Here is a 71622-nt window from a genome sequence, read left to right on the forward strand (position 1 = left end):
CAATTTCATAACACCGCAGCTACTGCGGCTGCGTCAAGCAACAAGCGGCGGCATTTGTGTTACGTTGGTTTTATTGTATGCTTGTCTGCATTCAAGGACAGCCGTAAGCCTTACCGCGTAGACCGATTCTTCGGCATGTACAGAGCTGTTAGTTGATCCCAGAACCTCGGAAAAAGTTGTAGGTCGATCCGAAATTAATATGCCCTTCGCCTTGACCCACACACGCTTCAAGTGCCATGCGCCGTACCGCGATTTCGGAAAACATATTGACGCGTATGCAAAACACCATGCTTCGATCGCAACACTCTCTTAACCTAGTAGCAGCGCTGCGAGGCCTAAGTAGTGCGACAAGCGCGCCCTGAATCCGTCGCCAACATTTCCATATTTCCGGTGGCGGGTGTGGATCAGATTCAGACGGATCCGGCTGGCCCCCGTGCTGTAATTGTCGTACGCGGTAAAGCTTGTCTTAAAGGTGAGTCCTAGTGACATCCTAAACACTATCAGAGGATGCTGGTCGGAGCACACGCATGCAATTGCATTGTTCCAGATGGCACATTGGGGGACCCTTGAAAGGTTTTTGTTATGATCGCATTTAGCCAGTTTAGTTATTGAAATACCCTTTTCCTCACGATCATACACACGTCTAAAAACGTCCATACGGCTACGGCTTCATTGTCACTGTCAAGTATCCCGTTCAAACCATTGGGAGTGCGCAGATGGGAAGAAATATCAGTGGGCGAATAGTAGCTGGCGCGAACGAGGAGTAGAAGTTGGCGGGTCATTAAGAACAGCAGTGAAAGCGCGATCTGGGGCCAACTTGCACTCTGAAAACCGACATCTCTTGTTTTCGCCGAACAATCAGTGTTCAGAGTTAAGAAACCTACACTCATAAAAAAAAAGGTCGGGGCATTCACTAATGGAATACTGACAAGTTATTTGTCCCAGTATACACTAGGTACTTAGTAACTGAAGGTAGTAACTGTAGCACTCGTCAGAATTACTAACTAAAGCAGGCAGTAAGCACCACTACCCCCACTAGTAAAGTCCCAGCGATAGCACCCTTCTGAGCTACATGCGTTTACTAACTGGCCATGCACAACCTAGCCATAAGCACGACCTTAATCTAGTGCATACTGCTTCCTACACTCAGTTAATTTACTAACCATGCAGTTGTTAGTGGCAGAACCTACGTACAAAACTGCGGGGCAGTAAGGTTCGTAAGGAGTTAGTAAATACGGCCGTTACTACCATTTTACGACCTTTTTTTACTAAGGGTCTACCCTGTTCCTTCGAAATAAAATCCCGCCGACGCGAGTGCTTCTTAATAACTGCTATACGTTCAGAAGGAGTTAACAACTTTTCACCACTCTAATTCTGTTCCGTGCTCCATGAAAAAGTAACTGCTGCAGAAAGGGAAGGCGATTCAGTTTCAGAGGCACGACAACTGAACTGAACTTCACTGCTGTGACCCTACCCTTCGCAGATCAAGTGTGACCCATCCCTTCGAAGATGGAATGTTTAATCTCCGGATATTCGGAAAGCGTTCTAGAGGCTAGCTTAGGACAGGCTTTAGGTACAGAACAGCAGTGTGTGTGTGTGTGTGTGCGTGCATGTGTGTGTGTGCGTGCATGTGTGCGTGTGTGCGTGTGCATTAACTGGTAATAAACAAAAATGCTATGTGCAATTTCATTTCTTGCTTGCGCTATTGAATTATCTATGTAATCCGCATGCATGCATCGTCACTGAGAAACATTTTGATGCCCAGGAGACGACCATGAAGCCCGGGAAAATGTCGAGCGCGATTAGGCTGCTGTCCTGGTGCTTTCTCGCGGCATTCCTGCTCTGGCGACTCACGTGCGCCGCCCTGTGCTTCTCCAAGTACGAAACCTTTCTGCGCAGCCTCGACACTCGCATGAGGATCGTTCGCGTGACGACAGCCCTCTCCTGCTCGCTGCTGCTATCTCGCGCCGAACCACTCCGTGGAATCGACGCCCTACCACGCGTTCCGCGAGCCATGTTGCTCGCCCTGTGTCTGTACGTCCTTTTGCGCTGTTCGACCGCCGTGAAGGCCGCCAACGTGCCGCGTATCAACATCATGTACACGTTTGTCGGCTACCTTGTCTGCCTCGAGCCCCATGAGTTAGGCCTAACGGAGATGGGCGCCGCTGTCGTGGTGAGCGTCGACCTCTGCTGGATGGTGCTGGCACAGGCCGTGCAAGATACAGCGATCCTTCGGGAGGTATCGATTGTCACCGCCTGCAATGCGCGCGCTGCCGCCCAACGTAAGCGACTCATCTCGACCCTGGGTCTCCTGTCCCCTAAGAACGCTCGCGACGCCAGGCGGGCCTCTCATCTAATCACCGCAACGGTAAAGAACGTTGTCGAAGCGTACAGCCGGGTTCAGCGTGGCACGGATGTCGTGTGGTGCCTATGGTTCGCCGACTTCCTGGGTATCCTGGTCACCAACACTCGCCAGGCCATGCACATGTCGTTCAAGGTCGGCGCCGATGACTTCAGCTTCATTCAGGTTTACGGGTTAGAGGTGGCGTACTCATTGGCGATGTTGGTCCATCTCTGTTCCTGTGGAGACAACGCGGCGAGAGAGTTGGTGGGCCTGAGGCGAGCCGTGAGCGCCGCGCTGGAACAAGGATTCGACTGCCGCCGTCTACGCCTCGTTCGGTCAGCACTGAGCAGGCTCGACTTTCGTCCGAATGCGGCGTCGTTTTTCAGCGTTGACCGCGAAGCTGGGTTGAGCTTGTGCCAAGCTGTACTGATGTACGGCTGTGTTCTGTACGAGCTGACGCAGGCCGGAGAACGGAGCATCTGGAAGAACGATTTCAACATGGCGGATGCCAAGACAAAGTAAGCGAGAGTATCCACGTCACGCACGGCTCCACCTCAAGCAGCTCGACTGAAAAATAACCGCGAAGTCTTAAATAAGGATACAATTGTGGCTGAAATATACATGTAGCGGAATAAATATACGCTTCATCAATCAAGGCGTATGAAATATTTCTTGGTGGCTCGTTTTCTAACTTCCGAGCTGGGAGCTTATTCCCTGTATACGGTAGCGTCATCCGCTTCCGGTGTCTTATTCAAGCGTACACTCTTCAAGAAGATCAACGTTTTACATGCTGTCTATATAAAACCAGGTTATACCGTCGCGCCTACAACCATAAATGAGAGTGTTTCTTCACAGACTTTGCGCAGCTTATGTCGACGGCGTTGCCCATCGCAGGCCCAAATGGCCACAAAAGCATTTCTTCGTTGTTTAAAGGACACAGGCTTGTCTGAACGATTGTAGGGATAGTGTGTAGCATCTTTCATTCGCCATTGGGCTAGTCTACCTGTTCTGTTTAGGCTTTAATATAGCCAACAGTTTTATTTTTGCAGGTAGCTGTACTTTCACTGCAAAGCAGTATATGTCTCCCCCGCCCCAGTTTATATTCCGGTGTAGCAGATTTACTGTGCGCCGCTCCGGGGCTCCTCCTCGCAACCACCACGCCCTCTTTTAAAACGGTTATTGCAACGATTATTCCCTTCGTGACCCCGGATGCCTCTCGCAAGTTGCGCAGTCGGCTGACAGCGGCCCTAGCGCAGTTATCAGATGATTACGGGGAATCAACACCAGCGTGAATCGGTGTAAAGATGCCCGAAAGCCGCCGCCACAGCTGCCGCGAGAGTGTAGCCGCGGTCGTTGCCGCTTCAAATTTCACCTCGCCCACTAGCTGCGCGCCCCTGACGATTGAATGCAAACTTGCCCCGTTGGTTGTTGTTGGTGTAAAATTTATTATGAATAGGGCGGCACTAGGCCTGTTGCGGTGGGAGGGGGAAAAGGGAAGGGGTTACGTGCGTCGCACTATGGAGGTTTCACACGCAAATGTCCACAGCGAGAGTAGAATTCTCTTGTGGTTGCGTGTTGGCCGGATCCAGTCTTCGTATGCAGATACGGATGACGGGCAATGTTTGTCACGTGCGTCCTTCAGTCCTTCACAGTCCCACACCAGGTGACGCATGTTGGCCGGCTGGGCGGCCAAGCACACACTACACTGGGGCGGCGAGAAAGGTGGCGGGTTCGGCTGCTTGGAGTACTTCTGTGCGTGGTTCAACCTTACCACCACGTCCTCCGTGACGGCAAAGCCACTTCGTGCTTTCACCACGAACACTTGGGCGCCCCGGGGACAGCGAAGGTACCACACCCAAGTGTGTGTCCAATCGTACTGAGGTCGAAGCCCTCGAGGTGTGAACTCGCTATGGAACGTGTGAACTCGCTACGGGCGCATGTCGCTAGCTTTGAGGAAAAAGAGCGGAAAGATAAGACGCGTCAGCCCGTAAAGAAGCGTTAATGGGCGCGAAAACCACGGAAAGGCCGCGCTATGTTCCAGCTGGTCGTGTAGCTGCTAATCCGTCCCGGATGAACAGCAACTGGCAAACTGGCCCACTTGGAACGTTGACGTTGGCCAATATCACTGGTTCAGCTTAAAGGGCTTTCAGAGCGACACGTTCGATAATATCTTGCACTTCTAAACACCCGCTCATGACCGGCTTCCGGTTTTTGCGTGCACGGATTAGGAGAGGAGGGTGGAATGGGGGAGGGGAAGCGGGAAGCGGGCACGCGCATATATAGGTTTCATACCCTTACTGATGACATGTCCGTTGTGTTGGTGTGGCTGTCTAACAGCCCAATGCGACCGGTCTGGTGTCATCTGTGGTACATGGATTGGGTTGGCGCGTTACACAAACAGTAAGATGCCTACGACGCGGGAGGGAACGAGACAGCTCTACGATTGTCCGCTAGGATAAAGCTCTGGTCTTTTCCAAATTTCATTCAGGTAATTGGCTAGGGAGTATGCTCAGTCGTAAATTACAAACAAACTTGTTTTGTTTCGAGCACTTCGCGGAGGGTGTGCTGCCAAGGTAAATATAAATGGCAGCGAAGCTTCGGGCGAAAAAAAAAAACGGTTCAGAACCTATTGCCGGCGACATCAGCAAGGGGGCTTATGGGAGTGGCGATTGAAGCGCGACTAGGTGAGGAGGGAACAAACACTAGTAACAAAAAAACAAGTTTTGTTCAACAATAAAACAACATTTATATTTTACGAACGATATTTATTTCTGAATCACATTTATTTAGGCACATTGTGTAAATAATTTATAAAAATGCTGTTCATTCTCAAAAACCTTTTTTGTAGCGCCCTCTGAATAATGGCACATGTCATTGCTCTGTGATGCAGTCCTTGTAGTGTTCGGAAAGGCGCTCCTAAAGTTCGTCTGCTAGGAAACACCCCTCGCGTGTTTTGGTGGTGTGCATTTGCATTCGTATTTCCTTGTTAATTTGGTGTGCACTTAATTTTTGCTGTGCGTGGAGTTGCGAGGTGCGTTGTATCGTCGGTGAACACGTTTAGTACCGTGCCCGACGGGCATGGTGAACTACGGGACGATGCTGCCAACGGTTGGAGCAGAGCGCTTTCCTCGGTACTTACGGAAACGATGGGCTGTACAAGGGTGCAACAGCAACTCCCGTACGCCTGGCGTTTTACTGCACCATTTTCCTCTCATTTCCACAGGTAACGCGAAACTATAGTACTGTTAATACGTGCACGGGGGTTGTGTAAGGGGACGTGGTGGTGCTTCGAAAAAAAATGGGTCTAAAGCTTTGTTATGTCACAGTTATCTCTTGATTTCACCTCAGGCTGGCTCAGAGCAAGTGGTGTCAATTACTCTAGGACTTCTCAGCGTAGTACCACTCGAATTTAAACGAGTCGCTTTCATTGTCTATCTCAGTGTCTTCTCTATTGCATTACAACGCTTGTAATGCTCGTTGCTTCCCGCACTTGTATGCGCAAGCATTATTTCCATCGCTGTACCATGTTGTGCTGCTCCGTGCTGCGCTGCTGCCAGATCTTTCATGCTATGTGCTTTTACATACTGCCGTCGCTTTCATTGGCATTGATCCATTTTTCCTCTTTTTACTTGTCTGTTGCGACACTTGCCTAATAATGCAACCATGAAATTGCAGGCGTGAATGCTGAGTGAACTTCTGTAGAAACCCATGTCTACTTGATAAGACGCCGGTACAGCTGCGGTGTGCTCGCTGCACTTTCGTGAATCGGCATTCCTGGGGCCCGGTTTTCAGCGTCAAGATGCAGTGCCTACAGTTCTTTTCTCTTGTTTCGAAGTAGTTCTGCTGTTGACGCTTTCATTGCTCATAATGCTATGTGTTACGGGTAAAGTCAATTTTTGGGCGCGTAAGGAAAATCATAATGCATGTAAGGCCCACAAACATTTTGTACTTATGGTATACGTGCTGATTTTGTGCAGTGTGGTAAATTTGTTTTATGTTTATCCCGGAATAAAATTGAAATGTCTTGATTATAGCATGACTATGCGTTATTTCTTCTCTTATAACAGGAGTACACAAAGTGAGCGAGCATTATATGGGGCCCAGTTTTTTGCGTCAAGATGCAGTGCCTAGTTCTTTTCTCTTGTTTCGAAGTAGTTCTGCTGTTGACGCTTTCATTGCTCATAATGCTATGTGTTACGGGTAAAGTAAATTTTTCGGCGCGTAAGGAAAATCATAATGCATGTAAGGCCCATGAACATTTTGTACTTATGGTATACGTGCTGATTTTGTGCAGTGTGGTAAATTTGTTTTATGTTTATCCCGGAATAAAATTGAAATGTCTTGATTATAGCATGACTATGCGTTATTTCTTCTCTTATAACAGGAGTACACAAAGTGAGCAAGCATTATATAACCTTTATCAATAAATACTTAAGGCACGCATGCAACCTGCGTATGTGCGACGCAATTAAACCCAGCAGTGGCGTTGGTAGAAATTGGTATCGGGGTAAGGAGTGGTAAGAAATGGTAAGGAGTGTCATTTTGTGCTCTGTATCCCAAGGCAGAAAAAAAATTCCGGTCGGGGGGGGGGGGGGGAGGGGGTACGTTTGCCACACACTGCAATCAAAATAAACAACTGATTGTAGCACGAGGTCGCGGGTTCGATTCCCGGCCGCGGCGGCCGCTTTTCTGATGGAGGCGAAAAGCAAAAACGCCCGTGTGTACGAGATTTCGGCGCACGATAAAGATCCCCAGGTGGTCAAAATTAATCCGGAGCCCTCCACTACGGCGCGCCTCATCGCCTGCGTTGCGTCGGCGCGTTAAACCCCACAATCAATCAATCAATCAACAACTGATTGCTTTTCTACAGCAGTGGAAGGCATGAATACAGAATAAAGGTTCAGAGAAGATGAAAGATGTTTTTATAAGCACCGAGGCGAATCATGCGACAGTATGCTAAAGTACGTTTCTCTAGTCACGAGTATAAGCTGGCGTTGACTTGAAGCCCACACGCCAAGGGCTCGCCAACTTGCGTCAGATGGCAATGACATGAGCACTCAGCGATCAGAGGCCTGCTAAGGCTATTTTGAAGTCAAATTTTCCCGCTAATTCCACCAAAATGACGTCACTTTCTGACCGGATCTTGCGTCACATCCTGTTTATTTTTTGTTCCGCCGGAAGTGTTCCCTTCTCACACAGATGGCGCTAAGCCCCATGAGCAGCTTTAGAGCCGGCATTTTCTGAACGTATGGGCTTCTATGGAAGCTTCGCTACCAGCTATTGGCCTCGAGGACATACCGTGGCGTCACCTACGAGAGACGTCACTTGTAGGACGCCGAATCGTGTTGCCGTCTGCTACAACACATTTCCCGTGCGTATAAGGAAGCGTGTTTTCTTGTTGTGGCCACCGTCTCGCCCCCTCCTTGTGGATTTGATGCAAATTACCAAAAAAGTTGTCTGTAAACCAAATAATCCAGGCCAACAATCAGCGACTTGCTTGTACCCGGCGATACCGCCGCGTTTAGGTAGTTCCTACCGCCGCGACCCACAATACGCAGCCAGCTAACGCCAAGGACGATGCAGCTGATGCGGAGAAAGTACGCTGTAAATTCATTATGAAATACTTGTGACGGTACATGTGTGTGCAAGGGAACACCTTGTAACAGCGACGGAAACGCGTCGCTGCTCGTCGCCGCGCGAACTGCTCGTATTGCCTGGTAAATGAATGACTACGTGAGAACGGTGATAAGATTGCTTCGCCGCACATGCTTAAAAGTATTGTTATGGTCTGGAGTTTGGCTTAATCAGTGCCTATTTCCCCTACGATGTTTTTATAGTCATGCCTGGATTTGATTAACGATCACTACCGTAGCCTGTGCTCTGCACGTATGATGTTTACATTTAGCGACAACTTGTCCGCAATGTATGAACGGTATGAACGCCAGTTTTTAACGCCTTCGAGCAGGTGGCTATATTTAGTTTTCATTAGGTGCTCGGCGTGGTAATTTATAATTGCAGCGTGTTTTGTATGTTTACAGTAAGCCGGCCTTTCTCAAGCATCAATTTCGAAACTCACGACTGCTCACAGAAGGCGAGGGTGCGTACGAGGCGAAGCACGTCGTTAATGATTTCGGGTAATGGGGATATTTAGAATAGGAGAATCGAGCGTTGGGGGCCCCAAAGGAGCTAGGGGAACCCAAATGTAACACGCGCGTGCGCGACGGGAGGGCCTTCCCCAATAGCTCGCAGCCGGCTTCGGATGCACGTAATCGGCTGTTGGGAACTTTAGGCTTGGCGTCGCAGCAGATATTTCATCGTCGTTAGAGTTGCGAGTGTACAGTCCCTAACAGAACGTTTCACCGCGCTGGGAACTCTGTGCGCGCGATGATTTCCGTTGAAGCGATCGACGATCAAGATACCTGCACGGCCTCGACCGATTCTTGCCCGCAAGCATAGCCATCTTTCGACCGCTCGCCGCAGCGTGCGTGAACGGGCCGGCGCTGCCGGGACCGACCTACGCGGCCGGTCGGCGTAAATCGCGGCAGATATTTGAGCATCGCTTTGAAAACCACAGCTGATGACTCTACCTATCAGAATTTTTCAACACACTAACATCCACTTTCACCAATCTGGAACTTATTTTCCACGACTTGTGTGATTTTAAAAAGCGGCGACAAGTTGTTGCTGCCGCGACCTGCGTCGGTTCGAGCCGCACCGTCGGCCGTGCGGGCAGGCACGGCGGGTGCGTGTGCTTCTGCGAGCAGTTGACGCTTCACGATTTCGTGCTTTATACATTTCTTGCAAACAAGGGAAATCTAGAAACTTAACTCGGCGATCGTCGTAGTCCACATTGTTGATCGGGGAAACAAGCCGCTGCTTACGCTTCGGTCGCATACGTAATACACCGCCACGCTCATGGTGCTTGGGGATAATCTACCACAGTTGATACGGTTATAAAGTCCCCATGCGGCCGAACTGCGCTTGACGCACTGAGAATTAACTTCAAACGAAGGAAATTAACACGAAAATACTTTTAGAACGCGCTTCCTAAGCGAAGTGTCACGCGCTGCAAGCCAACTACGCAGCAAGATAGGAACGGTGATCGTACAAGTGACGTCAAAACGATCGCAGCGCCGGCCTCTGCAGTGGTGGGCCTCGCGGCCAATATTTACCTTGGTGCTGCTTTGCAGGTCATCCTTCTTCACAGAGTGGAAGGGCACTAAATTTCTTTTCTCGCCCCTCAAGCTCCACTCCTCGTTGTTGATATATCCTTTCCTTCCCTATAAATCTATTCTTTTCCACTTCTAATGTGTTTAGTAGCCAACCGGATTTGTCCCTAGTTAACCTACGTGCCTTTCATGTAGTCTCTTATACTTCCTTTCTTCTAAGGCTACCCAAAACAGAAAGCTTGCGGTTAGTGAGGAGACAGTTGGTGTCTTTTCTTTGGCTGTCCAGAGCAGCCTTGAGCAGTTCCTGGGCATCCCAAAACTGCTCCCGCCGTAGAAAGTCTATGGAAAAATAAAGTACGGAGCTGCTTGAAGCTGCTCCGAACTGCTCTGAGCGGGCAAATAAAAGAGAGGAAATGTTTTTTACCCTCTAAAGAGCCATTTTCAGCCCTTCTTCTCTTGCCTTTGGCTTGGGTAGCATGTTATACAGCACTCCCGTGTCCGGTTTAGTAGCGGCAGCCTTGGCGATTATGAACTGACCAGCTTCTGTCATTCTGACTTCATCATGTGACGTGGCATCGCGCGAGGGGTGCGGCATGCTACGTACGGCATCGCGGCGAATGATTGCAATTAGCATCACAATACTCCACTTGCAATGGGGTTCGCGAGATCTTTGCTCGATAATCACGTTTTCGATCATCCTTAAATTGCGCACTAAGCCACTTTAGCACAACGATGTGAATCAGTCTGGTAGCTCGAGTACGCAGAGGTGTATTTGCTAGGCTAGTCAGTTGTTCCCGCGGAAATGAGGCGAGGTGTTCAAATCTCCCCCGAAGGTCCGGGGAGATCACGCTTGCAGCCGCATTTTCTTCTAATGGTAAAGCAAAGCAGAACTCAGTGCAGCAAGTTTTGCTGCCGTCGAAGTTGTTTTGTGGATCAGCGTGGCTGCGATTTCGGTCTGCGTCAATGGAATTCAAATGCCCGCACTATACGATGTGGCAGTGCCAGATCTATCGGTGCGAAGATGTTTTAAGTTTGGTACAGGTTTAAGATATGTTCTAGAGTAAACGACCTGTGGGCTTGCAGTGGCAGCCTGGATTTATTTGTAATTCCGGGTGCCATCGTGACAATCCATAAAAAGGAACTCATGCAAGGTGGGAGTCAAAGCGTCACGTGGTTCTTTAGCTACAAGTGTCGATCGTCTTAAAACAATGGGGGATGGAAAGGTCCAACGACAGTGGCTTGAATAACAACATTTAGAGTTCGCCCTTTCAGTAAAGACGTGAGCTTCATGAGGTGCATTTTTTAAAATGTAGTTGCAGCTCTTCCACGCGAGGAGTTTTCCCCAGATAACTCTACAAAATTAGATCAATGAACTTTACAGATAATTTTCAACATTGAGTAAAGTGCAAGTCTGGGCCTGTTGGTTCATGTTGCTCAGGAAACACGCCAGTGAAAACACCCTACAGAGGAAAGTAGACAAGACCCAAGGACAGTCACTGATCTTGCAACAAGAAGTCACTGGTCTTACAGTTGTAAGACTAGTGGCTGTCCTAGCGCCTTTTCTCTCCTCTTGTGTAGCGTGTTTTCACTGGTGAGTTTCGTTTCAGTATTAATTCAGCTCTACGTAGCAACAACCGTTGAAAAAATTACACCATCTTCCCGTAGGGAAACCCTGAGTAGTATGCAAAGCAGCCATGGGGTCGACTGAAGTTCCTATTAGTTTTCAGTTCGTCGTTTCCATTGACGTTCAGCTTCGCGTGCCTTCGTTGTATCAGTAGCTTTTTGACGTAGTGTGAATGAGTGAAGGACATAAGGCGGGTTCGTAGCACATGCTCTCGTCTCAGTTTGTAGCGCAGTGGGAAGAGCGCCACGTACCTCTCGTCACGGCCAAAAAGTCGTGGGATCGATACCGACCGCCGCCTATTTCTTTTTATAGTAGACTGCGCTGACGTCAGCCCAAACGCTGACGGGACTGAAGAGACGCGCATGCGCAGTAGAGTGCGGACGGTGGACAAAAACAACGAGGGAGGGAGGGACACAGCCCCGAGCATGAGATGCTTCGCATCTAAAATGCAAGCACTAGTTGAAAATGAACGACAGGAAGTAAAGACACCGAGTGATGCACTGCGCCTTGTTCTGTTATGTATTTATACCATAACAACGGTGCAACCAAAGGGCTGTAGGAAGGGCGACTGCAACGCGAGGGTCGTCCGGGTCGCCTTGGTCATGCGGTCAGATGCCATATGCAATAAGTAACCGGTCCGCCGCCTTTCAGGAACTCCTCCTGCTCCACGACGTAGCTGTCGACTAGGGTGACCTTTGCGACGTCTCCTGCGGTAGTCACAGCGGGAAACTTTGACGACACGTTTTAGTAAATTGCTTTCAGTTGCATTTTCCAGAATTGCGTTCAAGAGACGAACACTAGCAAAAATATGACGAACGGAAGATTAGGATTGCGCACGAGGTATGACGTGTAGGGCGTGTAACGTCTAGAGTAAGACAACAACCAGGAGTTCCACGTGATGGATGGTGGATGGTATTGAATTGTTTGGATAGTAACGAAAAACAAAATGCAGAGAGATAGGGAGAGGCATAAAACTGGGCAAAGGGATGAAACTGGGATATTAGGGTGTAGGAACGAAGCGGCGGCTCGATTTCCGGCCCTGTTTCTGACGTTGTCGAGGTTGTGCCAGATTTTGTGCACATTGAGATCCTCAGGTGGTTGTAATTCATCCCTCCACTACGGTGCTCCTTGCAAAATAATGTTCCATTAAAGCTGCCCTTTGATTTTGTGGCATGCAGTGATAAAGAAAATGACTAGGCTGTTGATTGATTGCGAGTTAGAAATCATTTGGGAAAAACTGCTGTGAACTAAGGATTAAGGGAACAATTTATGCTGATGACGATATTCTTTCTGATAATGATAACAATGATCTTGACGGTTCTATGCGGGTGCGTAATGGGTTCACAGGGCAATATATTGTCTTGTTAGTTACACCCGCTTAATATACTGCTGAATGGCAGGAGCGGAGGCCTCAATACAGCGATTAGTAGTAGTACAGTCTTCCCGGTGCTTCCTTTGTAGGAAATTTAAGTGTCCCCAACAAGGTTTTCAATTGATTTTTAATTATACCGTAGCTTTGTGAGAGAGCAATAAAAATGGAAGTTCAGTCATCGTGAATTTATTTTCTAAGTATGAGTACCCACAGGTGAACGAATGAGCATTAAGAGAACGACGTGGTGAGTTTGCGGAAATTAAGCAAGCGCAAGAGGGAGCTATTGAGGGCGCACGCCGGTATGCTTCACAAACGTTTTCAATGGAAGCTGGTCTTGGCTGTTTTGGACCTGCTGGCATACCCAAAAATCTACATGCATGTTGATACTTTTTATGCTTTCAGGGGTTTGTATAAATTTTTTATAGATTAGAGGTAAATATTACAGGAACGTGATTTGTGACTTGTCCTTGGAATTTAACCCACCATAGTTGGGTACGCCATGCTGTTTAAAGCATGCACTGCCCGTTTGATAAGCAGGTTATGGTCAAGGACTTGTCAGTATTGCTTCGTAACGCCAGGGCCGTTGGCAAAGGTCACTGGCAGGGCAAAGCTGCTGCAAACTTGCACTTTCCCTTTAATAATGATGGATTCTGTACTATACGAACTACCGGCCTTAGGGGCTTTGTGCGGAAATGCTATAGTGTTTATTGCTTTATTTTTATACCTTAATACAAGCACGACAGAGAAAGAAATTTACCATAATGCTTCCGCAGGGCAGTCTCATCGGCACTTCGTGGGTTGACTGCAAAGAAAGGGAAAAACCGGTGAAAGCATTGAATTGGTTTCTGAAATCAGAATACGCCACTTTGGTTCCCTCATTACTAAGATTGTTTTTGTCAATGAAACGGTGAGTTTACTTGTTCCGAGATGAGGAGGAAATTTCTTGAGTCTTTTCCTCGGAGCCAGTGTCAATTGCCGTGCATGTTTTCGCAGAGCAGAACGGCAGGAATGAATTCGGTCGTCTCGGCTTAAAACGTCTTACATAGAACGTCCCTGTAGGACATTACGTAGGTTAGGTTTTGTCGTAGGTCTTTAGAGGTGAAAACTAATCACCTCAACAATTTAAATCAAATTGATTCCCGCGCTTCAGAAACGAAGATGTACAAGCTGCCCGCCTAGTCAACGTGCGGCCACATCTACCAATGCACGTAAACTAAAAAAAAACGGGCCATCTCCATTAATGTGAAACCTGGAGAAAGGCGAAGCATTTAGTGTGCGCCCGTGTTTCCCACAGCAAAATCGCTGCGAATTGGCAGTGAGAGACAAAAGACGGTTTTATTTCAAGTATATAATATGTACATTTATTATATACAATCAGCAATCGCGCAGCTAATCCCTCTCAATATGCATAATGTATTTCTTCGGTTCTTTCCCCTCGTCCTGATGCTGATGGTGTTGATGAGGTTCCTGCGCTTCGAAGACGTATAGGTCGTGCCGAGTTCTGGTCGAGGTATACAGCTTAGCTGCAAAAGTCACGTGTCCTTGAAGCACTGGGCGTTCTAGCGCGAGGCGTTGGAAAACGAATGTCCCGGTGCGTTCTTTTAGTACGCGTTACGTTCTAGTGCGAGACGTTGCAAAGCGAGTGTCACGGTGTTTTAGTACCGTGACTTCAGGAGACGACGAGCGGAGACGCAGACAACCCGAGGAGTGGCGGGACTGCTGCGAGATCCGATAGAGCACGACTACACATCGCGAATCCCGAAGGATGACAAAGACCATAGTATTATTGTATGAAACTGTATGACACCGACAGCGCAAAAGCCAAAACCCCCAGCACTGTTTAATTGAAAGAATGCGGAGGCCCGGTAAAAGCTCGTTATGGAAGGTAGGCGGCGGGTGTCGCACGTACGTTTATACCAGGGGGCGTCGTAGATGAGAGTCCACATGCCGTACGAGAAACCGGGAGCGAGGAGTGACTTCAGCACGGCGGCGTACCTGGAAAGAGGGCGCGCGGGCGCATTAAGTGTCGGCTTCAACCAGAACAACGATCCGTCCCCGCACGTTGTACGGGAGGAAAGATTTTCGCTGACATTGGAAAGGCATCTCAACACGCAATAAACAATTTCTGATCCAAAGAAAACGTTATAATATGCGTGAAGGTCATTATGATGTTTGTGCTTAACTTTATCGATGTTTAGGTTTACGTTGGTACACATGCTTATGCAATGCGTGAGGCGACTCGGCTAAGCAGTTGTTTTAACTCATAGGCGCTTCGGTCCTGTGATACGAAGACTCTGCTGAACTCACTTATAATGCCAAAGCTTTCTACCCAGGCGTGGACAGGTGCCTTTTCGCTTATCACGCACCCGTAGTGACCCTTCACCCTGCGAATGAACTTTTGAATGTATAGGGTAAGCAGATGATATGCGTAGGCGCAGGTCACGGTTCTAAATTCCCGACTATGAGTATGGCGGGGACCTATTTCCGCCTGGCAAACGTGATGGGGAACCCGTGATAAATGATGTTGATTCTTGCTAAAATGTTACACAATTTGCACTTTCAGCAAAAGTTGCCCACGTGCTTATTCAATGCCCGCCATTTGTATCTAACGTTTATGCTGGTGCGTGCCATATTGTCAGGCAATTTGCTCTTGCAGCAAAAGGTCACGTAACCTGTTTGCGGCGTTCCGTGTGTCTGGCTTTTCTGCATGGCTGGTGGATTGTGCAAAATGCCAACCTTAGAACATCTGCTACGCGGACAAATTAAAGGCACGAGTCATGCAGCGAAGCCACTGATTGCATGCCATATACAGGGCCGAGAAATTGAACATCAGAAAGGAAAATTTCTACGATGATTCATAGGGCAGCGCTTTGCTTTTTGAGGCTAGAGCAGGTTGCCTGCGAACTAAAAGCTTTCTGGGGAAGTATTCACAAAATGGTGGGGTATGTGTGGTCTGCGGAAAAGAAACAAAAACTATGCGGCGCATAGTGTTAGAATGTGAGAGTATCCATCCAAATCTACACGAAGGGAATATTCCAGAAGCGCTAGGATTTAAGGGTATCGCAGAGGAAGTTAACTTCAAGGCTGTCGAGGGGACGAAAAGAAGATTAGAATGCTGTTGGACGAAAAGCAGAGAAAAAAATATTGCCTAAGACAGTTACCGCCTGTAACAGAAAAAAAAGTATTTTGTGCCTAATAAGCTTTTTGTGCCTGCCCTAAGCAGCGTACCTAGTATTGAGCCAAGAGTCTAAAACATAGGTATATTAGTCTTTTTTGGTACGATGACATGTCATCACCCCGATACAAAGGGGAAGCCAATAGAAATCAGCATCATCATCATAAGATTTGTCAGAGAGGAGGAAAGAATTGGGGGCAAAGTTTCGGGAAGACCTTGGCGGACCTCTGAAATGCCCTTGCGGACCCCTATTACGTAACACTAACAAAGGCCCGTCAACACTTCCCATTTAACATTCTTCATTGCCTATACTTTTTATTATTACACCACCATATAAGTTACTGCGAGGAAACGGGGGGGGGGGGAGGGGGTAACATATGCGAGTTATTTAACTCGCACCAAGACTACCAAGACGAGCGCAAAGAATGGTAAGATATTTTTCCTTTGACCACCCAAGTAGCACATTATTTGGCGAACTTCGCGTGCTATCATTTACATCTTCCCGTGACTACGAATTTGCCCCTTTAGTCAACAGCGTAGTAACTTTTAACTCTCTCGTACCTTTAACTTTGTTTTCTTTACCGGGTCGTACGACAAGACGGGCTACGAACGGAGATTTGAGCCTTCCCGTTTGTAAAAATGTGCACGTTTAAAGGTTGACTGAGTGATTTGGTGCGAAAGTATGGAACTTATTATACTAAATCGATGCAATACTAATTGCGACAAAACCTGCAAGAAAATTTCAACAGATGCAAAATGTTTTACTTGTATAATCAGCATGTACAGTTTACTGTGGTTACGTTATTCTTATACTTCGCTTTGCTGCGGTTTGCTTTGTTTTGCAATCCAATAATACATTTCTGAATTGAACCGGACAACATCCCTTGGCTGTCGGTCCAAACACTTCTATTATTCCCGGAAGCATTGAATAAAGTTACCTTATGATGATGAGGAACCATTGTTAGAAATGATTCCATGACTTGCCATGTGAAAGAACAACGACGTACGCCAAACTCCGGGTAAGAGCCAAAAAACGTTTATCTTCAATGGTGAAAGTATTAGCTGACTTGGTCAGTCGAAAATTCGACGCCGTAGCATGGTTCAAATAATGGGGAACAGTGCGGAGAATGTTTGAAATGACACGACGATTTTCTGCGGAGCTCCTGTATGCATGAAGTGCCTGAGTTAAGAAAACGGGTTAAATTAGGGTCCTGGTGGGATTCGAACCCGGGGCTTCCCAAATGCCAGGCAAGGGCACACCTCCAATGCCACTACAAGCTTTTTTTATTATTCAAGCCGACTAAAGGTGGGGCTAGTTGGAGAGAGAGAGAGAGAAAGAGAGAGAGTGAGAGTGAGTGAGAGAGAGAGAGAGAGAGAGAGAGAGAGAGAGAGAGAGAGAGAGAGAGAGAGAGAGAGAGAGAGAGAGAGAGAGAGAGAGAGAGAGAGAGAGAGAGAGAGAGAGAGAGAGAGAGAGACGTTTTATTCAGGGCAAGGCCTAGGCATGCTTGAGCCGCTGAAGGGTAGAAGGGAGGCCCTAGTCCTGTCGACCAGGGCGCTCTGGGTCTGGGTGTCCGAGCGCATGATGGCAGAGAGAAAGCCGAGCGTGGCACTGCCATGTGGCGGAGGGGGGGGGGGGGGGGGAGTATCTTTAGAGTTCCTGAAGTGTGGGCATCCGGGTAGGGATAAAGGAATGGTGGAGTATATGTGAGGACGGCTGAGTAGGGAGGGAGTGCGTTTAGATTTGTTTCGAAAGAACTTAATCTACTGGGAAATGCTCTGCGGTCTTCGAATTAAGAATGTGGGTTACAAACATGTACTGCGGCCTACATGAGTAATTCGAGCACGTTAATTACAGAGGTAGCAATTAGGCGGGTAGCCAACCACGGTCCTGCTAAAAGCTAGATGTCCTGTTCGTTGGGTGTTGTATGATTGCGGGTAAGTCTCGAGTCATGGTAACAGAGAGAATAAGTAAAAGACGTGAGGAAAAAACTCGTTGTGATATTACGACAGCGCACGCTCGGCAATTGGACACCGACGCCTGCTTATTTACTTATAACACCTTGCAGTCTAGGGGGAGCACTGGGTAAGCGGGGTACAAAAATTCAATTATTAACAGGACGGTCATCCAAAACAACAATGCAGCAATGTTGCTGTAAGACCTTTACTGACAGACAGGGAGGCTCAAAGCAATCCCAACAACTTAAGGAGTGCTTGGTATGTCAATGTGACTTTTTGTTTTATATAATGATCTTTAGAGTATTTGTTAACACTGTGGGCTAAAACTGGTATTTTTGTGACCGTTCTGCGAACAATAGTCAAGAATATAAAAACTTTTGGAGTTTTCTGTCAATGCCAGTGTTGCTTTTGTCGTTTGTTATTCCCCCTGTGGTTGTGTTTTTTGCCCCGGCAAAGAGCACACTCAGCATCGTAGCGGGAGTGGCGTGTTGCCAGGCACCCTAGGAAAAAGATTTGTCGCCATTATCCCGTGGCTAATAAAGTTTCTATTTACCTAAGAAAAAGATTGACGAAAAACAAAGCTGCTGATGTTGTCGTGAAGCCTCCATGGGAATTTCTCAAGGAGGTCGTGGAATCTTTTAACATTCTTACCGCGTGGTTTTCCTTGGAATATCTGCTCAGCATGTCAAGGAAAACAATGATGAGCACTCTATTTGAAACTCTATTCCAGGTGCCTATTTATCGCCAGCCTTACGTAGGCAACGAGAAAAGCAATGTTCTAAAACGTGCAATGAGTGTGTGTATTCCGGCAAATACGAAAATGTTTTTCTTCAAGCTTCATTCTTCCGCACTCCCAGTTAAGGCATGGCTGCGCGAAAAGCGAATGCCTATTCCTTGGTCATACAACTGTCGCTTATGTAATCAACCTGAAACAATTGATAATTTTTTTGCTTTGTGCCGGGCTGCTGTGTTCTTCTGGGACGTTTTGCTACGGACACTAAAAAGAACATTGACATCACCCCGTACACTATTCGCTTCTTGCCATTTGAAGACGTTAATCGTGTGCCATATGAAGTTTTTGTTCTCCTAGTATTGTTTTGCTTGTGATCGGCATGCGGAACCCCTTAGGCCGACCAAGTGCATTTTTCGGCAACTGGCGGCGTTTATGCTGCGCAGAGTGATCCACCGGAATGGCTGCGTCTATTAGATGCGTGCATTAGCTTTCCTGAGTTTTGAAATGGTGCCGATCTTTGTTAGACTGATGTCCTTACCCTTTGCTGTCTATTAGTGCTTACGTTGTGTTAATTGTCTTGTCCGAGCTTTTCTAAAATTTCCATGCATTAAAAAAAAAAAAGAAATGGTGCAGTCGGATAGACGTCGGCTTTAAAATGCGAGGGACCCAGGTTCGAATCCCGCCCACGGGAAGCGTTTCTTTTCTTGAGGCGCTTGACGGGTCTTCGCTTATCATCATCATCGTTTTGTGAAGCTCATTGCGTAAAGTTGGCGTTCCTGCATTGCATTTTTAGGCGGACGAACGACGCCACCAGTGAGACTTGGAAAGCTTCGCCTTATTAAGCTGCCCAAAGCAGGGAGAAAAGAGGAAGGGAAAGTGGGGAGTCTTCCGCAATTCCTCCCTCTCAGACGGCGTCCTGCAATTCTTTGGCGCGAGCGGTATCTACGGCCGGTCGGACGACTTCGAGCTCTGTTTCGGAGTTCAAGCAAAACAAAAAAAGAAATTTCACCATCTTCCCGCAGGGGAACCCTGAGTAGTATGCGAAGCAGCCATGGGGTCGAGTCAAGTTCCCATTAGTTTTCAGTTCAATCGCGGCGTTGCGGGAGGAGAATGAGGAGAGCGGAGCGCGCGCGCGCGCGCGTCATTTATACCACGGAGCTACAGTGGCGCCCCCAGCGGAGTATGCAGCGGCTACCGTCGCGTCTCTAACCCTAAGCTGCTTCGCATTATCGCGTGCGGAGCCGCAGGTGTTGCCATTCGTTGCGCAATCCCGGAGACAAGAGGAGCTTCGGAGAGGAGAGGAGGAAGGTTGGAGAGTAGAGGAGGAATGCCTGGCATTCTACTCGAGGTTCCCCTACGGGAAGATGAAGACGCTGGTTGAACGCGAAGCTATCTCGTGATGGATACTTTGGTTGGCCAAACCCTAGGGGTATCATCCTGCCACAATCATCCTCAGCGGTGCGTGGCCAGACATGCGCAGTGGGGGTGTGGTACTCAGGGTTCCCCTACGGGAAGATGACGACGGTGGTTGAACGCGAAGCTATCTCGTGATGAATTTTTTGGTTGGCCAATCCCTAGGGACATCCTGCCACAATCATCATCAGCGGTGCCTGGCCAGGCATGCGCAGTGGGGGTGGTGACGCAGCACAACGGCGCCCTCACGACGGAAGAGGGAAGAGGCTCGACCATAAGCTGCTTCGCATCTAAAAGGACTCGCACTGCTCCGCAGTACGAAAGGTTGAACGGGCTCGTAGAGTTCGTGGCTGGGAATCGCTAGCCCAAGTCCTGTGAGTGAACGTGACTGGTTGTGTACACCACTTGCAGTGGTCTGTGTAAAGTTCGGGATAAATGGGTTTGACTGCTGCAGGATTGCGAAATGCAGAAGCCTGCAGTAGACGCCAGGCCACAGATTGACGTCGACGCCGGTGCAAGTGCTGAGCCCCGAAAAGCCAAGTCACAAGCTCGGTCAAGCAAGATCAGACACCTCTGCGCATTTCAATGATGGCTGAAGGACTGCAGCGCGACGTTTATCTTTCTTACACTCTAGTGCAAAACCCCTGCAAGAAGAGCGTAATCATCTTGACAACGATTTGTCGTAGGGTACATCGTACTGTTTGATAAAAATGCCTGTTACGCACGCGCACGTACGTCGCACAAACGGGAAGCTGATTACGGTGAGTTGTGAGAATGGATTCCGGTGGGAACATGCTTATCGGTAGGAGGGGGCGATTGGGTAGTTTCATTTTAGGCGAAATTGCGAGGAGAAAAAGAACTCCCATGAAGTGTATTACAAAGAGCATCCCAAGTAGTTCTTACGTACACTCAAAACCAAAACTAGGTCAATTTTATGGCTATAAGTGTTCTTCAATTCATTAATCAGTTGGTGGAGCTCTTGGGAATTTTACGCGAATTGATTGTTTATATAACCGAAGTGCAATAAATCCCGCTTTCCACTGGAATGATCGAAACATTGTTAGCCAGTACAATGTTTTTCGGGGATGCTAAGCGAATATAAAATCATCTCTCTCGGTGAAGATTTTGTGAAAGGTCCAAATGTAAGCTTTCGCATACGCCCGGTTTTAAGTCACGTGGGAAAGCCAGTATTCGTAGAGGCCTTCCACCAGCAACTGCACCCTGAGCCTCTTACAACTTACGTAAAAAAAGTTTTAGCCTCTTTTAAAAGTACGTGTGTGTTAAGGATACCTACCGTGCTCTGTCAACGTCTCTGATGGCTGTGAATCCTGACCTGTCCCACACGATGTCAAAGAGCCCGGCGCACTCCCTGGAGGAAGATTGAAACCATTTTATATACCTCGACACACTATTTCCGTCCCTTCCTCAAGAACACAGAAAATTTATATAGACATTTTAATTGGTAACTCTGCACTCAAGAATAGAGCGTCCGTTAAATTTGGAATCATCGTTCTTCGTATCACTTTATGTGTTCAAATACCTTTTAATTAATTTTTACGTTTCACGCGCCTAAGTTTCACTTGGACTGTGAGGCACACCGTAGTGAAGAGCTCCAGATTAATTTCGACCAACTGGGGATCTTCAACGTGCGCTGAAATCTCAAGAAACAGGCGTTTTCGGTTTTTGCATTCATCTAAAACGCAGACATTGCAGCCGGGATCGAGAGTGCGTCCTTGGGCTCAGCTGCACAACGCCTTAGCCACTGAGCCACCGCGTTTTACCGATGTACACGAGAATGACTCCCGCATTCCCCCGAATATTCACAGTTTTGGCTTGTTTTCTCAGTGTTCGCTCAGAATGTTAGTTACCTGTGGTTTATTCAGGCGGTTCTTTAGAAACATTGCTTTTAAAATGGTCGGTGTCTAAGAAGGATGTCGGCTCTTCCGCGTGTTTGAGTAAAGACGCCTGTGTGTTCGAGATTTCATTGCACGTTAAAGATCCCCAGGCGGTCATAATTAATTAGGAGCCCTCCACTATGGCACGCCTCATCGCCTGTGCAGCGTCGGCGCGTTAAAGTCGCAATCAATCAATCAATCAATCAATCAATCAATCAATCAATCAATCAATCAATCAATCAATCAATCAATCAATCAATCAATCAATCAATCAATCAATCAATCAATCAATCAATCAATCAATCAATCAATCAATCAATCAATCAATCAATCAATCAATCAATCAATCAATCAATCAATCTTCTGAATGTTTGGGCAAGAATTCAGAAGCTTGTATGCAAAATGAGACAACGGGGAGAGCCCAAGTCCCCGTTTTATTTGAAAAAAAAAAGTAGGTAGTAAAAGATCTTTCAAGTACACTACCGTCCCCAAGAACACTCTTTTCACCAAAGGTCACAAAAATGGGAACACTGTAAAAATTCTCGTTTCACAAGGTGCGTGGTGACGGTATTGGAAGGTACTAAAATAAGTAAAACAGTCGGTTATCTCGGTGCTGGGTTTCAAGCTGCGCGATTGCACGAAACTTCAGTAAACACGACAATCGCACAATCAGGTTTGTTGTTGTTGATAAACTTGAGCAACCCTCCCCTCCTCCCCCCTCCCCCCGAAATCCCGGGGCTCTAGCAAAGAAAACAATGTGAAAGCTGTCGGAAGTGCAGAGCAGTGATTCGCCATAATTGGTGGTGGCGCCGTTATCCGCTCACTGCTACCACCCAGCCCGCTTATCGCCACCCACTCACTCCTCTCTTATGCAATTCAAATTTCCCGCCTTCGCAGTGCTCGCGCGCCCCCTCCCTGAAGCTGCGCCAACGGGAGTTCCGTTCTTTTTGTGCTCGCTTTAATTTCGTATGCTGGAGCTGTTTAGCGTCATTTCGAACGCGCAAGTTTTTCTTGCGAGGCTGGAGACTTCCTGCGTCATATCAAACGCGCCATTTTTTTTCGTGGCTGGAGCCTTTTTGCGGCATTTCGCACGCACCGTTTTTTTTTTCTTGCGGGGATGGAGACGTTCTGCGCCATTTCGAACACACCATTTTTTTCTTGCGCGGCCGCTTTTTTCGCTTCACTATCGTAAAAACCAACCCAACGACCGTTCCTAGCTAAATGAACGCGGGCGCTGCCGGTTAATTACGCATATTTTGCCTGAAATGTACCTGCAGCTTTCTTGGCGCTAAGCAACGGGGAGATGTATGGCAAGCGCCAGCGGTTCACGAGGTTCGAACGGTTATGACTATTCAAACCACGTCGTTTTCGAAGCCTCAGCGTGACCCCCTGACGACGGTACACCAGGCTCTACTTGGGTCCCTTATCTCGCTGCCATGCCTGATTTCGGCAGTCGCTTGACATCGACCGTTAGCGAGCTACGACGACAAGGCGAGCCCATAAAGTGCTCTGCACTTAAAAGGAAAAGGTAGCTATGCAGACGGGTGGACCCAGGTATATGTTTTTGTCGGCGGTCGCCAGTCACATGAACTTGTCCCTGTGACCTAACAAGGACAGTGCAGGAAACGTGACTGGTAAGTATCCAATCCTTTGCATGTTTTCGTTATAATCTAACCTAAACAATGGACGTTTATGTAAACGTTACAATAATAATAATTTGGCGTCGCAATCAATGAGGTGAACCCAAGGTATGTTGCTTTAGCGTGCCCTTAAAGAGTGCTTCATGGCAAGCTAACTTATGTTGTAGTGAAGACAGGAGAACAGGTAAAAGAAACGTTTGCCCGAGGAAAACAATTACGTCACTGGCTGTCTTACGATAATTTATTATAACCATAATGCTGATGTATGATATGACAATTTTTGTTGAAGGATCCTTACGTTCGTTAAGCCACCTGGTAATTTTTTTCTTGATTGTCCGTTTTGTCTGAAACATACCAAGCGTTTTCAAGTGAACCACAGTTCACGGTTTTTCCTCTCTATCGAGGTAAACAAGCATCGCGAGATCAACCTCAGCGGTAAAGCAAAACAACGTATACTTTTAGCATCCCTTACCTTTTGAATTTGTAGATGCTGCAAATGAAAACTCGTAGCCTGCGGTCTGGAGTCTGCGTAGGAAAGACATACAAATACAATTCACTTAATCAGCAACGTGAAACGCAGTTGTACCCAGCCCAGTCTACGAAAGGAGGGTTGCAAAGCTGTCGGTTTCACGACACCGCGGTGAACGCCACACGAAGACCATACCCGAAAACGTGATGTGCGTTATTATATTGAGAAAATTCCTTTCAATTTTTCACTGAGAAAGCCGTCGAGCATATGTGACATGAAAATTAGACACGAGCGTAAAAGACACAGCGTATAAGCTTGCTCCCTTTGGAGGGAGCAAGAGCGCAAGCAAGTGCAGGAACAGTGAGCAAGCCAATTGAGTTGGCGTTCCTATTACAAGATTCTCTCTCTTTGCAACCCTTAGCACTGGAATGCGTCGAGGGCAGTTTTCTTGACATTAGGTGATGTGCAAGATTTCCTCACAAGAGAACGGCGTTGCCACTTTGACCAGTCGCCCACATTGGCACGGGTCATAAGCGGGTACGTGGCCATAGGTCGGGGGAGCAACGGCGTGAATTTTGAAGCTTGTTATGTGCTTTTATGCACTTGTGGGGCGCGTGGGGATATCATCTAACATGGGGAGAAACATTGTCGAAACCTCCACAAAACAGCTATCGTTTTGCGGGAAAGCCGATTGGGCCATGGCCATGGCCACGGTACTCGTACATCACGAAAAGGTATACCAAGCTTCTGCAAACATAAAGCCGGCGGCTGATACCCAATAAATGGCTCATTATAAGCTTGCGGATCATCGTCATCACCGTCATATTTTCCCTCATTCTCGGAAGTTCCTTTAAATCACCTGTAACAAACCATGGCGTCTTTGCCAGACTAGCCTATTCAATATTTATAAAGCTCTATCTCTCCCTCTCTCTCTTTCACCCTTCAACCACGGTTTTTTCACTCCTCCCTAATGGTCGCTAAGCAGCGAGAAGTAGAGCAAGAACAACGGCAGACTACGGGCCTACCAGAAAAACCAAGGGGGAGCAGTGTGGGACTGGCTTAAGAAACAAAGCAGCAATCAACAGAAGTGCGATCGAAAATAGTTGCTTTACACTTGAACACGTGGCGGGAACCTTTAATATGAAGCGATACATGATTTAGGCCTACCTGGGATACCGTGATGATGATGATGATAATAATGATGGTGATGCCCTCAATGAGCTACGGCAGTATGCACAAGGGGGATTGTTGGCCGAGAAACGGCTGACATAATTTGGTCGTTGCTCTTTCCTGATGCGTTGAAATAGAAAACACGATGAATTTTCATGCCATCTTCTTATAGTGCAGCAGGCAGAAAACAAGCGTGAAAAAAAAAGTAGGAACATAATCTCGACAACCATAGCTTGAAGTCCTCTCTCAATATGCACTGCCGTTTCACAGGAGACCTAATATTTAGGCTGCTTTTCCTGGGTTCTGAAATGTCAGCGCGACGTTAGTAATGTGCGTAGGCAAAACTTCAGGGGTAATCTGTGTTCCCAATGGCACAGGTGCTTTTCCTGCCCAGTGCCCACCAGAAGTAACGCTAAAAAGCAATGATTCCATTAAGGATAACTGGTTCAGTGCTGTACCTGTGAAGAGCCTTATTCCTGAAGAAAACATTCCAAAAGAAATTCTCTTAACATAAGGATCTTAATAAAGGTCGTAAGCCATGAGCTACCTTTAAATTGGCCTTGTAAGCGTAATGTTCGGTAGCGTTGGAAAAAAAAGACAGGAGTTTAGAAGAAATGTACTTCTCAGCGCTCACTAGTTCGCCTAAAGTGTCTGTCTCAGCTGCCTACAGGAGACTGTGCCCAGCACTAAGAAGCAGTTTCAAATTGAAACCGAATGTGCCGATGAAACACGCCTTACGTACGCTTTGAGGTCATGGTCATGCAAGAAACTGCATCACCTTATTTTGTATGTTGAACTCGAGTGTGAATCTTTGCATTTGCTTCTCGTAATTACGCAGGTGCGCCCCCTTCCTTGCATTGCCTAAGGCGCCTTAGCATTGGCTGTTCTGCGGTGACTCCAAAGGGTTTTAGCTATGTGTGCGGGTGACACAGGAAACACTATGGATAAGTTAACAGTACTAATTATTTCAATCAATCAATCAATCAATCAATCAATCAATCAATCAATCAATCTAATCAACTTGATTTGCCTTACAGGTGGGTACAGGGGAAGGAGCAGCCACAAAAAGCTGCACAGAGAAGCTTGACAGGGCCGGCTGCCCACCATGTGATTGACAGCAACGGGTCGAACACATTAAAAGATACAGCAGAGAAAAAAAAAAAAAACTTGAAACACGTGTCAAGTAAAACGTAACAAAATGTGCTTAACAGTCATGGTTAGCAGGGCAACAGAAACAGCAAAATGAATTCAACAGGTGCATGTTACAGGTATTTATAACAACAAAAATACAACAGATATATAACACGCGTTACAAAAAAATATGCTATCAAAGCCGATTTAGAGAGTTTACCGATCTCAATTGAGTTACTTGTAAAGTTTTTCAGCAGTCTGGGTAAAGTGAAAGTTAAGGATTGACGGTCGTAGTTGTTGTGGGGTGTAGGAGTGTACCATATGTCTGTATTGCGTGTGTTGTATGCTGTAATATTTTTCTTTAACTTCGCTAGGCCCTCGTAAAAGCGGTTGTTATTTTTTATAGCTGCAAGGTATGACTGTGCCAACTGGTATTCGTAGTAATTGCTAACTTTTGATTATTTTAAACTTCTTGAAGAGTTCAGGCGTGTGTAAATTATATGGCGCATTCGCTATTATCCTTGCAACTTTTTTTGGACTAGGAAAAGCTGGTTAAAGTTCTTGTTGGTTGTCGTTCCCCAGACCAAGTGTGCATACGTGAGTTGCGGTAAAAGTAGTGAATTATATATTAACAGTTTAATTCGTTCAGGTAAGATATGCGTACATTTATTGATGACACCCACAGTTTTACATATTTTCTTATAGATTTGTTCGGCCTGAGAGTCCCAGGTCATATATGAGAAAAATGTACTGTCCACCACCTGGATTATGTCTCTGCCAAGGTACACCTTTGGTGAGACAGCCAGCTTGTTTTTCGGCCGAAAAAGCACTGCCGTTGTTTTATCCACATTTATCACTAGGGAGCTGCGCCGTGTCCACGCCAAGAGCGTAGGAAGCGTCAGCAGCGTCGGGAGCGTCGGAAGAGCGTCGGAGCGCCGGATTTGGAAAATTTCAAAGCTGAGGGATGTGCGTAGATCTCCAATGCTAATATCGGTTCCTATGAGTCGGCATGGCCAGGGGAGATGTTTGCTAATAAAGTGCCGTGGAAACTGAGTGATTACGCCTGTTTCCCCCTACATTCATTTTGGTGCGAAGCAGCATATGTATCACCCCCTCTCCCTCAGTTTTCGTTCCGGTGAAGCCGATTTACTCGGCGCCGCTTCGATGCTCCTCGTCGCCACCGGCGACCACTTTTCGCGACTGTAACACCCCTCGCCCCCAACGATGCATCTTTCAAAAGTTGCTCATGCGGCTGATAACAGCAGTAGCGCCGTTACCAGATGGTTGCGGATAGTCAACAAAAGCGCGAATGGGCGTCAAAACGACGTAGCCGCTGCCGCTGAACGTTTAGCCCCCACCGTTGCTGCAAAAATTCCACCTCGTACAGCATTTGCGAATTCCTCCCGGATGTAGAGCGCCCGGTTGGCACGCCAGAGTGAGCACATAAGTGTTCTTAAGATTGAAAGGCTTTCCGAACGACATTTTCGCCGGTGTATTTCGCGCCTAAGCACACGCTAATCACTGGTTGTCGGTTTATGCGTGCATGGTTTTGGGGGATGGAAGGAGGGGGAGTGCACACGCAACTAGGATTCATGCCCACACCGACGGCACGCCCTTCGTGCAGGTGGGAGATTTAAACATGGAAGTGTCACGGCTCAATGCGACCTATCAGCTGTCCTGCGTGGGCGAGAGCTTTGTGTTTGTGTCGGTGTGTTACACTGTCAGTAAGATGCGTACTATGCGATTGGAGGAAACGGACATGTTTGGCCAATAGAATAAAGCTCAAGTCCTTCCATGTTTTAATTCGCTATGGGACGGACGCGTCATTTGCTCGGATGAAGAAGAGCGGGAATTGAAGGAGCGTCGGAGCGCACAGAAGCGTGAATGGCGCGAAAACCACAAAAAATCGCCGCCGTCGCCGTTGCCGCCGCAAGTTCGAGCTCGTAGAGTAGCGGCAAATCCCTCCAGGATGAACAGCAACTTGCCCGCTTGGATCGCCCACGTGAGCCAATATTTCTTGTTTAGCTTGAATGGCTTTCAGAGCGACACTTCCGCCATGGTCTTTCACTTTAGAAATGCGCACATCACCGGTTGCCGGCTTATGCGTGCAAGGGTGGGGAATGGAAATGTGGTGGGCGTGCACGCGCAGATTTAGGCTTTAGGTCTTCACTGATGACATGGCCGTTGTGCTGGGGGAGGTTTAAACTTGGACGTCAAACGGCCGACCTGGCGTCCTTTTTCGTCGAGTGCAGTGGTTTGGTGTGCCACACGGACAGCAAGATGCCTACGATACGGGATGGAAACAGACAGCCCTATCTTTGTGCGCTCGGGTATAACTCGAGTCCTTCCAAAATTCATTCAGCTAATTTGCTAGGAAGTATGCTAAATAGTAAATTACAAAGACAAAGTTTTTTTCGTGCACTCCGAAGACTGCGTCCAGATTCGGCGGTCTTCCTTCTTCACAGAGTGGAAGGGCACTAAATTTTTTATAGTGACGCACGTTTGCGGTACGGAAATAGTTGTATTGGTGATATTTTGTGGCATCTGCGACGCTAGACACGGTACCTTTATACTGGGGGGTCCGGTGATTTAAGTTGTAATGTGTGGACAGGGTGATAATGCTTGAGGGACGTGCAAGAGAGAGAGAGAGAGAGAGAGAGAGAGAGAGAGAGAGAGAGAGAGAGAGAGAGAACTTCATAAGGAGAGGTCAGCCGAGCAGAAAGCTTAGCTTGATACTCTATATGAAATAAAAAAATTGGGCCCATCTCCCGGGAGGGGGACTCGAGTAAATGCGTGGCATAGGGGGTGGGTGTATTGCGTTAACGTTTAGTATTTGGGGAGTTGGTGGTAGTGAATGCGTTGTATCAGCAGCTTCTTGACGTAGTTTGAATGAGTCAAGGATATAAGGCGCGTTCGTAGCCTCCCATTCTGTGTCGGCTTTGTGGCGCAGTGGGTAGAGCACCATGTACGTTGCGTTCCGCCCGCAGGGTCGAGGGATCGAAACCAGGCGCCGGATAGTATTTTTTTATATAGTTAGGGGGAGGGGTGCGGACAGCCACGGTGCGGACTACGACGGACGTCAATGCGGGTGACATCGTGAGTTACTGAAATGCTCTGCATTTAAAAGGGTGGAAACGGCTCAAACAGGGCAGCACGCAAGGACGAACGCCAACACTAAGAGACACAGAAGCACACATAAAACGTACGCACAATAGTTGTTGTAAAGTAAATGTTGACGAGATTTTGGTCCGAGCCACAAGTACACACAAAGGATCCCGATGCAATTGCAGCCTGCGTCGAAGCAGCGACCTGACGACATCGCTAGGTTCATGGTGAGTCGCGCGCGTGTATCAAAGCAAAGAACGCAGTGCGTGTACCGAACGACGTCAGGTGGCGGCACTGAATCTCCCCATGGTGATGTGCCAGCACTGTCGTGGCACATGTGACAAAGTATGCTTTGGTTTTGCACTAAACAATATCCAGATTCTGGTCTTCTTTTGGACAACTGCTAAACACAACTTGCCGTTCGTTCTTTGTGGCTTTGAGTTACATGTATCTCGTTCCACATCGTAGCTGCCTGCGCCCGAGCCCGGGAAATACGAAATTCAACTTTGCAGAGTTTGGGTTTGGGCTAGCTGGTAACGGTAATCCACGACTTCGTGTAGCGTAAAAAACTTAACATTGCTCGACACGCCAGCCAGAAGACTAGGAAAATAATTGAGGCGGGCGAATTAGCACGCCTGGAGGACCGTTGCGTGTCCACACCATCCGCGGCCTTGTCTGATAAGGAGATTGGCTATCTAAAAGAGGGGTGGGTGCCACCTTAGTGCCACCTCGTGCTGCCTTTTGTCTACTTAACAAGGTTGTGCGAATAATTTTGTGTGCACATTTCATGATGGCTTTTCTGTTATTTTTTTGTTTACGATAATGTCCTTCTTCCGTGTTCAAATTCAGGCATTGTTTCACTCAAGCTCAGTTCGAAGTTAGCGCTCGTGCCCGTCGCCTCCATCGTTTTTTGCGCTACATGAAGTCAAAATTGAAGTCATGATTTTTTAATGTAAAAGGGTTCGTGAACTACGGAGGTTCGGTATGCTTCAGGTTCGTTTAAGTGCAGACGGCAGCCTATCACCATATTTGTCTGATGAATTGCGTGACGGAAGTGCGAGTTATGTACCGTTGAGGAAATTTAAAAATCACCTGGTGTAAACAAAAAAAAAAAAAAGAAATGTCCAGGAGCATGCCCTCCTTTTTTGGGAACATTTGAAACTTTAAAATTTGTCGGATAATCGGCGAATGCCTTTCGGTCGCTAGGCAGACTGGAGGTCATATGGAGGGAAGATAGGACTGCTCCGGTGCAGTGTTAGAAAAAGCGACTGTACACCGCCCCGATACATTCGACTTCCGAGGTGCAGGATTTGTCAGGAATTAATAGAGACTTTACGCACCATGAAAGAATGCTGGTATCCTCTGCCGCTTGCTTCGTCATTATACAGCTAATTCACGCCCAATTTCTTGCTTACTACCGGGCTGCATAAGTAACCAAATTCGCTTACTCCCGACAAATTTTCTAAGCAGCCTAGAAGGTGCGTTTTCCGACGAGCGTGTGCGTACCTGTAAGACCTTGCAATTGACCGCCGGACACGTGGTCTCTTCCATCTGGAGGTCGTTCTCGGAGAAATATTCGCGCACGATGTCCTCGACGAACTCCACGCCGACCACGCTGTGGCCCATGTCCATGAACCTTGTCGTTCGAACCGGGATAGAGAAAAGAAGAAGCCGTTACAAAACAGGAGTGACGTGCAGAACGACTACTTCTGGGTTCAGCAGAAGACACCGGCGCCTTGTCTGATTGTGACCGGTAGTAGATGTGCGTTGTTTAAGGTTAAAGACACACGTCCCTCGGGCATATTAGACTGCGACTGTCCCCTCTGGGAGAGATGAATTCTTATCCTCAAGTACGATAGTGGCTCGTAATTCTATTGTGCTGCCTATTTCCTATCTCACACAAGGAGGAACGCGACCTCACTAATCGCTTACGGTTATTGTAGAGCGGAAAGTGATGATGATAACGGGGCAGATGGGGATGCTGGGAGGTAAGTATGCATAAGCAAGGCTTTTCTCAGAGCAGGACATGCGTTATTTTACATCGTCATCATCATCATCATCATTATCATCCGCCTCTCCCATTGACCTCCAACACTCCTGTCCTGCACCACTTGAGTACACAGCTATATTACGCGCAAACGTAATTCATGCTTAGTTTCTTTTCGAAAGCAATCCTCGACAACATAACGTAAGAGCTAAACAACCTGAACTACTGAAACGTGAACTACTGAACTCGTAAACACCAGATTCCTGTTGCCTCGCACGAACACTTTTAAAAAAATGTCGCCTCTCTGACAGGCCTGGCCCCGCACACACACGTGCTGCTCATGGGAAGACGCACGGCCTTTGCTCTTTCCTGCCTGGCATGCACCTGTACACACATACGTACACACACCTACACGTACTCACACACACGCACACAGAAACACACGCCCGTACACTCCTTCGTACACTTGCACACATTTACACACACGTGTACACAAACACACGTACACTTGCGCGCGCACGCACGCACGCACGCACGCACGCACACACACACACACACACACACACACACACACACACACACACACACACACACACACACACACACACACACACACACACACACACACACACACACACACACACACACACACACACACACACACACACACACACACAGGCCCAAACAAGCATATAGACTCACACACACGTGTACACAAGCACCCACACACATACGTCTGCACGCGTACGCAATGAATTAGCTGTTGATGTGATGTCATTAGTTTGGTGCTGCACGACAATACCGAGGGACATTAGAGGCGAATGGCATTCGGCGAGTGAATGAGTTCGGGAAACGCATTGGTATTAGCTTCGAAACCAAGCGAGCAGCCTCGACAGCCCGTCACGAAACTAAGAAATTTTATAATAAATCCAAGAGCACTGTGCTAAATATATCGCTATGTCAATATTTTTCGCATGTATATTGTTTTACATTGAACAGGAGGCAACCAACACCTTTGCAAAGCCCCGCCGTGTTGCGGTTACCCAAATCCGGATTTTTCGCTTACTTGTCTAAGCTTTTGATGTCTCCTGAAGTCGCTGAGAACAGGGATTAGCGTTTTACTACTTAATATAAGTTCGGTTCGTTTTGTTTTCGAACTATAAAAGGGTGTGACAACATTACAGGTGCACATACAATAGCACCTTAAAAATTCATGAGTCTGCTAATCGTCACCAGTATCATCAAACTGATGGTTTCTTCGTCGTGCGCACCAAATTGAATATCATTTACAGATAATATCATTCATGTCGATTAATATGGATTGATTACTCGTGTGTGTTCGTAAGGGTGTGTAAGCGCATATGTGCGTATGCAAGAAGAAAGAGAGAGAGAGTGTGTTTCACATTGTGTGTGTGCGTGTGTGTTTGTGTGCGTGTGTACGTGTAAGTGCAGAAGGAATAAAACGTCAGTGCAAGCCATAACGTATTCGCATTCAAGTATAAGTGTCCTGAGGAATTTGTAAAAAAATGGCTGATGTTCTGGAGGTACGTTTGTTTGGTAGAAGCTTTCCTTCAGTATCTTGGGCATACCTGCCCGTAGAGATGTTATTTTAATATAGAAAGTTTGCCTAACGGCCTACACAAATTATAATTAGCAACCAGGGTTGGCCTGCTTCTGTAATGCATGTAAGTAGCTGATGCTTACTCGTGTATGTATACAGTGCTGAAACTGAGAGGAGAGCAGGACAAATCGCGCCTTATCCACCGCGGGAAACGGCGCCCACTCACCACTTGAGACAGTGCGCTTTCCCGCATAGCGGCACGAACACCCTTGCCTGCTTCTTCCCGGCCAGTATGACGTCCTTGTTGTCCAATAGAAGCCTGGATAGAGAATTACGTACTTATGGCGTAAGCTAAAATCAATCAACGCTACCCTACGCACCGCACCCTCTAGCGTGAGCGGCACAGGGCGACATCTTCATAACTTTTCGTATTCGCAGCCGACAAGTATCACGTGGATTGCGTCGATTTCGACCTACATTGATACATAGCGTTGCCTTGGACTTCTCGCACAAAAAAATTCCCCGCATTTCCCCGAGGGGAAGAATGTGAAAGTGCGAATGCAGGAGTTGAATTTGCGCGGTTCGGTAATGTTCGCGAAAGAGAGATCACACACACACACACAACTACAAAGAAAGAAAGATGCATTTATTCACAGACACCTATTTGTGTTGTCGTTGTACTTGATTGCTAGAGCGGATCTCAGCTTTGAAATTTCGTGTCAGTACTCCTTTAAGCGGGTGCATTAGCCCTTCTCACGCCCGATTCCTGGCCAATCCCCCACGTGGGTATGTGCCATGTCAGCGGCCAGGCAGCGCGCGCCCATCTCCCCCCGTTGCCAAGGAAGACGAGGAGATTCCTGGCCAATCCCCCACGTGGGTATGTGCCATGTCAGCGGCCAGGCAGCGCGCGCCCATCTTCCCCCGTTGCCAAGGAAGACGAGGAGCGCGCGCACCCGCAGCTGTTGCTATGCGGACGGCGGCGGACGCTTCAGGCTCGCTTAAGAAGTGCATTCGCACTTAAAAAAGTTCCCTGGCCCATGCAATCAACAATTTGTGCCGCGAATGACCTACTGAAGCCATACGTTCCTATGGTGCTGTGCACACCGCCATTGGCAGCGCAGATGCGGGCTCGCAGGCTGTCTTGCCAGCTGTTGAAACCCTTTCTTTCTAAAGGGGGTGCATGCGGGAGGCTAGAGCCTGCCCACAAGCGGTTACCACCACGCGTCTTTCGGTAAATAATCTCATCAAAGCTCAGGGGAGTCTTGCCACCGGCGTGAAATAATAGCCAAATTTTCGGCATACCGGGCAGTGTAATTACCGCCTGTGGTTTAGCCGGGTATCGCCAATTTGGTAATGAGCATAAAATAACAGGACTTCCCCGTCATCGTGGGGGAAGCAGTACCGCCAGCCATAGAGTTTCTCAACATCACCTAGAGTGAAAATTGTTGCTGTGATTGCCCGCCGCCATGGGAATTGTGGGTACTGTGGGAATCGGATTGGCAGCAAGTGGCTAGTACAAAGGGCTATGGATTAGGCTTCTCGGCTCTGAAGTGCTTGTTAGTTCTGTTTGCGGTATGCTTGTCCGTTTTCGGGATGCCACTTTCTGGCATTTAATGGCTATCACAGATACGCCTAAATAACAGCGTGATTAGCATTTAACGCATGTGCTCGCGTTAGCGGCGAGTTCATTAGATGAAGGGGTGACCCCATGTAGCGACGGCGACAAGCGACGCGGAAAACGTAACTCAATTGGTACAACAGCAGAGTGTACTGGGTGACAGCGCCAGGGGAAAAAAAAATAATCGCCAATGTCCTCTGTCGTCGTCGCTCGTCGCTCGTCGCTCGTCGCTACAGTTCACTGTAATGCCGCTGCCGCTCGCTTGTGGGCTGCTTCTGGCCGGCAAAAAGCGAGCGAGGGTCCCCGCGGCCTGTTATACCGCTTCATACCGCTTGCCGTCGTAGCCCACACTACAGCCACTAAATAAGCTACGCTAGCCCACACTATCCATTTTCTGCACACATTCAGTTACGATTTTCGCGTCGCTCGTCGCCGTCGCTGCGTTTACTTACCCCTTGAAGCATGCACTGCCTTGGGCAGGCGCAATGAGGCAACATACATAGCTAATCGACAAGCCAGTATTTATTTGCCATTTAAAGCATTCATGCAATTTCATAATGATTTGCGCGCGGGCTTGAAGACTTACTTGCGGTAATAGGCTTCGCCTCTAGGTTTATTCATATCTGCTTGGACAAAACAAATAAATGCGACGCAATTACAACGCGATTACATCCTTCTTGCATCTTTATGTTGCATCTGATCCGCCTGCCAAAGCGCGTAGCATACGATAATAATACTGTATTGAGAGGAAGCAAGAACACAGTTTAAGACAATATAAAAATTCGTTTCAGCTGAATATAAAAAAAAATCAAAGAAAACCTCACCTAGTTTGGAGTATGTAATAATTGAAAAATATATCCGGGACGGCCTGCTGTATCTGGCGGCGTGAGCCAAAGGCAGGACTCCTGCTTTTTTTCCCCCTTTGTAAGCCCCAAATTTATTTTGCGACATAAGCCCGCTAACACATTGTCTTATGCAAAATAAAAATTTGTTAACAGCGCCACTTTTGGCTGCAATTTTTTAAACAAGAACTCAATTTGCGTAGCCACAAAGTCGTTGCCGGCCATGCCACGCCAAACTTCCGGCCGAACTACACACTATGGCGGCACCCATAGAGCGCTTTCGCCGAATCACGTTGACGCTAGCGCGATTCCACTCTAGGTCAGCTATACTCGGTTGCAACTTAAGAACGGCACCGGAAGTTGCCGCTGTGCCTTGTCACCGTAGCCGGATGTTTCTCCGCGCGGCGCAAGTAGTGGGTTACTGGGAATATTTTGAACATGGCGTGAGCCATTCCCATGATTTTTTTGGACTTAATATGCTTATAAACGACTCCAGGGACGGCAAACAAACTGCCCGAGACAAGGCAGACGATATCACGCATTCATAGCAAACCCCTTTCAAAACGCGTGCGCACTGATATCACGGGTCCGGCGCTTTGGCGAGTGATACACTACATGATGTGGTGCTGTTCTTGAGTTGTAACCGAGTATAGTGAGAAACTCTATGCCGCCAGCTACACGCGTTTCGTGCCCTACCGGCGAAATAAATGACGTCCGGTGAAATTGAAGGTGAACATCTGTTTTGAGCGATCAATTATAAACAACATAACGGGAAGTTAGGCAATGGGATTGCTCATCAGAAGGGTGAAAAAGGCTATAGTAAAAAATGATCAGATTACACTGGGACGTCTGGCTTTAGTTTCGTATGAGTTGACTCATTTTAATCGCCGCATAGCACATGTGGGCCGGATGTCTAGTTGGTCAATACGTGTCATTTTAGCATTTAAACCACTTGGGGATCAGGACAGAGCCGCAAAAAAGGAAAGTTCCCGATGTTTAGAGCAAGAATAATGCGTCTAGGCCCACAGAAGGTAAATTCTATTTTAGCAAAGTAAAAAGACAAAAGGCAAATTCGAAGTAAACCACTTGTCATTGGGCGTCATGTTGTTATCGTCCGAAGACTGACAGCAAGTCTGGATGTGGTTTTCGTTCATTCAGGACAGTTTACTTTTAACCTTTTCACTTAAACACAGCACTTTGACATGAAACGACATTTAATTTGCCGCATGAGACACAGGGCGTCGGTTGTTACGAAAACGCTTTTCGGGGTCTGTCGTGTTTAGAGCCACGAGATCATTACTTTCTAATGCGAAAGCAGTATAATAAGACCCGTAGGGCTAAAACCCAGTGTTGAGAGCAACAGATGGTATCAAATATTTACGAACATTCAATTGAAAAAAAAAAAGCCACATAAGAAACTCGAATTAAACCCAAGTCCACGCAGTGACAGGCGAGGGAATTAACTAACACTCAACGACTACCACACGGAACACGGCTTTCGAGATGCACCCAAGTCCGCCTAAGTTTTTTCACTGGGAAAATTCTAAGCCTGTCGATGGTGGTAAATTCCGGCTACATTGAGTGTGTGTCATTATGGTTCCATGAAGCCACCATTATAATAAAGTACAAAACTTTATTGAACCATGAAGTAGAAACAGTTCCCTAGTCCGGAAATTGGAATGATGACCGGGCCACAGATGCCCTCGATGCCAGAAGTGGCTGGACTTCCAGGTGTTCACTGGTAATCAGGTTCTTCCAGAGCTGCGGGGGGGGGGGGGGAAGGAAATGGTGGGACTAATAAAATGTGGGCTTGTGCGCCAGGCTTAGAGCAGAAACCGCAGTTGGCGGGAAATTGAGTACAAAGCGTGGTGTAAGCGAATTGGATGGACGAAGGTTTTCGTTTGAATGCGAGGGATTGTCGTTTCTTCTAAATTTGGACAGCTTGGAGTGATCTTGCGGGAAATGTTGCCTGTCGAGTCGACAGTACGGTTTAATTTCCTGAAACATGGCCAGTGGTGTGGACTTCTTTTGGTGTTCTGGGGCCTGGGAGGAGAGTGCGGGGCTTGCTGATGGGCAAAATTATTGCCCGTCAATATACAGTGGGCGGGTGTCCAGGCGAGTGCTACGCTTTCTTGGGGTTTATGTTGCGAGAGGATGTGGAAAGTTGGTGGGCTATTTTCTCCCCTAAGAAGCTCCGACAGGCAGCGTGCGAGTAGGTTAAGAAGACCAAGCTCTTGGGGTGGATGAGTGCAAGTGCAATCGTCAGTTCTTCATCATTCTGAGTGGATGTTGTGGTAGTTGAAGTACAATACATAGTAGCTGCTGCTAAGTGTGGAATTTCCAATGGCCTTTGCACAGGTCACATACTTATTCGAGGGATTAGCCAATGACGATAAGTTCCGTCATAAGCTCACTGCGGGTTCGCCCGGCCACAGAGGCCGAACAGCAATGTTATTTTATTTGTTGATCAAGAAGATAGCAGGTGGGTTCAAAGCTTGCAACTAGGCGGCGCTAGATGTAACAGGAAGGGCCTGGACTGCATTGATTTGGAAACGGAATGTCGTGCTGATTAACTCCGCTTTGGCAGCATGCCATGTCACCATACCCACCTAATATACCAACATACCGACTTTGGAAGATTGCCCAGTGAAGATGACATAACGAAGATGTCGAACGGAGTCAACCTGATGTATTTTCTCGTCTATCAAAAGCGACGGGACTGGAAAAAAATATATTTCAGGAATTCCGAAACCCGCGGAACGGGCCTTTTTTTGTTCTCCTTTGTAAACGTGACGTAAATGCCGCCGCGTACAGCACAGCACAATGCACGCAGCGCCATCGCGAACTCGAGGAGGAGGAGGAAAACTTTTATTCACATCAAACAAGAGCGCTGTGAGTGGAGTCCTCAGTCCAGGACCCCAGAAGAGCTTGCTGCCGCCTTCGCCCTCTCGATGAGCCGAAGCTGACGATCAGGATCTGAGCTGGCCAGCTCTCGCTCCCACTGCTCTAAAGTTGGATTTCGTATTCTGTCTATATTCTTATTATGTTGACAAGCCCACACCCTGTGATATAAGGTTGAGAGCTCTCCATAGTGAGGGCAAGTGGATGTATACATTGTGGGGAATATAGTGTGGAGCCTGGTAGGGTGCGGAAAAGTATTGGTCTGTAGCTGCCTAAGTGAGGTTTCGAACTCGAAGCAAGATGGCCTAGAAGCCAGTCGAACGGCCGAAAACGACGCACCCAGCACCCCAGTGGGCATGGCAACTGACGGTTTTGGCATGGCGTTACTCGTGGCGTTGATTCGATCGTCGAAGATGGACAGCAACCCTGTCTCAATGGGGCTAAGTGACCTCTCAACGCTATTCCTCGACCCGACATCACGAGGGTACCTTTTCCTACATTTAGAGGTCTGTGAGCCGAGCTGGCCGGTGGACAGAGGGACCTTGACCGTTGCGTTCAGGCCCAGTACCCCATCGACAGGAGCGTAAGGGAAAGGCTGGGAGGCATCCGGATGGAGCGCTACGGAAAAGATGTCCTCTTTTTCGTCTTCTACACGTTTCCCGGTTACCTCGTACAAGTCCAGTCCGCGGCCGGCCAAGTTGCACAAGCGCGAGTGGTGCTTCCACAAGGACGAGCGCGCCTGGATCAGGCTCGTAGGCGGCTTGCCGACGGTGCAGACGTCCACCTACGAGCGTGGAACCTTTGCCTTCTTTGACCCGGTTAACTGGCAGATAATAGAGAAGGTGTTCAAGCTCGTCTACGACCGCCTCGTAGAGCCACCTTCCATACCTTCTGATCTGCCAGGGGATCCCTAAACAAGCCTAACGACCAGGACCACAACCGAATGTTTAGGTTTTGAGACAATGATAGCTACCACGCTGATAAACTTGACTGCAGACTACAAATCTATGAATTAGAAACGATGAAATATTTGCGCAATTTTTATGAACCTTTGACTTTCGAAGTTAGGACTTTTTTAGACAACTGAGAAACCGGCTTGAATAAACCATAATATTTTTTGGATTGCCTTGACTTCTAAACACGGATTCTCAAATGGGGGTTCCAGGAGCGCAGGGGGTCTGTGAGGGAATTTTAGGGTTGCGAAAAGGCTTTCCCAAAGTTCTCGATCCCCCAGAATTCATTTCTCCTTTTTGCGACCACTTTGCTGTTGATGATGATTGATGATTGCTAGTGGTATCCTCTTTGTAGCAGAGTGATGACGTGCCATCTTACCAAAAACTAGTATGTGTGTTTTATACCCTTAGTTTAACAGCAGCGCTGCTCTTAGGGCCGGCACAAAATACTTGTTAGGCACCAAATACGCTTCTGTTTTCCAATCAAGGCTGCTCAAATGTAATTCCCTTTCCGCTGTCTTCTGTGGTGCTTTTCTCGGTGTATACGCTTCACTTCCTTTGTTTCCCTAAACTTCTCACTAATCACTCGATGAATATGCGCCAACGCCTGTTGGCCTTCTAAATTTTTCTCCTCCTCATCAATCAAGAACTTTTGATTGATATCGTTCCTTACGCTTAGTGATTTTACATGATTCTAAAACTTCTTGGATTCGCTTATGTCTTTCTTCTGTGTTTCGGCCATCCGTTGTTCGCTTGTCTGGTTTATCGTTGCTTGCGCCATTTTCTGTACTTCTAGTTGTTTCTCCCGGTAGCTATCCCGTTTTTCCTTCACTACCTCTGGTTCCATGCCAGTTGTCTTTGCCTGTCTATGTTCTCTCGACGCCTTTTTACACTGGCCAATATCCCCTCCTATTTCCTTATTCCACCAGCTTCAAGGCGTCTCTTCTCTTTCAATTAGTTTCGTTGCTTGGTTTCATTCATCTTCTGCTTTATGAACCCGGTAATTTCGTAGTAATCCCAATTTTAAAGCAAAACTCTCTACTTCTACCAGCCAAAGGTTCCTTCGTGGTGGGCGGGACAAGAAACACCTAATGCGGCTGAAGAAGGAGAGGGCGGTTTTCACTAACGGAGCACAGTGTAGATGGCGCGGCGAACGCGCGCTATTGCCTAGCGTTTCCTGCGCGCCGGTGGGGGCGCGAGGGCGGGAACTATTCCGTCAGCTTTGTCATCTGCTTTAGCGACGGTTGTTTTGGGCCTGTTTTGGCGCAGCTTCGCGTCCATTGCGCGCTTCCTTCGCACGGCTTGATTAACTTGTACCACAGCGCCTCCTGGGGAACCCGGACCCGACGGAAGTAAGTGGTCGTACGGCAAAGATACCTAAGGGATAGGTTTGCAGGGCGGGAAACCACGTACATACATCTGGCCGCTTTAAGAAACGCTACCAGTTCGGTTGTGTTTTAAGAGGTATTGCAAAAAGCGAAACGAGCAACTGGTTCTGATCAATTAGCGATTATAAGAGTTCCCTCAGTTTTCTCGAAATCATCAAACCTGGGTGTCTGCGCTTGTGTCGCGCGGTGGTGTAGCCCCGAGCTAGCACATTAAGGATGGCTGGGTTCCGCTGTCTCACCCTTCGAAAGACGCTCCTTTTTGTTTTCTTTCTGCCGACCCACGGCTGGGCTACAGCGACGGCGTCCGTCGCTCTAGCCCGGCTGTGCCCGATGCTGCCGCGTTCGGGACGCCGGCCCCGCAAATCCCAGGTAAGGGCCGACCGAATGTCTGGTTTTCGCTCTTTGTAGAGCCACGTGTGTGAATTCAAGTGACGTCGCATGGGCAATTGTTGTGGGTGTCGTTTAAGCTTTGCTTTCCAATCACCTTCCGGGCGTGGATTGGAGCCAAGTTTTTTTTTTGTCTGGGTACTTATTGATTCCGCCTTCTATCGTATCAGCGATTATCTTTAACTGTTGATTGTTCAAATTAGTTGCTCCGGCGTGCCGATTTCTAAAGTTGTCCGGGTTGCGCCTTTAAATTGCAAGGAAAGCCGCTTGTGGTCGCTTCCTATATGCTGTTTGTTTCGTTTTCATCTATCCTCATTTCCCGCAACCTTTCGTATACTGTTTCGAAGACTAGACTATAATCAGAGTCCTTCAATGCTTTGAAAAGCATTGAAGGACTCTGCTATAGTCTATGCTGGGCTGTCTTATCGCTTTCCAACGTTATTCGTCCGTCCTGCTTGGTTTCTGTGTTTACTATTACTAGCCGGTTTTTTTTGGCATACATCTATCACCAGAGAACCATGGTGATCTGTGCGTCTATCCAAATTTTCTATGTGGGCATTCATATCTCCAACTACGTATATTTTACGCAAATCTTTGATGCCGTTTTTATCTCTTCTCAAACAGTTTACCATTCACTCATTTTCCTCACTAACTCCCTTTCCGGTCCACAGATAACCACGTATTTTCCCCCGCTATGGCGCCTTCAACCCATAGATGCTCTCCACAGCTTGCGTCCCCTCTCTGCTAGTCGTTCCTTTGTTTAGTAAGCATGCCAGCGCCTCCCCATTTTCTCATTCCTGCGGTCCTGCTGCAACCTTCCCAAACATAATTATCTATGACAGGTGGGGCTTCTAGGTCTCGGAGTTGAGTCTCGGCTAAGGCGTACACGTTATTTTTTCCCCGTTCAAGTTGGTTTTAAATTTCCACCCATGTATCAGGCTTTCTGCCTCCCTGTATATTTATGTACCTGATTAAATATTTATTGCATTTGTTTTTTCCTTTCCAGTTACGGGGTTTATTTTTGTGTCTTACAAGACGGTTTGCTCCATTGTTTCCACTTATATCGCTTCTGTCAACGTTCTCAGTTACGTCTCCAGGTTTTCCGTTTAGCTCTAGGCCTGGCTGCCTCCCAGCGATGAGTGTGCATGTGTCCCTTGCTTTCCCTTTGTCTCCTGTTTTCCTTCCTTAGCTGCGCGGGGCCCCCTAAAAAAAGCTACCGCTCTCCCGCCTAAGCGCCACCTCGCCTTGTTTCCTAGCCTGTGGCTGAAGTGAATCCCGTCCCACTGAAAAGCTTGCCTATGTCCAATGCTGTTCACTACCCTGTTCACGTGTATCACTTCAAGCCCAAGTTCCCTGCCATGCCTCACTATCTCGCTGTTAGCAGCGAGTACTGCCCGTTCGGTGTGCACGCCGCCCTGCTTCATCACCTCCGACCCGGTGCAGACTGTAATGAGCAGATTTGGGGCCGTAACCCCTCAGGTCGCTTACCCCCTACGCTATCTTCTGGCCAAATTTCCCTCCTCCACCTTGACAAGATCATTAAGCCCCGCGGCACTCACCACAAGGTTTCTAGCTTTACTGGACAAGGCCAGTTGCCCCTTCGCATTTACCATCACCGCCTGCATCGTCTGGCCGGGGAAACACCCGACCTTCACACGGTTATACCCCTCTACCCTTTCCATTACGGCAGCGCTGATTCTCTTAATGTTCGAATCTCCCGCAATGATGACCACGCTTTCATCTGCCACGTGCTGCTCATTCCTGGTACCCTGCTTATCGACTGGTTTTGCTGGCCTATCTTGCAGCACGCGGGAATAGCTGTTTCCTTTCGTATCTTCCGCCCCGTGTACCACCTCGGCGCATGCCTCTGCTCTGCTGCATGGACCAAGGCGCTCGCCAATTGTTGGCGAAATGACGCTCCTTTCTAGCTTCCTCTCAGCTGCTTCTAGCTGTCCCTCAACGGCCCTCCGTTTGTCGTGTTCGGTACTTAGCGCTGCCTCCAGTTCTGCAATCCGCTAAGCTAACCCCGAGTTATCCGCTTCTACGCGTACTAGCCGCGACCCCACTAAGCATAAACGACACGTACCTGCCCCTTCGTCTGTCTTGCCGTCATCCCGGTGAAGCTCCTCTGCATCTAGTTGCGGCGGAAAGCTACCGCACTCTACCAGCTTTCTACGCATCTTTGTCATCTTGGCTGTAAACCCGTCACAGCGAGAAATAACTGTGCAGGTAGATACTCTGCATCTGCTGTACTCCGCTGTCCATGTCATTCCGCTGTCCTTCACTGCCGAACACAGTGTTGTCGGAGCACAAAAAACACGACCATACAGGTGGACTGCACTGATTAAACTGGGGCATCAGTGGAATGGGGGGATCACTGGGGGGTCACATCTTTGCATTGCTGCTGCTGCTGATGAGGATTGCTATTGGTTTCCCCTTTGTAGCGGGGTGATGACATGTCATCTTACCGAAAAGGACTAATATACCCATGTTTTACACTCTTGGCTTATTAGCCACAAAATACTTTTTTTCCTGTTACAGGTGGTAGCTGTCCTAGGCAATATTCCCCTCTCTGCTTTTCGTCCACCAGCATTCTAATCTTTTCGTACCCTGGACAGACGTGAAGTTAACTTCCTCTGTGATACCCTTAAATTCTAGGGCTTTTGGAAGCCCAATGCTCTTCATGCAGATTTGGATGGATACCCTCACATTCTAACACTATGTGCCGCATAGTTTCTGTTTCTTTTCCACAGACCACGCATACCCCATCATTTTGTGAATATTTTCCCACAAAACTCTTAGTTCGCAGGCAACCTGCTCTAGCCTCAAAAAGCAAAGCACTGCCCTGGGAATTATCGTAGAAATTTTCCTTTCTGATGTTCAATTTCTCAGCCCTGTACATCTCTAACGACGTTTTAGCTTCCATTTTTTCCCTCCATTTATTCTGACAATGCAAAAATATGGCTTCGCTGCATGACACCCACTTATATTTTTTTCTCCGCGTAGCACATTCCTTAACGTCGGCTTTTTGCACAACATGCCAGCTATGCAAAAAAGCCAGACACACAAAAGAAAGCATATCCGTGTTTGGACAACGTTTAGCAGCAAGAACAAATCGTTTAAGAATGTTACACGCATTAGCATAAAAGTCAGCCTCAAAACGCGGACATTGAATATGTGCGGTCAACATTAGTATCGTGGGTTTCTTCATTGCTTTTGGGATCCCGAATTGGGATCGCCGTACAATCATGGTTGAGAACCCCGGTTCGGAGTAACCACCATAGAGGTGCAACGCATGTTATAAACACCATCAAAATATTGACATCGTTATAACAAGGTACATTAAGTGAAGATAATTTACATGTTACAATTTCACCGTTACATCCAGCACTACCATAGGAGAAATGATATCACTATCCCTTTGTTGCACCCACTACGTATAGGTGATTGCGCGATTACCAGGCCTTACATTCCTCATTTTCACGATTCTAACACGCACCTTTTTTCGCTAAAAGTAGCCTCAAAAGTTGCGTGCTCGTTACAATCGGGCCGAAAACGAAAATTGGTTTTCAATGTTCCTCGCTTTGGTTTTATAGCTCGCAGGAGCTGGATAAGAAAGTTTATGAAGCACAAGGGATTTCTAATGCCGCAGTTGCGTACGTCAAATAATACGTCTTCGGTCAGGTACGTGTTGTGATGGCCTTTACATCAGAGCGCTAGAATCGGCGGTAAATTGTTTATTTTAATTGTCATAAAGAAACTTACCCGCGTGTTACAACGGGGTCGTGTTAGAAGCGTGTAAATACGGTAATCCGAAGGTGAATAAAAGGCTTAGCACACTCACTTGATAACGCCATCTTTCTGCCAATCCGCAAGGCCATTCTTCCACAGGGCGAGCCAGTACGCATGGCCATCTTTTCGAGTATCGCTGTACATCGTGAGCCCGTTAGATGAGTATGCCGCTGTTGTGAGTCAGACAGTTCATGCAGCTGCTATAAATGTCGACCGCTGGTTAAAAAAAAAAAAAAAAAAAAGATGACATCATGTGACAGCACGCGGTGCTCGGCAATTGTCGGTGAAACCTATTTCCGGTGAAAACCGGATGAAGCATCCGTCTTGGTTTGATTGCACTTTCGTAAAAAGCAAGATGTCGCGGGCCTCACTTTGCAACCCCCCTTACGTCTGTAATGACGGGAGATGAAGCAAAAAGTGTGTTCGCAGATCCGAGAGATACTTACTAAGAACCTGAATCTACGACGCATGTGTGCCCGGTTTTTCCATGCGTTTGAGCTGGTTGTCGCGTTGTGCCATGGTGACTTATTTAGCGTTGGTGAGATCATGATGAAATAGCACGTGGAGGCAATCAAGCTACCAAAAATTGATTGAAGAGCCCTTGACAGATCGTTAAGAATCTTGGAACACCTCGCCCCACCCATTCGCGAGCTTAGCACTACGAAAAATTAGCCCAGACTTTCATTTCCAGCATCACCAGCCTGTCTACGCCTACTGCAGGGCAAAGGCCTGTACCATTCGTCTCCAATCATCCCAGTCCTGTGCTAACTGCGACCAATTTATCCCCGCAAACTTCTTGATCGCATCTGCCCACCTAACTTTCTGCGTGGCAGGGGACGGCAGAAAGTTATGTGGGCGGCCCAGACTTTACACCCCATAAAAAGTCATGAGCCATTTCACTTTGAGAAGGTGGATGACCAGTGAATTCTTTAAGGTGGAACCCTTAGATTTAAAGGTTTTACGAAACGCTTGAGGTAGAGGAAATATTTGTGAGGTACATGCAGTAGCCGACCGTTTTTCCGGAATCCGAAAATTTCGGACTTGCTGGATATTCTGGACTTTCCCCAGGAACCGTGAGTTGTCCCATAGGAATAATGACTCACAGATGTTTCGGACTGCTCTTTTATTCGGACTACTTTTCGTTCCCTTCCAGGTCAGAAAAATCGGTCGGCTACTGTACATGGAATCTCACAGAGAGCAAAGCGCCAGCCAGTAACGCGCGCGCCGGGAAAGGAAAACATCAGCACCGTACGAGGGTTCTGAGAACCGTAGATCGTTTCGAACGCGCCTTGAATGCGTCGCCGCGTGGATCCGGAGCCTTAAAGTGACCAAGAAAAGCCTTTTGTAAAAGTTACAAAAAGCCTTTATTGTCGCGTAGTACCAATATAGCGATGCAATGCCGTTGAAATTATCTACATTCAGTATTAGCTGCGCCAGAAGCAACTAGGTGCACCTCTCCCCCCTTGCCGATCGATTCCTCCTCCCTCTCTGCTTCTTTCAAAGCAGCTGGAAACATTGGGAATAGCCATGTGACAACGCGACGCTCGACTTCCGTTCTCCGCTAGCTACATTCCTGCGCCTAGGCACGCGTCAATCGCTGCAGACCCGCCTTTGCCTCGGGATCGCGCAGGAAGGAGGAAGAACAGCCGGAAGCCAATGGCAGTTACGTTGCCGGCGACCGACGATCGGCCGAATCAGGGGGGCGCCTTGCCGTTGCGTCAGCCGCGGTCGGCTCGCTGCGGCGGCGCGCTAATCGGCTGAGAAAGGCGATCTTCAAAAATTGTTTACAAATTATCCGTACAACGTATGGGACTCGCACTTGGCTCAAAAATCCCCCGTTATGTGTTCTACCACCTCAATGCATTTGATTGCCACCTTCACAAAGCTTTTCTGGGTCCCTTTAACGAAGGGTGACGGTGCACCAGGCCCTAGTCGCGGGCGGGGAAGACAGAGAAAGTACGCCGCTGCAGAAGAGGCTAGGGGAGATCGAAATGCCGGTCGTCGTAATCGTCGTCGCATGAAGCGGCGACGGATGAAGGCGCTCCAGCGGTCTGAAGAGAACAACATGAAAGTTCAACAGAGAGTTGAACCCACTAGGCTTTTATCTTCACATTCTTAGAAAGCTCTAAACATTCCACGAAAGTTTATTAGTACACGCCATAAAGGTGACGCAGACTTTGGGTGAATGTTGTGAACAAATTGTGTTCCTCTTGAGCGTTTGGAGCCCTGCCCAACCTCTAACCGGTCTCCTGCCCACGGATACAAAGCCATTCCCCGGCGTTCGCCGAGAGAAGTCGCATGAGGTGCGAGGGTATGCAGGAGAGGGAAATGAAAGGGGAATATTGCATGGCCTGTGTGCTGATTGATTTGATTTATTGTAAGGTTTAACGCGCCGATGCTACAGAGGCGATGAGAAGCGCTGTATTGGATGGCTGCGGAATAATTTTGACGACCTAGGGATCTTTAACGTGCGCCAAAATCTCGACCAAACGGGCGTTTTCGCTTTTCGCCTCCATCAGAAAAGCGGCCGCAGCGTCCGGAAATCGATCCCGCGTCCCTGCGCTCAGCAGCATAACGCCCTAGCCCCTGAGCCAGCGCGGGGGGTACCAGTGTGCTGGCGTTCGGGCGCAACGATGACTGAAGGGAGTGGAGGCAGAAGTGTGTTGGTGTGCGGAGTCGGTCTGTGCTGTTGGGTGATGTCTGCCATGTTGTCTGCGAAGAAGTTCTTTACAAACCCGCAGTGCGCCTCAATTGCTTGGCATGCCGGAGAGAGTAAATCCACAAGGTTCACCGCCACCGATTGCATTCTCGTCTTCCATCTCGCCGTTCCTCTTCGTAGGCGCGCTTCTCGCCATTACGGCGAGAGAAGAGGCGCCAAATTCAGAACAGAGAACGGCAGCTTGTCAATTTAAAGCAAATGCGTACCCAACAAACAAACAAACAAACAAACAAACAAACAAACAAACAAACAAACAAACAAACAAACAAACAAACAAACAAACAAACAAACAAACAAACAAACAAACAAACAAACAAACAAACAAACAAACAAACAAACAAACAAACAAACAAACAAACAAACAAACAAACAAACAAGCAAGCAAGCAAGCAAGCAAGCAAGCAAACAAACAAACAAACAAACAAACAAAAACCTAACAAACAAACAGACAAATAAAAGTAAACCAAGTTTGCCGGTCGCACGCACATGTTGGAATCGTTGTAACGCTATGCTTTCAGTGATGCCTACATCTTCACTGATGTCATTCTGCTACAGTGCACAACAGAGTTGAAGTGGCACCGTTTAAAATGATTGCACGGGCGTCGTGGCCTAGCTGAGCTGAGACGAATTCTTGATGAATCTTCGCTTCTGGGCGTAGTTCTTACGGGTCACGGCACTCGGCGGCTTTCTTTGCCGCCTCGCGGTGTTGCTCTGACCTGCCTATTCGAGTCAGAATACCCAGCATTATTCGCGGTCCGCGGCACGTTTCGCTAATAGCGGAGACGCAGATTTGATTGATTGTAGGTTTTAACGCGCCGAAGCAACGCAGGTGATCACCACCTTTGGATCTATAACGTGCCCCAAAATCTCGAACACACGGGCGTTTTTGCTTTTCGCCTCCATCAGAATAGCGGCCGCCGCGGCCGGAAATCGAACACGCGTCCTCTTGCTCAGCAGCACAACGCCTTAGCCACTGAGCCACCGCGGCAGGTGTTCTGCGAGACACTTCTTTCGGGCCTGGATGCCGCAAACTCTGCGGCGACGTTTTTGAGCAATTTTGCTGGTGCGTATTCAGGAGCTTTTCTGGAACACCGCGGGGTCTGCGGCACGAATGAATGAATGAATGTATGTATGTAGGGTACCTGGATGTCCCTGGAGAAGGAACTTCCAGGAACGTTAAATGAATGCAGAGAGCCGTGCTATCTGGTGGAACCCACAAGGCTCCTCCCCGCCATCGGAGAGGCGGGAGAGGGGGAGCCGCCTGGCGCAAGCGCCACATTTGTCCAGGGGAATAACAGGAGCAAGAGTCCCCCGAAAGGCAGCGAGGGAGGCAAAAAAGCTTCGCTTTAAAAACAAACAAACAAACAAACAAACAAACAAACAAAAAAACAAACAAACAAACAAACAAACAAACAAACAAACAAACAAACAAACAAACAAACAAACAAACAAACAAACACAAACAAACAAATAAATAAACAAACAAACAAACAAGCAAACAAACAAACAAACAAACAAACAAACAAACAAACAAACAAACCAGCAAACGCTCACACACGAATTTGTGGCGCTTTGCAGCGCCGAGCAAATCTGCTTTTTAACGTCGTGCGACCTTCACAGTGACCGCGTGCTAAGGGCACTTATAGCGAGACATTCATTTTACAACCTCTCGCGCCATAGAACGCCTGCCAATTGAATACCACCTGCCGATTCAAATGCGCGTGGAGCCTATGGTCCTTTTGTTCGCGGGCATGAAGAACCCTACAAATATAAGCCTTGCTTAAAATGACGTCGTCTGTTGCGGCAGTGACTGCTAGGTTAAGGTTACTCCGTTCTGCGCGAAGCCGTCAACAACTCACGTCTAAAGTGAGAACGAAAATTGAAAGCACTCATCCTGCCCAATAACGCATGAAATTACCAGCTGGCGGCAGACATGATGTCGGTGGTTTTCACAAACGCTTCAGAAATGTCAGAATTCGCGGATATCTTCAAAATGCAGTAGGGCATGTAAGTGTAGTTTCGATGGGGAAATAAAAATTGGGCTGTAAGCCCCTGACAGAAATCTTCATTCAAACTGTCAGGCAGTTCTGGGAAATAGAGGTGTCCAGCCCTGATCCCAGCCAGCAGCTGTGGATGATCGACTGGGCGGGGATGGCAACAAGATCGATTGGGGTACAGACTGATGCCTCCACCCAAAGCGTTAGACTTGACACATAGACACGAAATAAAAAAGGAATTCCATTGTTTTTGTTTTAGGGTCCTCTGGATCTGCTATTAAACATAAATTTTTTTAGGGCGCAGCCCTTTCGCGGCCGTTTCTGGGCTCAGCAGCGTCACCGTCCTAACTGAGTGAATGATGACAAGACGACGGGTGGAAGAAATGCTGTGCCCGAGGTTGCGGGTTCGATTCCCCCCAGCGGTAGCCGTTTTCCTGATGGAAGAAACATCCCCCTCGCGAGGGGCACGATCAGAGCATTTCCGGGGGCGCAGGACGTTAAGTAGTTTGCGTTACGTTAATGTTGTTGCACTTGTGGCAACTGCTGACGAGAGAGTGCGGTGATGAGTGCGTTCCAGCCTCGCCGACACCCGGCTTTATCACGCCACGATCGCGCCACGCGTGCGCGATGCTGACGTCACGATCACGCCACAGATGTTGTTGATCCCGCGACGCGCGCGCCCCCACCTGTTGGGCGCGAACCGACCGCGGAGAGAGCGCGCGATGCGAGCGGAGAGTAGGCGAGGAGGAGCGGGGCTGACGAGAGAGCGCGGCGATGAGTGCGTTCCAGCCTCGCCGACACCCGCCTTTATCACGCCACGATCGCGCCGAGAGGGCGCACCTGCGATCGATGCGGACTACTACGGACGCCTAGAACGGGTGACATCGTGAGTTAAAGAAATGCTCTGCATTTAAAAAAATCCTCATCTATTCAGGGCTTCTTGGACTGAGGATGCTACTCGCAAGAGAGGAACGGCTCAACCATTTCCGTTTCAGGTCAAATAAAACGTTTATACCACCCCCACCTCTTGCATTTCCTCCGCTGTCACCACGGCGCTGGCCGCATGCTAGAGAAATCTGCAAATGATTCACGAGATCGGGAGTACAACTTACACAAAAATCGGTGGGCATTCTTTTTTTTTTTTACCGTCTGCTATGGCTCAATGGCTAAGTAGTTGTGCTGCTCAGACCGAGGACGTGGGTTCGATCCCAACCACGGTGGCGGCTTTCCTGATGCAAGCGAAAAGCGAAAACGGCCATGTGTCGAGACTTAGGCGCAGGTTAAGGATCCCCAGCGAGTAAGAATTAACCCTGGAGAGCCCTCCCCAACGGTGCACCTGACAGCCGAAGTGAAGCTTCGGTGCATGAAGCCTCACAATTTGAATGTTTAGGGATGAACGAGCAAGCTTTGAAGGCGTCAGGAATTCCGATAGTGATAAGTAGAAGCAGTTGGTGATGATGATGCGTGGAGTTTATTGGCGCAAGGCTGACTGAGGGCAAAGAGCGCCAAAAGAAAGTTATTTATTGAGAGTGAAATGAAATAAAAGAGAAGCATTTCACCCAAGGCAATGAAGATGACTGGTGTAAAGGGCCATGTTGCCAAGGTGCATGATAAGAAATGAGATGTAAAAATCTGACGTCGATGAGGAGCCCAAAAACGCGTTTCACAGAAAAGATTGGTTCGTCTCCTAAAAAGTACGACGGATGTTGTGGACTATGTTGTGTGTATAGTTGAGGGAAGTGTTTGCGTCGTGTTGTGTCAAGTGCCTTGCATTGGATGAGTACGTGGGTTATGGATAGGCCCTCTCCACACCCGCTGCGTATAGGTCTTGGTGATCCAGTGAGCAGGTGGGAGTGGGTTACATGTGTGTGGCCTACCCGTAACCTTGCTAAGGTCACTTCGGTGTATCTGTTGTGTGAGTCTGTTGTGTATCGTCCCAAGTGTGGCTTTATTACATGTAGTTTGTTAGAAATGTACGGGAAAGGTTATCGCGCTGCAGTTGAGGAGAGCGAGGAGCTGATAAGGTTGCTGATGCTGGTAGTAGTGATGGAGCTCTATCGCATCCACAATTGGCTCAATATCTTCTCACCAGCGTACACAAGCCTCATCTTGTAGCCGTGCAACCTGTTTGGGCGTCACAGAGAAACGTTTTCCCATTTGTGCTGCCCTAAACATTTTATTTCCTGATTATCAGCTTAGCGGCTTTAAAGAACTCTTTGCGAGTTCCTCTGCCACCCATTTTGCCCAGCTAATGATGATATTTCTCCGAAGGACGGTCCCCATTAAATCCGCCCCCTCTTGAACTTCATCGTGGAAACCCGACTAGCATATTTCATTTAGTTTACGCCGAATGGCGTACATTGCGCAATAAAAGACTGTATGATGATGATGATGATGATTATGATGGTGTGCTCAACGAGTTCTTACATATCGTCATGGATAAATGCGAGGGCTAAAACGTCTACCCAAATCCGGACGGAAGTGATGGGTAACATTCAGCTTAACGAACTGAAAACAGAATATCCGGTTTCCACTTCTGGCCTTTTTACTTCGTCGTACACTTTCTAATCCTCTTCCACCATTAAGTATCTACGCTTTTAAGGTACAGTTAATATCTCCGCTCGCTGTCGATTGCTTATTATTGAGGCGAATGCCTTAGACGGATCATCAAAAGGAAACGTGGACGCACTCCCCGTCATCGATGTTCTTCAACGCGAATAGTACCGAAATGGCCGCTTAAAGGAGAACGAATTGAATAAATACAGAAAAATTAGGCCCATCTCCCCACGAGGGGGACTCGAGTAAATGCGTCGCATAGGGGGTGGGTGTATTGCGTTAACGTTTAGTGTTTGGGGAGCTGGTGGTAGTGAATGCGTTGTATCAGCAGCTTCTTGACGTAGTTTGAATGAGTCAAGGATATAAGGCGCGTTCGTAGCCTCCCATTCTGTGTCGGCTTTGTGGCGCAGTGGGTAGAGCACCATGTACATTGAGTTCCGCCCGCAGGGTCGAGGGATCGAAACCAGGCGCCGGATAGTAGTTTTTTTTACATAGTGTAGGGGGAGGGGTGCGGACTACGACTACGGACGTCAACGTGGGTGACATCGTGAGTTACTGAAATGCTCGGCATTTAAAACAGATTTGCAATCGTGTGGGATATGAGTCCGCGTCACAAGAACAGTATATAGGAAAGTGCGCCAACCAGAGCGGGGAACCGTGGCAGAATGGAACATAAATTAGCCTGGAGCGGGCACCGTAAAAGGCGCACGTGACGGCACAGGATGAACAGATGCACGCGGAGGAGAGTTCTGACTGTCGGGAATCTTCTGCGCGAATTGCGGTTAGTCTGCCTATCCGAAAAAAATATGCGTCAGAAGACAAATAAACGAAAGCGAAGAAGCAGACGCCAACAGGGTGGAATCCCTGGGCTTTCGCAGGAATAATTTCGCAGATTTTTTGCGCAGAATTATTGCGCAGAATTTTGAAGAATTATTGCTGCGAGCTGTCGCAGCAATAATTCTTCAGAAAGTCTTCGCCCTATATACCTCATATCTACTGCACCCCGAGTGCTGTATTTAGTTTGGCCTGCTTTTCCTAAGATGGGTATCACTGGCATTCAATAGACACTTCGTTTAGCCATTTAGAACTGATGATAATAATGAACGTAATTTGAAGAAATTTGCGGACCGCGCACAAAAAAAAAAAAAAAAAAAAAACTTATTTCGGATCGCTTTAGAGCACAGAAAATTAAACACCATTGCTGAGCAGTTTAAATCAGCTATCAATTTTTGGGCTGTTTAAATATGGCAAGAAATGTACAGAAAGGCATCTCGTACATCGAACATCACGACTGTGTACGTGTGGTAAGATTAGCTTCCAAGTGAAATATGCTCGGCGCGAAAACGCAGTTTTTTTTCCTATATTCGAACTTGGATTGCCGGATTCAGAGCCCGGAGAACTGACCGGTACACCACGAGCCCAATTTTTTCTTCATTGTACAAAATGAAACCTCGAGTTCTTCCCACACCGGGAAGTAAACGAAGCACGGGTTGGAGATTTTGAGCGGATTTCTCCGCCATTTGCTTAGCCAGCAACCTCTAAGTGACTTTTAAGGAGAGTCATTGTAGGATAAAATAGGGCCGCACATACTCTATTTATGCTGGCAACCGCCTAAAATAGAAATTAGTCTAATTTCACGAAGCCACGCCCTGCTTACTTTTTGGGACACCTGTACAGTAATGGACTAATGAGACACGATAACGAAAACGGGCAAGAACGCACAAATACCACAATATCATTACGTGAAAGTTAAATTGCTGCGTAGCTTTATAACAGTAACAAAGATTGAAAATGTGACTTTCCATAATACTACTAGCAAGACATTGTGTTGCCATGAAGTGCCCCGACCGCGGGAAAAACAAGAAGAAATCGCGGGAAAAGACGCAGCAAGCGCGCGGGTGGCTGAGGGAAGAGAAAGAAGCGAAGATCCGAATGGGTTTCGAGACAAGGGAGCCGAGGAAAAAGAGGAAGTAGGCCCGGGGTTCGAGAAAGATATAGAAGCGATCGCGAGCAAACGGCGGATCGTCTACCTCTGTTAGCCTGGCGGACCAGCGGCAGTCGACCGGACTGGGGTACGCTGATCTTGTAAGACCCTGCGCTCCAGCGGCAGTCGCCCGGACTGCGGGAGCGTTACTCCAAGCACTGCTCGTGTTCCCCCCGACCAGCTTCTTCGGGCGGATCAACGATAACGTCGTCATGGCGCCGTGAATGTGCTCGGATACCGGGGCCGCGCCTCGTCAACGCCGGCAACAACCGCCTGTGGTAGTCGCCTTCGACGGGAGCTTCTACTCGCCGCCGCTCCCGCCGCCGCCAAAACTATGAGGCCCCTTGAGAAATTTCCCGGGGGTTGGACTCGGACTCTTCTTGCTGCGAGAGAGTGTTCGCGTGTTACGCCTGACTTCGCGATTTCTTTACCCATTTTTTTCTCCTTCCTTTCCCACCTTTTATTTTTATAAATACTTCCGTTTTTGCACTATGGTCACCTGCCTCGTCACTTGTGAGCCGCTCCAACTACAGCCATGAACCTGCCATAACATCACAATGTTATCCGCACGAATCATATTCTTTGATTTTGCATGTTCTGGTTCGTATTTAACTGCTAGCGTTTCATTCGTCCATGACTGTGTACTAGCGAGCTATGGGTGCCATATATCCTAACCACTTTTCTTTACGGCCAGAGAATGTCCCAGCTAACAGTCTTTCTTTCACCTTCAGATGGTTTTCGTGCGTATTGCAAATGCCTTTCATTCGTGTATCCGCATCATAAAATGCATGTGCTGCTTTGCTAATGCTGTCGCTTCATGATGAAAAAAAAAAGCAAAAGCAGGTCTCACCCAGATGTGAACTCGGATCGCTGGATTCAGAGTCCAGAGTGCTAACCGTTACACCATGAGACCACACACGCTTCCGACGCCGGGAATCGAACCCGGGCCTTCTGGGTGAAAGCAAGATATCCTAGCCACCAGACCACGCCGGAGATGTTTCTCTCGTGCTTAGATATTTTGTACGCGCGCAGTGATTTCTTGCTTGTTTTTTTTTTCGGCAATTGTTCCGGAGAAGTTTTTCGCAGAATCTTTTTTACCCACAGATTGCGCTTGGAGAGAGTTCTTCAAAAAGAGCGGTGTCTCGGTGACCTTCGCAATGGAGGCATGTTGCACACCATACGCTTGTCTCGGGAAAATATCTCCGGTCACTTTTCTAGGGATAGCTGCCTTTTTGTCGCATCTAGTGCGGCAGCGTATCTGTTTTTCTGCATCCAAGCTCACTGTTACAAAATAAAAACTACACTGTGTCGTGCTTCTTTCCATTAAAAATTGCGGCGTTTGCTGCTCGGAGTGTACTTCCTGTGATTCAGTTTGCGATTTGCCGAACTGCTGCTGGCACTGCAACTGGACGTTCTTCTCTGGGTGATTAAGCACAAAAGAAAAACTGTTGTGCTGCCTCATCAACCGAACTACAGCCGGAGTTGGCCATCGACCGCTAGCAATGCACCGACAGGAAACAAAACAGCTGCGTAGTGTGCATCTCGGTGCACTACTCTGTATACGACGCTGGCGCACACGACACAATCCTGCCGTCACCAATGGAGCACATCGGGAGTCCTTCTGCGTAGACTGATGAGTGAAGCAGACAATACGATGTCGCATTGAAAGAATGATGCCAGAGGCGGACCAGAAGACAACTTTTAGAGGGGTGAGGTGGCAGATGTGTATTGTGGAAGAAGGGGTTACTTAAAAACGCCATGGAGGCACGCTACAACCACGTTCAATTTGGAAGAGCTATCCTTCGTGACTGACTGTACATTGCAGGCATGAAATATATATTTTTAACAACAACAACAAAAATAAAATCGCGGGAAGATTTGAAAAACTTCCAAATTTCCCGCTACAGTGAAGTTATATGGCCAGTAAAGACGTAATACAGGTCAGCATCAAAAGCATAGTTGTCAGTGTGTTGACTGCACGTTAGGCACTCAAGTGATACGATCAAACGGAACTTGCGGCGCCACTACACTTGCGGCGTCATGTTTCTTGGTTCTGGCTCGGCCGCCAATCGCACAAACAAGAATCAGTAACGTCATAGAGAAGTCGCCGAAAGGTAGCTACGGGGTCGGCACTAGTTCACATGATTTCCTTAATATCTCCATCATTCGTTCTAATCTTGCGATAAAAATGGCACCATTGTTGTCGGGACAAAGGAGTCTTTTTAATGAACCCAAGCTTTTATTTTGTCTTTATGGCCCTTTGAAGGCATGGTGTGGAGGGATAGTTTTGCTTGAGAAGCCGCATTGTCAATGCTATAGTTGAAGAGAAACGCATTGAAAAAGGTGCGTGTGGTGGTGTACCGCACTTCTCCCATCTTCTGGATTCGCCGTTGAAAGATGCACTCGTCATTAGAACGCATGTGTCCGGCCCGCCGTGGTATCACGCGAGAATTCGCGGATTCAAAACCGTGTTACGACATATAGTAGTTTTTGATTGGAAATAACCCTGAGGGAATCCGGGTTTCCTTGATGATGTAAACGGCGTCGTTCGAACAGGCGCATTGAATCTTTATTTCTCCGTTCTGCTGGAAACGCCCCCAAGCCTATGGAAGGTACATTTACACGCTGGGGTTCAAGGTCGTATTGCAGTGTCTGTGATAAGCGGTGTTACAGATGCTTTTACCGCAACTTCCTCTCGAATTGCCTCAAACAGTAAGAAAATTAAACAAATTATTTCAGCGTTCGCGCATGGGCCCCATATTTCTGTCAAAGGAAGGGCCATAAACAGCAGCAACAAAAAACTCTCCGCAGAATTACAGCATCCGGTAGCGGTGATCCAAGCATGGCGACAGGTGTTGCGCCGCCATTGGCGACGTATTCGAACCTTCTCAACGCTTTTGGGAGATCACTTGCATTGAAATTTGCGTTGACATAATCTGCCCGTTAGGGCACATTATGTCTATGCAGTGGAATATTCAACGCCAGCTATGAATATGACAAAATGGTAAACCAGGAAGCAGATAGGCCTGTCAACTTAGCATTGACATCAAACGGGATGGCACGTGAAAGTAGTGAATCCACACCCAGAAATTTAGTCAACCGGAAGAACATGACGCAAGTGAGAGCCTTTGAGAAGACGCTTCCGGTCAAGATGGCCAATTCGCGTCGAGAACGGGGCCCATGCATGCTTCATCGAAACTTGTTCAGGTCCACATTGAGCGAAAAATTACCATCCTTTCCTGAAGACAGTTTAGAGAAACGTGAAAGCTAAAAGTGTGTCCAACCTACTTTCAGCAAGTGAGCCCAATCGTTCAAAGACATCAATTGCGAGCGGAGAACAAACCCATGCAGCAAGTTTTCGCGAAATAAGTAAACGCCTGTACGAACGATTTAAATGCATACCGATTCGTGGTTTATGACATAAAAGTATACTTTTCTACTCCTTCTTCAAGATCGACACGCGTAGTGTCTTACCTTGAACCACCCCTTTTTCGCGTTTTTCAAGTACAGTCTAGTCCACTTATAACAATATCCAAGTGCCAAGAAAATCCCATCGTTATAACCGATAATCGTTATAAGCGGGTCGAGAAAAAAAAAGCCACAAGAGAGATCAAAACATTTTATTAGCATGCAAGTGAGGTAGTGCAACTACTCGTTTGCAGAAAAGCCATAGTCAGTCAGCTTTGACTGCTTCACGCGAAGCTGACGCAGATCTTTTTCGAGAGCATCTAATTGCTCCACATAGCTGAGCGGGAGGTCCTTCGCGAAAATGAAGTCCCGTAAGGACTGTATCATTCGTTGGGCCTCGTGCGATGACGGTACCTGGGTAGGCTGCTCAGCCGCGTCGTCGTCGTCGTCGCTCTCACCGCTGTCCGCTGCAGCACGCACACTCGCAACGATCGCCTCATCACTAAGACGCTCGGACGTTTCCACACCATCGTCGGCATGGAGAAAATCGTCGAGACCCGACGCGTCTTCGTGAAGCGCCGACCATAACTGTGGCACCCCTTCATCGTCGGGTGCTTCCGTGGCCTCCCTTGGGATCGCTTCCTCCTCGTGACGTCGCCGAACGAAGCCAGCCTGCCGAAAGCAGTTTCGCACCGTGGAGGCGCGAACTCCACACCACGCTCCGAAGATAAACTGCGTGGCCATGAGCAGTGTTATCTTCAGGTCAGATTCCTGGCTTCCCCGTGCGGCGTTGTCCACGTTCAGCAAAAGCCTCACGTTTAGCAAAAGCCTCGACAGCTCGCATTTTCGGCGCGCGCGGTAAGCGGATTCAATCGCTATATCCGATATCGCGGCTCGGAAGCATCGTAATAAGCGGGTTATTTTACCATAGAAAGCATACAAAATTGGACGGTGCAATCGTTGTCCATCGTTATATCCAATATATTGTTATAAGCGGTATCGTTATAAGTGGATTCGACTGTACTACCGGTTTGACACAATCAGGGAAGCCAGGTTTCACGCATGCGCCGTGTGTCCACAGACCTTATCAGTGCTTTTCGGTCGATCAAGCGGTCTATGGCGAAATGCATTAGTTTTGTTTGACAGGACGCCGTCGGCCCCACTGAGAGAGCTTTCGCTTTAAAATCCTAGACAGCCACACTTGCAGCGACCGACCATATTTGCACGCCGTCAAGCCCGCGGACCTTGTTTAAAAAGGGCACGCGGTGAAGTTTGCACGCTCGTGAGGCAAGCTGATGCGTGCACGGCTGTGGAATACATAAGCTGCGTGTTTACAGCTGCCGCAAAAATAATTTTGCAGTTTCCTGCGAACATTTTGTATGCCAACGCCGCCGCTTCGCAGTCTACGGCGCTTTCGTGCTCGTCTACAAAGCTCTCAACACGCACAGTGCACGATTTTTTTTAGTTCGCAGCGCTTAAACGCCCGCTTATGTGTTTTCACGGTGTCGTCGTCCCTCGTTGTGACCGAGTGAACGAAGGGGACACCGAAGACGAACGAGATAGAATGAGTAGGTAAGCGGAGGAGGAAAGTATGGTGAAAGTGTGAGGGGGAGGGCGTATGCCGAGACGGCGCGAGACATTCTTTTCGGCGGCAACGAGCCACGAGATAACCGAGAGACCGAAGAGGCGGAGCGAGCAGGGAAGCCGAGTGTGAGAGTATGGCAAAAGGCGGACGTGGTGGAGCTCACCAATTACTTCAATAATATCTGGAAGAAAGGAACAATACCTGAGGACTGGAAGACCGCGGAAGTTAGGCTGATCCCGAAATCAGGAAAACCACCCAGTATAGAGAACCTCCGGCCCATATCTCTTACTTCGTGCATAGGAAAACTCCTGGAGCACATCATCCTCAAAAGACTTCAATCATTCTGGAAGACACGGGAAAACTGCCCCCAGAAATGGTGGGTTTCCGACCCCATTTATCAATGCAGGATATACTGCTCCAGCTCAAAGAAAAAGCAATGAGACCCGCAACTCGTAACTCCCCGACGGCTATATTGGCACTGGATTTAAAGGGCGCTTTCGACAATGTAAAACACACGGCCATCCTGGCGAAGCTGACCACCCTGGACTGCGGAGTCAAGACCTACCAGTATGTCAAGTCTTTCCTCACAGATCGGAAAGCCATACTCAAAGTAGGGGACCACACCACGGACCCCTTTCCAATAGGAGGGCGTGGAACTCCTCAGGGGGATGTACTATCTCCCCTCCTCTTTAACATTGCTCTCATAAGACTCCCTGCACTAGTTAAGTCTATTCAGGGTATAAATCATGGCCTCTACGTGGTCGAAATTACCATCTGATTCACCACGGGTTCAGTGGGAGCAATGGAGGAGCGCCTACAGGAAGCAGCGAACGTAGTAAATGGCTACGCAAGGTCATGCGGGCTGAGCTACGCCCCTCAAAAATGCGAACTATTGCTCGTGTCTCCAACCAAACAGAAAGCTTCAGGGGCACCCACCATCGCCATACACATAGACGGGCACATTATCACCCCTGCTCAAAGCATCAAGATACTGGGCGTCACCTTTCAGGCGGACAAGAAACATATCATAACAATCAAGAAGATCAAGACCATGACAGAGCAAGTCACACACATGCTCAAGCGCATAACAACTAAGGCATGGGCGAATCCGATACACTCCCACTGGTACAGGCGTTCGTCATCTCGCGGATCACTTACGCAATACCCTATGCTCTGCTCTCACCAACGGAATTGAAGAAACTGGACACCATTATACGAAAAGCCTACAAGCAGGCTCTGAGCCTACCATTCAGCACCTCGACGGACAAACTGCTTCGTCTCGGACTTAACAATACAGCTGATGAACTCATAGATGCACATCTATCCCACCAGAGGGCAAGATTAGGCACTACAGAAACCGGCAGATCCATCCTTTCGAGACTTGGACTATCGATTCCGCTTCAACACCCAACACCCCAAGTCACAGACATCCCGCATGATATCAGGCGCCACATTACAGTACCTGTGCTACCGCGAAACATGCACCCAGTGCATCACGCCGACCGCAGAGAAGCAAGAGCCCGTGCTATCTCAAAGCGGTATGGAAGGCATCCTGCCGTGGCGTACACGGACGCGGCCCTCTATCCCGGAAGGCGGGCCTCAGTAGCAACAGTTATTATAGGCCAAGAGCACCGCACCAGCGTACCACTGGACTGAGCCAACCCTCTACTCGCCGAGGAAGCGGCCATTGCCCTGGCGCTTACCCAAACTCAAGTTGAGACCGTAATTACTGACTCTCAACAGGCCTCTCGCAACTTTTCCTGCGGGAGAATACACAAAACTGCACTTAAAATACTTCAACAGAAGCCACTAAGAAGACCCGCCAAGATAATCTGGGCGCCTGCGCACATTGGACTATCAGGGAACGAGATTGCCCTTCTCACAGCTCGAGAGTTGACCTGCCGAGCACCTGAAGAAGATCTGCTTCCGCTTTCTCTAGTCTCGGTTCATGAGATTACCAGGCACTATCGGTTACAAAAACAAACGTACGCCCAACCGCACAAACAACTACCCAAGGGCCACGATAGAATACTTCGTGCCCTGCAAACTAATACTTACCCCCACCCTAGCAGAAACCACTACATAGCCCCCACCCTGTATCCCCGTTTGTGCCGCTTCTGCGGGGAGTTTGAAACACTTTTTCATATGGTCGGCGGATGTGCACAAAGCCCACGTGACCCGCCCAATCCCTTCAACACTTATGAGCTTTGGGAGAGCGCCTTGGCCAGCTCTTCCCTCGACGTCCAGCGCAAATTGGTGGAGAGGGCAGAAGACGCGGTCCGTGCCAATGGACTCCTGGAATGAGGAGGCCACCCTAAAGACTCTCTACTGAGAAACAATAAACATGTTTGGTCTCCCTCCATCACGTCTACGCGCTGTGAGACACCGTTAGAGTATATCGCGCGCCTTGGTGCGTTCCGCCAAGGGGGTGATACACGGCATAGCTAGGGAAGACAGCCTAGAGGAGATCAGAGCCAACGTCGTCAACGAGTACAACCCGCTAGCGCTGGACGCACACCGCATCGGTAACTCCTCGGCGGTCATCGTCCTCTTTCAAGGCCTGAAGGTGCCGTCGACGGTCAAGTACGGCGCAGTATTATTGCGGTGTAGCCTGTACAGACAACACCGCGAAGTGTGTACTACCTGCGGCAAGCTAGGACACCGAAGGGACGTGTGCCCGCAACCGCACGTACGGGTGTGCCTCGCGTGCGGCACGCGCGACCCAAGCGAGGGGCACGAGCTCGCGTGCAAACCGCACTGCAAGCTGTGCGGAGGGCCCCATTCAACCGGCGCACCGGGCTGCACGAATAAATTCAAGACCCCGTATGTGGTGAAGCGCCGGCAGTGGGAACGCCGGGAGCAGGCCCCCGAGAACGACGACCGCAGTTTCCCGCCATTAAACCCCGCGAGAGGACGCGGGCGCAGCCGCAGCCGCGGGCGCAGCCGCGGGGGGTGCAGCCGCAGTCGCGCGCGAAGCGACGCCAGCTGTTCCGCCTCTCGAAGCGCAAGGGGGAGGGGCCGCAGCAGAAACGCGCCACGATCACGTGAGCGCGTGGCGTGGACTGCCGTAGTCAAAGAGACACCTGCTCGCCGCGCCCGCTCCAAAACGCCGCGGAGAGACAGCGAACATTTAGAAGTCACGCCGCGAACGAGTCGCCAATCCCCACCTCAAAAGAGGATGAACGCGGTAATCGTGTCACTGCGAAACGAAAACGCGCAACTGCGACAGCAATTAGCCGACATCAACGAGAAGCTGCAACGTCTCCTGGCCGCACAGCAGCAACAGCCGCAAGCACCGGCCCACCCAAAGGGGGAGCAGGGACGGGTCCCACTTCCCCCGTCGCTTACGCCGCGACACCGACCCCAACCGACGCCGCCAACACCGGCAAGCCCACAACCAACGGAGACGACCGTAAGCCTACCACCATCCTCCGAGACCGCCATGGAGGCCAAAGAAGACGAGGAATCTCCGCGAACAAGAGACGACGAGCAAGAGGCACGAACCCAAGGTGGAATAAGTGTTGCCGTCCGGTTACGACGCTGCACCGAAAGAATAGACCGCTTAGAGAAGAGAGTCGACGCTCTCGAGCATCGCATGAACGCCCGGTTCGCGGCAGTAGAGCGCCGCCTCGATGCGCTACAAGAGTTCCTATACAGGAAGCTAGGCCGCGATGACGACGTGGCAGTAGAAGACCGCAGCCCAACCGTCAACCCAAGGACATCGCCATGACCAGACAACCCCGGACCAACTCGACGCTCACAATATGGCAATGGAACTCCAACGGCTTCCAGTGCCGGAAAGCAACGCTACTACAAATCATCCAGGGCGCCGAGAGGCCCCCGGACATCATAATGGTGCAAGAGACGCACACGGAGGACGCCCCGTCCCTCACGGGTTACAGAGCACACGCAAGCCCCCCGAGTGCACGAGACTGCGGGAAGGGGGCGGCGCAGGGCGTCTGCACCTTCGTGAAGAAAGGGATCCCGTTTGTGAAGCACGAGGGCCTCCTCGGCCGCAGCGCACTGGAATACTGCGCAACCGAAGTGGTTCTAGGGAAGAAGAAGAAAGAGTCCATCCTCTTGGTGAATGTGTACAGCAATCCCGCGCATCGCCAACAGAGATTCCGCACCATTCTGCACACGGCGCTGGCGACGGCGCCGAGGGACACGATCGCGATTTGCGGAGACTTTAACGCCCCCCACAAAGAGCTCGGGTACACCCGCACGACGCTGAAGGGCAAGGAGTTGCTAGACGAGGCGGCCGACGCGGGGTTCACCTTGCACACAGACCCCTCGTCCCCCACTCGCATCGGCACGTCGGTCACCAGAGACACGAACCCGGACCTCGCGTTCGTCCGCGTCGCCAACTCGGTCAGAGGCGGAGCAAAGTGGCGAAACACGGGCCAGAACATGGGTAGCGACCACTTCGTAATAGAGATCGAGCTGCCGACGACCGCGCGACCCCGGGACGAGCGTCGCCGCCAGCAAAAGATCACAGACTGGAACCTCTTCCGCGCGCGCGCCGAGGAGGAGTCCACGCAAGACATCGCGGACATCGAGAGCTGGACCGAAGACATCGTCCGCCTCATAACGGACGCAACGACGGAGCTCGAAACGGACGAGGAACACCCCGGCATAGACAGCCGCCTGGAAAACATGTTGGAGGCCCGGCAGTCGCTGCAGAAGAGATGGAGGGGAAGGAGAAACAATCACCGTCTTCGCAAGCGGATAGCCACGCTGGGACGCGAGATCGAGAAGTACAGCATAGAACTCTGCACCCAGCGCTGGCACGCGGTGTGTAACGAAGCGGACGGCCAGCTCCACAAGGGGAGAACGTGGCGGTTGCTGCGTCACCTCCTGGACGAGACCGGCACCAAGGGCTACCAGCAGCATCGCCTCGCGCAAGTCCTGCACACGGCCACCAAAGCGCTGGGAAGGGAAGAGACATGCAGGCGCATCGACGCGAAGTACCTCCCGAGCACCCCCAGCGAAGGCCACGGAGAGTACGCGGGCGCAGACAATCCCGTTCTCGACCGCGACATCGAGGAGTGGGAGTTCAGGGCCGTGCTGCAGACCATCAACTGCAAGTCGGCGGACGGGCCTGACCGGGTAACGAACAAGGCCCTGCGGAACCTCGGCGACGGGGCCATCGCGTCCCTGACGAGGTACTTCAACCGCTGCTGGCGAGCGGGAGCGCTGCCGCGCCAGTGGAAGACGGCGAGAACGGTGCTGATACCCAAGCCGGGCAAGCCGTCCAACATCGAGAATCTGCGCCCGATATCCCTAACGTCGTGCGTGGGGAAGATTCTCGAACTTGTGCTGAACAACAGATGGCAACGCTACCTCGAGACGGAAGGGCTCTACCCCGACACCATGTTGGGTTTCCGGGAGAGGCTCAGCACTCAAGACGCCATGATCCAGCTACAACACGACATCCTGGACACGTCCGTCGGCACCCAAGACAACAGGGCCGTGCTCGGGCTGGACTTGCAGAGCGCGTTCGACGAAGTCAAGCATTCCGCCATCCTGGAACAGGTCGGCAGGCTCGGCCTGGGCAGAAGATCCTACAACTACATCCGAGACTTTCTCTCGGAGCGGACCGTCGAAATACACGCGGGAGACCTCCAGCTGCCGCCGAAGAAGCTCGGGAGCAGGGGAACCCCTCAGGGCTCGGTGATATCGCCGCTGCTCTTCAACCTCGTGATGATCGGGGTGGCGCGCAGACTCTCGGGGATCCCACAGGTCCGCCACACCATCCACGCGGACGACATCACGCTGTGGGTCCCCGGGGGTAGCAACGGCCACATCGAAGACGCGCTGCAGACGGCGGTGGACGCCATCGAAGACCACCTCGACGGTACGGGCCTGCGGTGCTCGCCGCAAAAGTCGGAGCTGCTGATCGTCCCGCCGCCGGGCAAGTACCGCAAGAGGGAGGCCGAGGACTCGGCGAACATCAGAATCAGAACGAGGGACGGCGCCGTCATCCCCAGGGTAGACACGCTCCGGGTCCTCGGCATGTACCTCGAGGCCAGCAGAAGTAACAAGACCACGGTCGACCGCCTCGTCACCAAGATCGGCGCGGCGGCCAGACTCGTCCGACGTGTAGCGACACGGCACAGCGGAATGAAGGAGGCCAGCCTCCTCCGACTGCTCCAATCTTTTGCGATGAGCCACGTCGCCTACGTCGGCGTGTTCCACTACTGGCTACGGCAGGAGCGGGACCGCATCAACGCAGCCATCCGCAAGGCTTACAAGACGGCCCTGGGCTTGATATGCAGCACCAGCACGGCCAGGCTACTCGAGCTGGGGGTGCACAACACCCTCGAGGAAATCAGCGAGGCCCAAACGACAGCGCAGCTCGAGCGCCTCGCCTCCACAAGAACGGGCAGGCGCATTCTGGAGCGCCTCGGGATGGGACCGAAGACCACGGACTCGCATCGGCACGAGACGACGCAGCTCCAGCCGGAGGTGATGCAGCGGCTCCGGATCCTCCCGCTACCCCGCAAGGTCCACCCCGACCGCAACCGCGGCCGCCGAGAAGCGAGGGCGCGCGCCCTCGCCGCGACGCACGCAAACGACACGGGCGCCCTGTACGTGGACGCCGCCCGGTACTCCGACAGACCCGACGCCTACGTCGCGGTGGCGGTCCGCGCCACCACGGGTGAAGTGTACAGCGCCTGCAGCGTCCGCACCCCGTCCGCCCGCCAGGCGGAGGAGACGGCGATCGCAGTGGCGCTGACGGACCCGCGATGCACCACGGTGATCAGTGACTCGCGCTCGGCCATCGCGAACTACGCCAAGAACAACGTGTGTGAAAGTGCTGTGCGCGTTGTGAGGTGTCGTGCAGTGATCAGTGAAGCGGTGCCGGCCACCCACCTTCGGTGGTTTCCGGCGCACACGGAGATCAGAGACGTGGGCGGCGGTCTCCCCAACCGCAACGAGACGGCGGACGCCGCCGCGCGAGGACTGACCAACCGCGCGGCGGCGGCGACGGCGAGTCCGGCCGGCGGCCACCGAGCTACCGGCGGGGCCCCCCCTCCTCCTCCGAGCTCCGCGGCGAAAGACCACCGAGAAGACGACGACGACGACGGGTGGGACCCGGAGCCCCTCCTCACGTACGGGGAGGTGCTGGAGTGGTACCGGCTCGGCCGCCGCACCGCGCCACCGCCCCACCCGGGACTCACGCGTTCGCAGGCAGTGCTGTTACGCCAGTTACAGACACTATCGGTAATCACGCCGGCACTCGCACGCCACGTGTGCCCGGACGTCTATGTCAGTGATGTGTGCAGTGTATGTGAGCGTGAACGCGCAACTTTGGCCCACATCCTGTGGGACTGTGCAGTGCATCCTGTAGAAGCAGCCGACCTCTACGGCCGGTTGCCGGACACCATCGTCAGTGCCGCGAACTCACCGGACCTGACATCACAAACCTTCGCCGTCCAGCAGCTCGAGGCTGCTCTCGCCAGGCAGAGGCGGAGAGAGGCACCGACGGGGGGGAAAGGGACGAGTTCCCGAGTACCTTTCGCGCGCCGCTCTCGCCGACGCCGGCGGGGCCTAGTCCCGAGGGCGACGTAAACGCGTCGGGGGGAGGGAGCGGCTCTGTGTAGCCCGGACCTCCCCTCTGCTGGCATTTAATAAAGTCTTTCTCTCTCTCTCTCTCTTCGCTGATGCGGGGGATCACTTCGTGAACCACAGCAGGCATGTGTCTTAACGACGGAGCAAGAATATATAGGACGAGAAACGGCCCATTGCGGCAAGCGCGGGCGAGCGACCAGATAATGTCACAATAAAAACCAAGGCGGACGGCAAAGCTTTGTAGCTGCAACCGATGGACGAAATGATAGCAGCCGAAACTCATTCCGTGGCTGCGCAGTGAAATTCCGATCGCGGTGGCTGCGCAATTTCTTCAACCGTGGAAGATGCCGCTAGCTTAACCTATGACGAGCGCTTGTGACATTATCTGGCCATGCTAGGAAGCGTCGTTTCCCCTCCTGTCTTATTCTTGCTCCGTGGTCGTAACCAAGAAGACTGCAGTTTCATTTTCCCGACAACGAAACTGCGTAACGCAAATCTGAACGCATACATACGGCGTGATATGACCATTAAATCCGTTGTGTGTCCACGCTCGTGTCGTGCGATCCCTGTGTATTGATCGTTTTTTAAGGCTGTTGTCAAAATGGTAAATCTGTCACACAACCGGAATTAAGGTGTCAGGAAAGACCTCACCGCATGAAGCAGGGTGATCAACTTTTTTTTCTTTTCTGACAAGTGGGACACGTCAGCGCACGCAACCCTTGAAATGGTTTGGGACAGCGTCTTTTGTTTTTAGTGTAGCTATCTCAACTCCCATCGACGTTTTTGAACGCTTATGTGGGAATTCTATTTTTGTTCTTGCAAGAATTCCGCTCCAACTCTTGTTTTCCATTGGAGAAATGCAACAAATAGCCCCGTCTTCCGTCTTTGTTTGTATAGACTTCATGGACGGCGTCAGCTTTTAGTGTTGTCAACCATGTTTCGCCTGAAATGTACTACGCGTGGTTTTCTTCGCACTAAATGTTCACATGTAGCTGTGCCACCAGTGCCAGTAGTTGGGGAAGCTGTTTTCGTATATTTATCTCGTTTTCGTGGACATTGTTATCGATGAATTGTTTGCAGTAGTACAGTGCCGTGCTGTTGAACACTGTGCTCTTGAGCGCTTTTGCCGTCCTCTTCCCCCGTGATAACGGGGGGAAGAGAAGAAGCAGGTCCCTTGTCTCCTCTCCAACATCATAGAGGGCGTGGCATTCCAGCACATTTATCTATATCATTTCTACATCCCATTACTTTTATGCAGGTTCTTTTAGTTCCATTTAGTTTTTCTAACAACGTTTTTTTTCTTTACTGTTACGTCATTTATAAAAATTCTCGTAGCCGATCTCCCCGAGCCGTATACGCGATACATCGATCTATTACGCTACCAGCACCGCATTTTCGGCCGTCGGCGGGGACTGCACAACACTAGCATTTTATTCGTAGTGTGTACGTCCAAAAACGATATGATCAGCTGCATCCTGCACGTAAAGCTATCCGATATGGATCAAAGCATCCTTACCCACACACAAAAAAGCCACAATGAATGTTGGCTGACACTGTTGGCATAAAAATGATCATATCACCAAAGAAATATGCAGAACAGTAATAAAACGATAGTCTGGTGACTAAGCCTAACGAGAACTAGAAGGTTTCACAGCATCATTATTCACAAAAAGGTACGAAGAGTTAAGGTAGAACGTTTTGTTACATAAACACGTTGTTAAATAGAAGACGCAAATTCTGAACTCTTGGCCTCGTACCGCGGTTGGATTCGAATACTGCGCCTTCACGCCACGAGGGCTGTACGGCGAGCCTGTTTCAGCAGTTGCTGAAGAGGATATCTATCCGTAGGGTTGGAAGTGAGCCATTGGATGCGCATGATATTTGCAGCCTTTTATTTTTAATTAAAAAGTTTGCCCTGCGGCATAATAGATGGGTGCATTTACAAAAACACGAACAAGTTAGTTTCGTGTACAAAGTTCAGGAGTTCTCGGTGAAACGGTCCATGCACCCAGCGTTGTAGGTGAGTAGGGCGGCCAGGGTGGAGATCGGTTGCATGCAGGTGCCGCAGGCGAACTTGATGCAATCCCAGGCAGGTCCACAGCAGGGGCTGCACATTCCCGTCCTGTATGGCAGAGTCGCAGCCAAAGCTGTATTGCACCAAATAAACAACCAGAAAACTTCTCGTAGCATCAATCTGAACTTCAAACTCCGCGGTTGCGGAGTGAAGGCGTCTAATCGCTCGTTCGTTCCAAGACAGGTTGGTGTGGAGATTGGGATGTAGGGATATAGTGTGGGCGTGTGGCGTGAGAAAATGATTCCAGGTGGTGACAATTAATTGAAGTTTACTGTGAGGGCGCACCTTGGGCGGCGAATGCGCCGAGCAGAGTCGCTCCTTTCTCTTGCGGTTCTCTCTTGCGGTTTTTCTAGCAGAGTCGCTGCTTTCTCTTGCGGCGCAGAAACAAAGCTTTCGGTCGACAGACTCGTTTTGCCCCCTTTCAGCCAAGGCGAGATAATATAGTCCAAAATTTTTCTCCCCTAATTCTCACCGTTCAATTTTTATGCAGAAATGCATTATAGTCGAGGGTTGTCGTGCGTCCCTTGGCCGGCGTCCGCAGCGCGTCTGATGATGATTGTGGCATGATGCCCCTAGGGATTGGCCAACCAAACAATCCATCACGAGATAGCTTCGCGTTCAACCACCATCGTCATCTTCCCGTAGGGGAACCGCTGAAGGAGAAGAAGGAGAAGAAGACAAAGCTGCGAAGAGGAGGGCTGCGTGAGTTTTGGCTACCGTTATCCTCCTCGGCCGGCGCATCTTCCCGATCTGAACCCGGTCGAAGAGCGGCTCATCGCGCCTCGACTCCCCTTCATGAACATCAGGCGGCTGACTCGAGGTAACGGGCAGTTTGGAATCAAGGGACAGGCGGTGAACGTGCCCATCGAGGTATCGAAGGTTGTGCGGTGCCTTCCTCGCATGGTACCTGAGGACGTTGCGTTCGACGTTCGCATTTCTGCATCCTCACAATCCCCCTCGGGGAGGTGCGGGGGAAATTTTTTTTTCGGCTAATTGCAGCTGGTAGGCCCCCGCCAGCTTAAAAAATGAGTGTCCTTCTACTCTGTGAAGAAGGATGACGTGCGAAGCTGGGCGCAATGCAAGAAGTGCACAAAGACAAAACACGTTTGTTTGTAATTTGCGATTGAGCATATTTTCTAGCTAATTAGCTGAATAGAACTTGCAAGGAATACAGTTTAACTCGAGGGGACAAAGATGGGGCAGTTCGCTTCCCTCCTTCTTGGTGTTTGTGTAGCAGACCAACCCAAACCGCTCGACCATGGAGGACAGCTGTCAGGTCGCATCTGGCGGTAAAACGTCACGTTGAAACCTCCCACCAGCAGAACGGGTATGTCAATCGTGAGCGCGGGAAGCCCTGCCCGCACGTGCATACCTCGCCACACCCCCAGACGCATGACGCATAAAAGTTGCAGTGGGGTGATAGACGCCGCGCGTGACGAGCAGTGCAAACGACTCGGGAAAGAGGTGGCGGCGGTGAGGAGGAGTGCAAACTGTGGCTGCAACCATACTCCTTCTACTGATGGCCCCGCTTCACTGTGCTGCACACAACGTGGCAAACCAGCTTACAAAGCTGGTTGTCAGCTTACCAGGTTGTGAGCTTCCCACGTTGTGAGCTGGTAGGCTCACAACGTGGGAAATTGGCTTACACCGATATCCTTAATGTCCGTTTCACTTTTAAACACAAATGCATTGCTGGAAAGACATATTTTAGGGGCAGAGTTTAATAAGAAGATGAAGATCACGGATGTGGCGTGTATCGTTGGATCGGTCGACCGACTGATGATCGAGGCGATAAGCCGATGAAACGATGGCTCGTGGTCGATTAGCAAACGATTAGCAACTCCAATCAAACGAGATGCACGATATGTAAACTTTACTTACACTACGTATTTACAACTCCCAAGGCTCATGACCGCAAAAAAGAGGTCGGGCAATGCCCGCGGTGAACCCTCTTCTTCCTTTCAAAAACTTGACACACAAAAGTGATCTCGCTTTATACCCCGTACACATGTGCGAAGACCGAAAAAGCAAACGAAGAAATAATACAAACCACAATACACCCACAAACGCATGCAAAATCATTCCTTCACTTTAACGAGAGAAAGACGAACAGACAAACCCCAAGGCACAAAATTCGGCTACTCCTGAAGCAGTTGCAAAATGTGTGTGCGCAGTTAAAGATACCAACAAAATGCCTAGCCCGCGCACGTGAGCGCCTGCCTCGCGGAGACCAAACGGCAGTTAAAAAAACCAAGAAGATGCCTAGCGCTCATGTGTGCGTGCCCCGCAGCCATAGAGTTTCTTACAGTATACACTAGAGAGGAATCTGGCGCTAGCGTATATGCGGCTCACATCAAGGTCGTCTGTGTCGTCATGGGCCGCCATTATACATCGCGCTCACCTTAGTTTCATCAATGGCTTTGATTGAAACGTTTTAGTGACCGCAAATTTAAACAAAGTGCCACAAAAACACGAAGAAGAGTGTGCAATTATGTAAGTGGAAAATAAAAACACGCTGTTTTAAAACTAAGTAAAAAAGAAGTAAAGCGTATTTTCCGGAACAGTTGTGCCTGCTTTTCCGCAGGCCACGGTTGTAGTTACGAACAATGTTAACATTTGGGGGGTAACTCATTACAGACTGTGATTTTATTAATTTTACAATTGTTTCAAATAATAAGTTGTTTGAAGAGTTTCAAAAGTTTTTTGAGCGTGCCTATGAAAACGTTGCCGTCGTGGCGAACCGGTGCACCGCGACCGCCAGCTAGTTTAACAAGAAAAAAAAAAAAAACGTGGCGTTAAACAGTCGTGGACATGGTCGTGGACGATGACAAGATAGGACGCATACAAGCGCCCGTATCTGCCGTATCTTGTCTTCGTCGAAGTACGTTTTGTTTCTTTTCGTCGGCTACAAATTTCGCGACGGCACATTACCCGCTCAGTCATACGTCCTTCGACTGGGCATGACCAACGTCAGATGCGATCACGCACTGCCTGCTGTTTCACTAAACTCGGCTACCACAGAAACGGGAGGATTTCGGCTACCTTGTAGCTCGTAAACGTGTTAATGCATAGTGAAGAAAGCAAATCCCGAAAATCACT

At 49.2% G+C, this 71622-nt stretch overlaps 2 protein-coding genes and 1 non-coding gene across 3 annotated transcripts; 1 reads left to right on the forward strand and 2 right to left on the reverse strand.

The window, feature by feature from the left end:
• Window positions 1-225: 225 nt before the first annotated feature.
• LOC144158743 (uncharacterized) lies at window positions 226-2948 on the forward strand. Its single transcript, XM_077689835.1, has 2 exons — window positions 226-472; window positions 1766-2948. Exon 2 carries the CDS (start codon window positions 1775-1777, stop codon window positions 2864-2866), a length of 1092 nt encoding a protein of 363 aa, XP_077545961.1. The 5' UTR covers window positions 226-472; window positions 1766-1774; the 3' UTR covers window positions 2867-2948.
• An 8713-nt stretch (window positions 2949-11661) lies between these two features.
• LOC144158748 (putative thiopurine S-methyltransferase) lies at window positions 11662-33060 on the reverse strand. Its single transcript, XM_077689840.1, has 7 exons — window positions 32971-33060; window positions 30703-30832; window positions 23794-23846; window positions 21081-21155; window positions 14419-14504; window positions 13267-13311; window positions 11662-11844 (listed from the first exon to the last, which is right to left on the reverse strand). The coding sequence occupies exons 2-7, from the start codon at window positions 30826-30828 to the stop codon at window positions 11738-11740; spliced, it is 492 nt and encodes a 163-aa protein (XP_077545966.1). The 5' UTR covers window positions 30829-30832; window positions 32971-33060; the 3' UTR covers window positions 11662-11737.
• A 21742-nt stretch (window positions 33061-54802) lies between these two features.
• Window positions 54803-54874, reverse strand: Trnae-uuc (transfer RNA glutamic acid (anticodon UUC)). The gene has a single exon. It is a non-coding gene; the product is annotated as a tRNA-Glu (tRNA).
• Window positions 54875-71622: the final 16748 nt, after the last annotated feature.

Source organism: Haemaphysalis longicornis, unplaced genomic scaffold, assembly GCF_048455015.1.
Source record: "Haemaphysalis longicornis isolate Haplotype H1 unplaced genomic scaffold, Haemaphysalis longicornis Haplotype H1 scaffold_10, whole genome shotgun sequence".
In the NCBI taxonomy this organism is placed as follows: Eukaryota; Metazoa; Arthropoda; class Arachnida; order Ixodida; family Ixodidae; genus Haemaphysalis; species Haemaphysalis longicornis.

What these genes read in the sequence shown, in the direction of transcription:
- LOC144158743 (XM_077689835.1), top strand. Translation starts at nt 1,775, where the DNA reads ATGAAGCCCGGGAAAATGTCGAGCGCGATTAGGCTGCTGTCCTGGTGC.
- LOC144158748 (XM_077689840.1), bottom strand. Translation starts at nt 30,828, where the DNA reads ATGGACATGGGCCACAGCGTGGTCGGCGTGGAGTTCGTCGAGGACATC. An exon ending in AGAGACGTTGACAGAGCACG is followed by an intron (nt 14,505 to 21,080) that starts GTAGGTATCCTT and finishes CCCTCTTTCCAG; the next exon opens with GTACGCCGCCGTGCTGAAGT. An exon ending in CGACGCCCCCTGGTATAAAC is followed by an intron (nt 13,312 to 14,418) that starts GTACGTGCGACA and finishes CTTTCTTTGCAG; the next exon opens with TCAACCCACGAAGTGCCGAT.